Source organism: Hypanus sabinus, chromosome 14 (assembly GCF_030144855.1).
Source record: "Hypanus sabinus isolate sHypSab1 chromosome 14, sHypSab1.hap1, whole genome shotgun sequence".
NCBI lineage: Eukaryota > Metazoa > Chordata > Chondrichthyes > Myliobatiformes > Dasyatidae > Hypanus > Hypanus sabinus.
Window position 1 is genome coordinate 43565730 of NC_082719.1, and position 54090 is coordinate 43619819.

Consider the following 54090-nt stretch of genomic DNA (forward strand, 5'->3'; position numbering starts at 1 on the left):
CAGTCCTTGTGGGTCAGATGGACTTGGTTCAGTGAAGAAAGGGTTAACCTTGGTACTAGTGGGAAGTGAGAATTCCCAGTTGTTTGTGCTCGAAGGTGTGTTAAAAGTTAGTGAGGAGATAAAAGGTGGTAAGGTGAATATTATTATTGAAGGAAAAGGGAAAAGTGTAGTTCCTAAATTGAATGAAGAAAATTTAAAGTCTGGATTGATGTCAGAAGCAGCAACCAGGTTACAGGGACAATGGCTTGGTAACACGGTGCCTGCGAATCTATTACAGGTTGAATTGGAATGTAAAAGTGCCCCACACGCTATTGTTATTCAAGAGAGTGCTGTGAAGAGGCAGAATTTGAAATGCTGTTTGGACAAAGAGAGATCGCTTGCAGAGTTTAAACTGAAAACTAATAGCATGAAGGGTCCTGAAGATAAAACTAACAACTTGCTTAAAATTAAAGGATTGTGTGGAAATTCGGAAAATGGTCTAAGTTTGGAACACATTGTTGATAAAATAACTCCTATGGAAGAAGCATGTGAAAGCCTATTCCACACTAGTATACAAGTTAACCATATGGGAGTTAACTGGAAAAGGGGCGAGGGTTGACGGGATGCCATTTTAAATAAAAGGATCCAGTTTTAAGGGATTTCAACAAAGCATGTGAATAATAAAGACAACTCCATGGAAGATTGACTGTTAAGTTTGAAAGTCACATAAAGATTAGTATTTGCATGAACTTTTGTAGTATACATGTAAGCTAAGATTACAACTCTTTAGTTTTTGTTTGCTGAAGGAAAGGAATAAAAAAATAGGTGGTTATTAAATTGGAGTCTGATGCTACAAGAATTTATTAAGGTACAAGATGTTAAGATATTAAAGGAAGTGACAATGTAATCACTAACTGTTTAGATGCTGAAGTGAATGCATAACTGTATTCCTCTGTAGTGAAAAAAAACTCTTTTGTATTGTGTTAGATTCTGAAATCCTGCAAGACTCTGTATTAATTCATTTTTACCGGTGGTAAAAATCTTAGAAGGAAGGGGATGTTACGAATGTGCCACAACTCTGAGGGGCCGAAGGGTACAAAGTCGCCCCCTCCTTTTTGAGAATCGCAAGATCGCTATTAATTCGGGTCTGGGACCCAGGAAATGAGAGAGAATCCACAAGGTTTTGGAATGTATCCTGGCCTCAGCGAGACAAAGCCACGGATAATGGCCATTGTCTCTTGGAGACGGAATTGTGTATTGAGTACTGTACTATTCATTGAAGCCCCTCAGGGGACAACCAGAGTGGGCTGGTTGAGGGATTGCATCATCCCAACCTGATTGACATCTGAGACCCCGTGAGTAAGGATAAAAGAGGGTCTAGGGAACAACCCCTACAGACGCACCAGGAGAAACGCTAGAAATCCCATGACAGCGTTTAATAGCGACAGCCGGTGGGGGGCTCGTGTGCGTCCTTCCCTTGCCAGGGATTGGCGGCCTCACCACAGAAGAACGGCTTAGCTAAAGGAGAGGCCACAAGTGAACGGCCACACTAACGAGACTCCGACAGATCAAAATCATAAAAGGAATCGGCAAGTTTTTCTCCAAATCTCTCTCTCTCTCTCCAACCATTGCAAACCCAGCGGTCCCCAAAGGCTGCAGCCCGCATGAACGGAGTGACTTTTATATTTCCATCGGACAATTCATTATCCCCTAGACAACGATAGAGCTTATTTCTTATTGATTATTATTATACCCGCACTTTTAGATTTAGTATTGATGATGTATAGTATCTGTATATTTGCATTGATATTATTTTTGTGTATTTTTCCTAATAAATACTGTTAAAAATAGTAACATCAGACTTCAATGGACCTCTCTATCTTTGCTGGTAAGTGACCCAGTTACGGGGTTCGAAACACAATCACTATTACAGTTCTCGTCTTCCCCCTTCCCTTCTGAGCCACAGTGCCAGGGACACAGTTGCTATGCCTCGCCTGTCTCCCCCAGAAAAGTCTTCCCCCTGAACAGTACATAAAAAGGTATACGTTTTATTGAGGAGAACAGCCACAGGGGTACTCTGTACTGGCCGTCCATTTCCCTTCCCTCTCCTGACAGTCACACTGTTCCTTGCCTCCTTAGAATTGACTACCTCCCTGTAACTCCTATATATCATCTCTGTATTATCCCATATGAGCTGCAGCTCCAGTTCCTAAATATGTCCTCTGAAGAGCTGCAGCTTCGTGCCTCTTGTGCAGATGTGGTTATCCGGGATGCTGGAGGTCTCCCAGAATTCCCACATCTCACACAAGGAACTCAACACAGCACTTGTAATGAAAGAATAAGACCGACAGCCGGTCACAGCTTGCTCCAGTAAAGATCAAGTAAACCATATACTTGATACAGGTAAACAATTTCCCCGGATGTTAATGAGAAACACAGGATAGTACAGGTAGTCTTAACTCAAAAACATGGGGACCAACAGCATGCTGTTGTTTATTACTCTGCCAAAGGTCTGATTCTGTACACTGATGGCTCCTAACGACTAAGAGAGGAGATCAAATGATTGTTTCTAGAACTGAAGTGCTGGCATTGGGAAACAGTACCTCTGTGCAAAGGAAGAACTAAAAACTTTGATTGAAGCCTGTAAGTTGGCTAAAGGAAGATCGGCTAGTATCTGCACTCATTTTCAATATGCTTCTGGAGTTGCTCATGATTTTGGAAAATTATGGAGACAAAGTGGATATCTTATGGCTGTAGGAACATCAATCAAGAATGGGCAATTAGTACAAGAACTCATGGATGTCATACAACTGCCATTAGAAATTACTGTATTCAAATGTAAAAGCCACTCCAAAATGACTATAATGGAAAGCCTCCACAATCTCTTCAGCTACCTCTTTCAGAACTCTGGGGTGTACTCCATCTGGTCCAGGTGACTTACCTACCTTCAGACCTTTCAGTTTCCCAAGAATCTTCTCTCTAGTTATGGTAACTTCACACAGTTCATGGCCCCTGCCATCTGGAAATTCCACCACACTGCCACCATCTTCCACAGTGAAGACAAATGCAAAATGCCTATTCAGTTTGTCTGCTATTTCATTGTCCCTCATGACTACCTCTCCACCATCGTTTTCCAGTGGTCCAATATCCACTCTTGCCTCTTGTTTATACTTTAGGTATCTGAAAAGACTTTTGGTATCCTCTTTAATTTTATAGGCTAGTTTACTTTTGTATTCCATCATTATCTTCTTAAGAACACCCACAAAATGCTGGAGGAACCCAGCAGGCGAGGCAGCATCTATGGAAAAAAGTACAGTAGATGTTTCGGGCTGTGACCCTTCGGCAGGACTGGAGAAAAAAAGATGAGGGGTAGATTTAAAAGGTGGGGCAGGGAGAGAGAAACACAAGGTAATGGGTAAAACCAGGAAGGGGAGGGATGAAATAAAGAGTTGGGAAGTCGATTGGTGAAAGAGATAGAGGGCTGGAGAAGGGGGTATCTAATAGGAGGCCATGGAAGAAAGTAAACAGGGGAGGAGCACCAGAGGGAGGCAAGGAAATAAGGTGAGAGAGGGAAAAAGGGATGAGGAATGGTGAAGAAGAGGGGGGAACCATTACCAGATATTCCACAGATTGATGTTCATGCCATCAGGTTGGAGGCTACCCAGATAGAATATATTATTCCACCAACCTGAGCGCGGTCTCATCACGACAGGAGAGGAGGCTGTGGACTGACATATCGGAATGGGAATGGAAAGTAGAATTAAAATGTGTAGCCACTGGGAGATCGTGTTTTTTTTCTGGCAGATGGAGTGAAGGTGCTCATTGAAGCAGTCTTCTAAATTACATCAGGTCCCACCGGTATACAGGAGGCTACACCAGGAACTGTATATTATATATGACTGCAACAGATTCACAGGTGAAGTGTTGCCTCCCCTGGAAGGACTGTTTGGGGCCCTGAATGGGAGGAGTAGGGTCAGGTGTAGCACTTGTTCCACTTGCAAGGGTAAGTGGGGAGGGACAAATGGACAAGGGAGTCACGTAGGGAGCGATTTCTGCAGGATCAGAAAGTTGGGGGGTGGGGTGTGGGGAGGGAAAGATGTGCTTGGTGGTGGGATCGCATTAGAGATGGCAGAAGATTTGGAGAATAATGTGCTGGACGTGGAGGCTGGTGGGGTGGTAGGTGAGGACAAGAGGAACCCTATCCCTGTAAGGTGGTGGGTGGATGGGGTAAAAGCAGATATGCGTGAAATGGAAGAGATACGGTTGAGGACAGCATTGATGGTGGAGGAAGGGAAGCACCTTTCTTTGAGAAAGAAAAGCCTCATCCTGAGAGCAAATGTGGCAGAGACAGAGGAATTGAGACAATGAGATAGTGTTTTTACAAGTAACTGGGTTGGAAGAGATTTAGTCCAGGTAGCTGTGAGAGTCTGTGTGTTTATGATAGACATCAATAGATAAGCTGTCTCCAGGGATAGAGACAGTGAGATTGAGAAAGGGGAGGAAATAGACCAGGTAAATTTGAGGGCAGGGTGGACGAAGTCGATGAGCTCCTCGTGAGGCAGGAAGCAGCACCAATGTAGTTGTCGGTGTAGCAGAGGAAAAGTGGGGAACTGACTCCAGTGTAGGTTTAGAGCGTAGACTGTTGCACATAGCTGACAAGAAGGCTGACATAGCTGGGACCCATACAGTTTTTGTTTGTTTGAAGAAAGTGGGAGGAGCTAAAGGAGAAAATATTAAGAGTGAGGACAAGTTCCTCTAGACAGAGGAGAGTGGTGATGGAGGGGGACTGGTTGGGTCTGGTGTTCTGGAAGAAACGGAAGCCTTCCTGGTGGGGGGTGGAGGGGTATAGGGATTGAACATCCATGGTGAAAATAAGATGATGGGACCAGGGAACTTGAAATCATTGAAAAGATCCAGAGCGTGTGAAGCATCATGGATGTAGGTAGGAAGGGACTGAACTAGGGGGGGAAATAAGAAAGAATTAAGATAAGCAGATATGAGTTCAGTGGGGCAGGAACAAGCTGAAACAATGGGTCTACCTGGACAAGCAGGTTTGTGGATCATGGGTAGGAGGTAGAAATGGGAAGTGCAGGGTGTGGGAACTATGAGATGGTGGCAGTGGATGGGAGATCCCCAGAGCTAATAAGGTCAGTGATGGTGTGGGAGACAATAGTCTATGTGCTCCTTAGTGGGATCCTGTTCGAGGGGGAAGTAAAAGGACATGTCTGAGAGTTGTTGCTGGGCCCTAGTAAGTTCCAACAGACTACTACAGCGTCTCCTTTATCTGCAGGTTTGGTGGTGAGGTTGGGATTAGTGGAGAGCAGAGTGTTCAGAAGGGGTGAAGTTGGAATTGGAGAGAGAAGTGTTGATGTCCCATCAGCAGTTAGCAATTAAAAGGTCCAGAGCAGGCAGAAGACCAGGGCAGGGTGTCCAGGAAGAGGAGGAGGGTTGAAGAGGGAGAAGAGGTCATCACTGCATCACCTTAAGCTCTCTAATGAATTCTGGTTCATTGCACAACACCCAATCCAGAATAGCTGATCCTCAAGTGGGCTCAACTATGAGTTGCTCTAAAAAGCCATCTCGTAGGCACTTTAGAAACTCCCCCTCCTGTAATCTAGCACCAACTTGATTTTTCCAATCTACTTGCATATTGAAGTCCCCCATGCATGCATTTTCTATCTCCATTTTTAATTTGTAGGCAACATCCTTACCACTGTTTCAGGGTCTGTACACAACTCCTATCAGGGTCTTTTTCCCTTGCAGTTCCTTAGCTTTATTCACATTGATCCAACACCTTCTGACCCTATGATTTGATTTCATTTTTTACCAACAGAGCAATGCCACCCCCTCTGCCTTCCTGCCTGTCCTTTCAATACAATCTATATCTTTAGACATTAAGCTCATAGCTATTAACTTTCAGCCATGATTCTGTGATGCCTACATCATACTTTTCATATTATGAGTCATATTATTCATACTAATATGCCTTATCATAATTTATATCTTTTTTACTTGTTCAAAAGCAATTATTAATAGAAAAGTTCAAATCATGTAAGTATGCCAACTAATCTGCCTAACCATGACATAATCCTATTAACAGCTTGAAGAATACATGCTCCTTGATATTTGATAAGTATGTTTTGATAATTTCACACTTGACATAAATATTATAAGTATCCCTGCCATGATTTTTCAGATGTAATGATTCTAAATGAGTGATTTAAAATCAAAGGGAGGATTGCTGGATCTGACTGTTTATTTTTAGATTGGATTGTCTAATTGTTATTTACTTTTCAGTTTAACAATTAATGATCTGCCTGGATGTTATACAATTACTTATATACATCTAACTGCCTATTATGCTTCCTGATGGTGATAGTATCTTGGTACTTCTTGGTACAGTGTTATTTGAATAATGGTTTCTCATTGGTTGACTCTTATTTCCAAATCTGAATGGAATTTTCCTGATCTATGGGTATAAAAATAGCTGACTACAAGGCAGCACCATCTTAGTTTTCTCCCCCTCTCTTAACTAGTAGACCAATATCGCAGTTCTGTTCCTGTTTCCTTGTTCTATCAATGCTCAAGAAAACAATCGTGAAAAAACATGTTTTGTTCCTCTTTCCTGACTTTTGAAAGAACCTTGCAGCAGATGTGTCTATTTTAATGCAAGGAGTATCATAAACAAACTGGATGGGCTTAGAGAGTGGATCAGTACTTGGAGCTATGATGTTGTGGCCATTACAGAGACTTGGATGGCTCAGGGGCAGAAAAAGAGGGATGCAGATGTTGTTCCCTTATTCAAGAAAGGGAGTAGAGATAGCCCAGGAAATTATAGACCAGTAAGTCTTACTTCAGTGGTTGGTAAGTTGATGGAAAAGATCCTGAGAGGCATAATATGATTAGGGATAGTCAGCATGGCTTTGTCAAAGGCAGATCAGGCCTTACAAGCCTGATTGAATTTTTTGAGGATGTGACAAAAACACATTGATAATGGTAGAGCAGTAGATGTAGTGTATATGGATTTCAGCAAGGCATTTGATAAAGGTACCCTATGCAAGGCTTATTGAAAAAGTAAGGAGGCATGGAATCCATGGGGACCTCACTTTGTGGATCCAGAATTAGCTTGCCCGCAGAAGGCAAAGAGTAGTTGTTGATGGGTCATATTCTGCATGGAGGTTGGTGACCAGTGGTGTGCCTCAGGAATCTGTTCCGGGACCCTTACTCTTCGTGATTTTTATAAATGACCTGGATAAGGAAGTGGAGGGATGGGTTGGTAATTTGCTGATGCCATAAAGGTTGGGGGTGTTGTGGATAGTGTGGAGGGCTGTCAGAGGTTACAGTGGGACATTGATAGGTTGAGAAGTGGCAGATGGAGTTCAACCCAGTTAAGTGTGAGGTGGTCCATTTTGGTTGGTCAAATATGATAGCAGAATATAATATTAATGGTAACTCTCTTGGCAGTGTGGAGGATCAGAGGGTTCTTGGGGTCCAAGTCCATAGGACACTCAAAGCTGCTGCGCAGGTTGACTCTGTGGTTAAGAAGGCATACGGTGTATTGGCCTTCATCAACCATGGGATTGAGTTCAAGATCCAAGAGGTAATGTTACATCTATATAGGACCCTGGTCAGACCCCACTTGGAGTACTGTGCTCAGTTCTGGTCACCTCACTACAGGAAGGATGTGGAAATCATAGAAAGGGTACAGAGGAGATTTACAAGGATATTGCCTGGATTGGGGAGCATTCCTTATGAAAATAGGTTGAGTAAACCTGGTTGAGTAGGCCTTTTCTCCCTGGAGCGACAGAAGATGAGTGGTGTATGAGATAATGAGAGGCATTTATCATGTGGATAGTCAGAGGCTTTTTCCTAGGGCTGAAATGGCTAACACAAGAGAGCAAAGTTTTAAGGTGCTTGGAAGTAGGTACAGAGGAGATATCAGGGGTGAGTTTTTTACTCAGAGAGTGGTGAAGGAGTGGAATGGGCAGCTGGTGACTGTGGTAGAGGCAAATATGATAGGTTCTTTGAAGAGGCTCCTGGACAGGTACATAGAGCTTAGAAAAATAGAGGGCTGTGGGTAACCCTAGGTAATTTCTAAAGTAAGTACATGTTCGGCACAGTGTTGTGGGGCAAAATGCCTGTATTGTGCTGGAGGTTTTCTATGTTTCTAAAACACCAGAATCCAACAGGTCTGGAATCTTTGCTCATTCTTCAAATATCTGTCCTTCTGCAGACTACCTGCTTCCTCCACACTATCTGCCACTCCACTTACCTTTGTATCATCTCCAGACTTGACCACAAAGTCATCAATTCTGTCATCTTGATTATTAACATATAATGTGAAAAGTAGCAGACCCAACACCAGGTCCTGTGGAACACTGCGGCAGCCGATCAGAAAAGGCCCCCCTTATTCCCACTCTTTGCCTCTGCCAGACAGCCTATTTTCTGTCCAAGCCTGTTCAGAAATGTATTGGTGGAGGGATAGAAACTTCCTGAAATGCTGAGTGTGTGTCTTCTGGCTCCTGTCCCTCCCTGATGGTAGTATTGAGAAGAAGAATGTCCTGGATGATGAGGACCCTTAATGATGCACACTGTCTTTTTGAGGCGCTGTCTTTCGAAGTTGTCTTTGATGGTGAGGAGGCTATTCCCCTTGCTGGAGCTGGCTGGCTCTGCAACCCCTTTTGAGCCTGTGCATTACAGCCTCCGTACTAGGCACTAATGCAACCCATCAAAATGCTCTCCTCCAGACATTTGTAGGAGAACACTATGTTGCTACTGCAAAACAGCAAATTCCATCAGCGTAAATTAACTTGAATCTGATTCTTCTGTTCCTTTTTCAATCTTTTTATTAATATCAACATGGTGAGATTTAAACTAGATCTGGATTCACCTGTGTGCCCACAGTGGGTAAATTTGGAATGTAGTGAGGTAAAGGGATATTCTATATTTTCCGTTCTTGGTTCTTTTCTTCCTATTGATTTAGCTAAATTCAATAAACAGATATCTAACCCTGTTGTCAAACATACACTACGAATTTGGTTTCAATTTCGCAAATTCTTTAATCTGAAAAACTTTGTTCTGGACAGCCCTATTTTATGTAATTTTTTTTTCAAACCTTCACTGACAGATCAAGCTTTTAGCATATGGAAAAGGAAAGGTATAAAATGTTTTCGTGATCTTTTTTTTGAAGGTACTTTGATGTCTTTTGATCAACTTTCCAACAAATTTGAATTACCTAAATCGAATTTTTTTAGATACTTACAAATTAGAAATTTCTTACATAAAATTCTTCCATCTTTTCCTAATTCAACTCCATCGGATTTTTCAGATTTGATTTTTACTTTTAATCCCTGTCAGAAGGGATTAGTAGCTTTTATTTATAACATGATTATGAAGATACAGCCAGAAATATCAGATAGAATTAAACAAGAATGGAAAAAGAACTTCGATGTAATATATCAACAGATAAATGGGAAAAAATTTTACAAATGGTTAATTCCTCTTCTATTTGTGCTAAACATGCTTTAATACAATTTAAAATTGTACATAGAGCTTATATGGCTAAAGATAAGCTTGCCCGATTTTACTCGCATATCAACCCTCAATGTGACAGATGTCACTTAGAAGTGGCTTCATTGACCCACATGTCTTGGTCATGTCCCACTTTACATAACTATTGGAAGGACATCTTTGATGTCATTTCCTCAGTATGGAATATCGATTTACAACCCCATTTTATTACTGCAATTTTCGGTATACCAAATGAAGATGGCAATCAGCTTTCCCCTTCAATCAGACGAATGATTGCCTTTGTAACATTAATTGCCAGAAGGTCTATATTACAAAACTGGAAAGAAGTAAATCCTCCTACTACATCTCAGTGGTTCTCCCAAACTATTTCCTATCTGAGTTTGGAAAAAATTAGAAGCACTATTTTTGATTCTTCAATTAAATTTGAAGAAACCTGGGGACCATTTATTCGACACTTTCATATGAATTAATCTGGCCTATTTCAGATCCTTTTCTCTATTTATCCTTGTTCAGGTATGGAGTTCCGGAGTTTTTTTTCTTGACACTATCATATATTTATAAACTGTTATTTATTGCCCATGTTAGTTTAGTTTAGTATTTTTTTTTCAATATATATTTTCTTCTATATATTTTCAATTTTTTTTTCTTTTTTGATGATTATTTTTGTTTTTTTCTTCATATATATTTATATAGACTTGACTGATTTATGTACCTTTTGTTGATTGATGTTTAATAGGATACTATTATCCTATTACTAATGTAATTTCAAGTTTATTGAATTTGTAATCTATTCATTATCATGTGTTGTTTTTTTTAATGTGAAATTTAATAAAAAGATTGAAAAAGAAAGAAAGAAAGCATGGTGAGATTGATACATAATTATTGGGATTACAAAATTACAAAATTAAAATGTGCATAAAAGGATGCATAAGCAATAAATACAATATAGTTAAGTCTTCCCAAATCATACATAATACAAATATAATATGGACAAGACAAAAAAACTATGTATATCAATATAAAAAAAAGAAAAAGGAAAAAAAATTACCCCCAAAAAACAAGAATTAATCTAACAAACTAACCACTAACTAATAAAAAAAGAAAAAAAGGGCTGTTTGTAACATCTAAGAAAAGACAAAGAATCATCAGTGTCACCAACTCCGATCCTCTCTACACATATATATAAAATCAGAACCAGAAAAAAAAATAGGATTGGAACAGGGTCAAATTACATCATGTGAAAATGTTGAATGAACGGCCTCCAAGTCTTATCAAATTTAATAGAAGGGTCATATATGTCACTTCTAATTTTTTCCAAATGTTTTCTAATTTTTTCCACTGTAACACAAGAATTGTAGAAATGTTATACTACTGTCTCCACCCAATGGCTAAACCTCTCTCTCACAGTCACAAGTATTAGACTTAGTCCTTTTGCAGAAGGTGATTGCTTTTATGAGGTCCTTAAGATCCACTGCATGCTTCCCTCTTCCATGACGGTATCCTGATGTCAGAAACTCACTGGCTATTAAGCTGGATGTCTTGTGACAAGTAACTCAATGCTTGGTCAAAGTACTAGTTTTCTGGGAGGGTCTCAAAAGTGAGAGGAAATTCCAGAGCAGAAGTTCAGTTTAATGTTACTGCCAACGGTGGCTTCGAGAACAATGAATATGTAAAAGCAAGACCAGTGATGCACCATCAATAACTCTCGGAGGCAGGAGGCTTTTAGTAGCAGCAAAAATGACCACAACATCTTGAAGACTGAGGGAGGAGCAGTTCCTCCAATCGCCTTTATACAGGGGTCTGTGGGAGGAGCCACAGGAGCAGTCAGCAGAGGGGCGTGTCCAGACAGGTATACGCATAGTTTACCACAACCAGGAAGTAAAGTTTTATAATTATATAGTTCATATCACAATATCAGATCATTTTCAGCCAAATACAAGTCCAACTAACATTACAGAAGGTTTCTGTTCCCAACCTGACAGTTCGAAAGTCACAAATGCAGCCATGAGCCAAGTTCTTAGGAGACAGAAGATGCCTGTAGCCCTGCACAGCTGGAAAATTCATCCCAAATGCTCCTATGTTGTGGGTTTGTAACCTAGAAAGCTTTTTGAAGTGCACAAAATGTGTAGTCAAGCTCATTCAAAAAGAAATGTAGAGATATTAAATGAGAGTTAACACCCAATCTCCAGCTTCCCTTAAGTGTTAGGTTTCCATAGTCTATTAATGGGACTTAACAATGTATTGATTCAGAATCCAATCATCACTTCCAGCGTCTCACATCTTTCCCTTTCAACACTTCACCTGGACTCACTAATTAACTGCCAGCTTGTGCTCCTTCCCGTCTCCCCAGCTTTTTATTCCGGCTTCCTTTCCAGTCCTATGAAGGGTTGCGACTGTTCACTTCCCACCATAGATACTTGGGTTCCTCCAGCATTTTGGGTGTATTGCTCCAGATTTTCAGCATCTGCAGAATCTCCTGTATGTTGATTCAGAGAAGAGCTATCAATTAAACCAGTCACGAGAAGGGATGAATGGGTACACCAGGCTCTTAGTAAGAGAAAATCTGCAGATGCTGGAACTCCAAGGAATTGAGAGAAGAGTATGGCCCCTCCCACTTCCTTCAAACAAAAGGCGTAGCCATGCAGACTCACATGGGTCCCAGCTCTGCCTGACTTTTTGTCGATTACGTGGAACAGTTTATGTTCTAAACCTACACTGTTGACCATCCCCCATAGATAGGATTTCTCTTGCCCTCACTTACCACCCCCTAACCTCTGCATCCAGCCCATAATTCTCCAGAACTTTCGCCATCTCCAATGTATCTCACCATCAAGCACATCTTTCCCTCCCACCCCTATTTGCTGCATTCTGCAGGGTTTGCTCCTTACATGACTCCCTTGGCCATTTGTCCCACCCTACTGATCTCCCTCCTGGCAATTACCCTTGCAAGCAAAACCAGTACTACACCTGCCCCCACACCTCCTCCCTCACTACCATTCAGGGCCCCAGTCAGTCCTTCCTCCGAAACCTCGGGCCGCCCCCACCCCCACCCCCACCCCTTCACCATTCCCCATCTCCTTTTCCATCTCTCACCTTGCCTCCCTCTGGTGCTCCTCCCCCTCCTTTACTTCATCCCACCCCCTCCCAGTTTCACCTTGTCTTTCTCTTTCCTTTCCTCTGACCTTTTAAATCTACTTCTCATCTTTTTTCCTCCCTCTAATCCTGCTGAAGGGTCTCAGCCAGAAACTCCAACTGTTCTCTTTTCCAGAAATACTGCCTGGCCTGCTGAGTTCCTCCAGCATTTTGTGTGTGTTGCACAATAGGTTATAGATTGGCTTCCATTTGGTCTTAAAGCAACTAAACATTCATTCCTAGTCAATATCAATCTCTCCTATCAATACTCTCAACCCTTCAACATACTGCATGAAGCACTAGCTTAGGGGTACTGTATTCACCAAAAGGAATTAAATTAAATAGAAATGGGAGCGAATCTGCAACCTACAAAAATAGGAACTGGCTGAACCCATTACCCCGCCCGGGACCAGTACATGTATTGTTATATCTAAACACAAGAAATCCTGCAGATGTTGGAAATCCAAAGCAACACACAAAACGCTGGAAGAACTCAGCAGGTCAGGCAGCATCTATGAAAATGAGCAAAAAGTTGACAATTCGGGCCAAGGCACTTCTTTAGGACTGGAAAGAAAGGGGAAAGCTCCTAAAATGAAAAAGGTGGGGGAGAGGCAGCAGGATAGCTGGAAGGTGATAGGAGAAGCCAGGCAGGTGAGAAAGGTAAAAGGCTGGGGATGAAGAAATCTGAGAGCAGAGAAGAGTGTATTATAGAAGGTGAATGAGAAGGGTTACTGGGGGGGGGGGGTGTACCAGAAGGGGAAATCGATATTCATGCCAACTGGTTGGAGGCTACCCAGACAGAATATAAACTGTTGCTTATATTCTGAACATGGTTGTGGACCGACTTGTCAGAGTAGGAATGGGAATTGGAATTTAAATGATTGGGCACACGGAAGTTCTGCTGTAGGCGAATGGGACGCATGTGCTCAGCTAAGCAGTGCCCCAATTTATAGAGTCTCACCCATGTAGAAGGAGCACCGGATGCAAAAGTCGACCCCAGCAAATCTGCAGGTGAAGTGTTGCCTCACCTGGAAGGGCTTTCCTTCCTCACCATTGATCACCCACATTTCCTGGACATCTGCACACCCCATCTTCCCGCTGCCTCAACAGTGACAGGGTCCCTCTTGTCCTTACCTACTACCCCCATGAGCCTCTGACCATTTATAACACTTGCCCCTCAAACCTTTTCATTCTGTTGTCGTTCCCCCCCCCCCCCCTTCCTTTCCAGTCCTGAAGAAGGGTCTCGGGCCAGAACGTGGACTGTTTATTTATCTCCCATGGATGCTGCTGTTTGTGTGCACCGCCAGGTATTGAACCCGCTTCCCCCAGAAGCGATCCGCTGGAAACCGCGGCGGAACGCCGTGCGGGCCCGGCCCGGCCCGATCCCTATTGGATGCGACGTTCCTTTCCGGTGGGTTGTGCCGTGCTGAGCTCCAGGTTCCGGGCCCAGGATGGGGTTTGGCTGTCGACGTGGCGGCGCCGAGAAGGGAGAGGCGACGGCGAGCGCGTGTGCCGGCAGGTGAGTCTCGAGCCGGGCGCAGGGTTTAAACTTCCAACGGACCGCAGTGGGAGGCCACGGTCACAGCCCCCGGGGTTGGACCCTCGGCTCGGCGTGTACCCCACCTCCGACGCTTCAAAGTCCAGAGCGGAGGAGTGTTAAACTCTAAGCAGCTTGCAGTCCGGTTGATCGGCTCCCGAACCAGACCACAGAAAATTTCTCACCCCGAGGGTGATGGGTGTGTGAAAAACTCTGGGAGCAGAGGCACAAACCCTCGCCTTTACAAGTTTTGTAGTAGATGTTCTGTAGTTTACACAGCGATGGACCTAAAGCAGCAAGGCTCTTTATCCCTGCTGTGAGAAGCAAGGATGGAGATTGCTGGAGCTCCTACAACACAAATCAGATCTGGATACAAAAAAAAGGGGGGCTTATTTTAATAAATGCCGTAGCAGGCATAAAATAGATTATTAAAAGGGGTGTGAAGTTATTGGATTAATCTGTACTTGGAGAAGCAAGGCGTTATCAGAATAATCCCCATGGTTTTGTTAAGAGAGGATCCTGTTTAATATGATACATTTCAAGGAGATGGTTAAGTGTATTAAAGGTAGTGGGTTGATGTAACCTCCGTGAACTTCGTTAAGGCCTTTGACACGTCCAAGCTGTAAGATTCGTGGCAGTTTGGCAGAGTGGATCTCAAATTGGCTCAGTATACTGACAGAGGTCAATGAAGGAGGATGTTCTTGTAGTGAAAGCTTATGAACAGTTGTGTACCAAAGTCAAAGTTGAGTTTATTGTCATATGCACAAGTACATACAATGGCATGCAAAAGTTTGGGCACCCCTGGTCAAAATTCTGTGACTGAATAGTTAATTGAGTAGAAGATGAACTGATCTCCTAAAGTCATAAAGTTAAAGATGGAACATTCTTTTCAATGTTTTAAGCAAGGTTAGTGTATATTTCTGTTTTGTACAATTTTAGAGTGGGGAAAAAAAGGAAAGGAGCACCATGCAAAAGTTTGGGCACCCCAAAGAGATTTGAGCTCTCATAACTTTTACCAAGGTCTCAGACCTTAATTATGTTGTTGGGGCTATGGCTTGTTCAGAGTCATCATTAGGAAAGGCCAGGTGATGCAAATTTCAAAGCTTTATAAATAACCCTGATCCCTCAGACCTTGTCCCAACAATCAGCAGTCACGGGCCCCTCTAATCAGCTCCCTAGCGCTCTGAAAATTAAAATAAATGATGCCCACAAAGCAGGAGAAGGCTATAAAAAGATAGCAAAGCATTTTCAGGTAGCCATTTCCTCAGTTTGTAATGTAATTAAGAAATGGTAGTTAACAGGAACGGTGGAGGTCAAGTTGAGGTCTGGAAGACCAAGAAAACTTTCCGAGAGAACTGCTCATAGGATTGTTAGGGAGGCAAATCAAAGCCCCCTTCTGACTGCAAAAGACCTTCAGGAAGATTTAGCAGACTCTGGAGTGGTGGTGCACTGTTCTACTGTGCAGCAACACCTGCACAGATATGACCTTCATGGGAGAGTCATCAGAAGAAAACCTTTCCTGCATCCTCACCACAAAGTTCAGCATCGGAACTTTGCAAAGGAACATCTAAACAAGCCTGATGCATTTTGGAAACAAGTCCTGTGGACTGATAAAATTAAAATAGAACTTTTGGGCTACAATGAGCAAAGGTCTGATGGAGAAAAAAGGGTGCAGAATTTCATGAAAAGAACACCTCCCCAACTGTTAAGCATGGATCGATCATGTGTTGCAGCACAGGAAACATTTCACTAGTAGAGGGAAGAATGAATTCATTGAAATACCAGCAAATTCTGGAAGCAAACATCACACCATCTGTAAAAAAGCTGAAGATGAAAAGAGGATGGCTTCTACAACAGGATAATGATCCCAAACACACCTCAAAATCCACAAAGTACTACCTCAAGAGGCGCAAGCTGAAGGTTTTGCCATGACCCTCACAGTCCCCCTGACCTAAACATCATTTGGCAAACCTTATTGAATTTTTTGAAGAAGTTACGAGGAATGTTGATGAGGGTAAGGCAGTGGATGTAGTCTATATGGACTTCAGCAAAGCCTTTGACAGAGTTCCACATGGAAGGTTAGTTAAGAAGGTTCAGTCGTTAGGTATTAATGCTGGAGTAATAAAATGGATTCAACAGTGGCTAGATGGGAGATGCCAGAGAGTGGTGGTGGATAATTGTTTATCGGGATGGAAGCCGGTGACTAGCGGGGTGCCTCAGGGATCTGTTTTGGGCCGAATGTTGTTTGTAATGTACATAAATGATCTGGATGATGGGGTGGTAAATTGGATTAGTAAGTATGCCGATAATACTAAGGTAGGAGGTGTTGTGGATAATGAGATGGGTTTTCAAAGCTTGCAAGGAGATTTATGCCGGTTCGAAGAATGGGCTGAACGTTGGCAGATGGAGTTTAATGCTGAGAAGTGTGAGGTTCTACATTTTGGCAGGAATAATCCAAATAGAACATACAGGGTAAATGGTAGGGCATTGAGGAATGCAGAGGAACAGAGAGATCTAGGAATAACAGTGCATAGTTCCCTGAAGGTGGAGTCTCGTGTAGATAGGGTGGTGAAGAAGGCTTTTGGGATGCTGGCCTTTATAAATCATAGCATTGAGTACAGAAGTTGGAATGTAATGTTAAAATTGTACAAGGCATTGGTAAGGCCAAATTTAGAATATTGTGTGCAGTTCTGGTCACCGAATTATAGGAAAGATATCAATAAATTAGAGAGAGTGCAGAGACGATTTACTAGGATGTTACCTGGGTTTCAGCACTTAAGTTACAGGGAAAGGTTGAACAAGTTACGTCTCTATTCATTGGAGCATAGAAGGTTGAGGGGGGATTTGATCGAGGTATTTAAAATTTTGAGAGGGATAAATAGAGTTGACGTGAATAGGCTGTTTCCATTGAGGGTAGGGGAGATTCAAACGAGAGGACATGATGTGAGAGTTAGGGGGCAGAAGTTTAAGGGAAACACGAGGGGGTATTTCTTTACTCAGAGAGTGATAGCTGTGTGGAATGAGCTTCCTGTAGAAGTAGTAGAGGCCAGTTCAGTTGTGTCATTTAAGGTAAAATTGGATAGGTATATGGACAGGAAAGGAGTGGAGGGTTATGGGCTGAGTGCGGGTAGGTGGGACTAGATGAGATTAAGAGTTCGGCACGGACTAGGAGGGCCGAGATAGCCTGTTTCCGTGCTGTGAATGGTTATATGGTTATATCATCGAAAATCTGTGGATAGACCTCAAAAAAGCAGTGAATACAAGAAGGCCCAAGAATCTCACAGAACTAGAAGCCTTTTGGAAGGAAGAATGGGTGAAAATCCCCCAAACAAGAATTGAAAGACTCTTAGCTGGCTACAGAAAGTGTTTACAAGCTGTGATACTTGCCAAAGGGGGTGTTACTAAGTTCTGACAACGCGGGGTGCCCAAACTTTTTGTTATTTTGAAACTGTGAAAGATGGAAATAAAAAAGTAATCTTGCTTATAATATTAAAGAAATGTCATCTTTAACTTTATGCCTTTTGGAAATCAGGTCATCTTTTACTCAGCTATTTACAGTAACAGAAATTTTGACCAGGGGTGCTTACACTTTTGCATGCCACTGTATATGCACAAAACTCGCAGCAGTATCAGAGACACATAGCTTTACAGAAGCAGCATTCACAAGTAAAACACAAGTTACACAGTCTTACAAGTAAAACACAATTAAAACAAAAAGTCAATTTTAGTGCAAAATAATCAAAGTGGTTATAGTCTTTCTAGACTAGTGATAAGGGTTGTGACAGTTGGTTCAGGAACCAAATGGCTGAAGAGAAATAGCTGTTCTTGAACCTAGTGCGTGGGACTTCGGACTTCAGACTTCTGTACCTTCTGCCTGGTAGTTAGTACCTGTGAGAAGATTTCATGGTCCAGATAGTGCACCATGATGAATTTTGCCTTCTTGCGGCAGCACCTCCTTTAGGTATTACCAATAGTGGGGAGGAACGTGCCCATTGTATATTGGCCTGAGTCTGCTACACTCTGCAGCTTCTTGTGTTCCTGTGTATTAAAATTGCCATATTGGACCATGATGCACCCAATCGGGATACTTCCAACAGTACATCTATAGAAGTTTGTTAGTTTGTGGTGACAAACTGAACCTCCTTATCCTTGTGATTGCATCCATGTGTTGGACCCAAGACAGTTCATCTAGTATGTTAAGCCCAGGTATTTAAAGCTGCTGACTCTCTCCACCACTGATTCACTAATGCAGACTAGTGAATGTTCAACCACCTCCTCCTTCCTGGTCAACAACTAGCCTTTAAGTTGTACAGATGTTGAGCTAGAGGATGTTTTAACACTGCTCAACCAGGTGCCCTGTCTTCCATCTATACCACAGGGAATCAGTCTTGGGACCTTAGTAGTTTGTTATATAAATGAAAGATGAATATGAATGTAGAAAGTATGACTAGTATACTTCCAACTATTGGTGCTGCTGTAGATAGTGAGTTATCTTTGGCTATAGAATGGTATTGATGGATAGAATAATGGTTAGGAAATATTGAGGTACAGTGGGATCTTGTACAAGGTCCATCCTGAGGAATTTCTTTCACCCAGCAGATGACCAAAACCTGGAACTTGCTGCTCAGAAGAATAGTGAGGAAAGGTAGATTTTAGAAGTAGTTAATGATCATTTGAGATGCTATGATATAGAAGGCTTCAGGCCAAATATTGGGAAATGAGATTTGGATCTTTAGTATGTATGCCGCATCAGTTCCCCTTCGAACATTTAAAAATTTTCTCCTTTATTTCCTACTATGTCCAAACCTGAAACCTGCCAAGATAGTTGTTTCTTTGATTATATCCTTCAGAGCATCACTGATATCAATAGCTCGACCATCAATAACTATCAACAGCAAAAACCCCAGACTTTGGTGTATTTTTCCTAGATGTTCTGGTTCTTTACCTACGTTCTGCTTTTAACACGTTCCTTAAAAGCAATCACTTGGACTACTTCTAATCATTAGTCTTGCATTTTCTTTGCAACACAGTTAAGCGATACAGTTAAGCCTCTCCCAAGTACATGTGGAACCTTCTGTGTGTTTTTAAATGACCGTGTACCAATCCCGTTTTAATGTGCTATTGGGGCATTTCAGCTTCACGTTCCATCATGTGAAAGTAATTGAGGAGCTTCAGAGTGAGGAAAATTCTCCTGCTTATCTTTTTAGCATATCAAGATGTTTGAAGTAGTTTTGACGCAGACCAAATGTTAAAGAATTTTTTTTCATGCATGAAAACAGAGAGGAGATTCTATGGATGTGAATGGGACACCCAGATGGTATGTTGCCTCCCAAGTGCCAGGATCAGGGACATCTTGGACCACGGGATTTTGGAGAGGGAAGCAGAGCAGCCAGATAGTTTGGTACATATTAGTGTCAATGACATATGAAGGAAGAGCAAGGAGAACCTGAAGAGAGTATTTTGAGAGCTAGGCAGAAAGCTGAGAAGCTGGACCTCCAAGGTAGTAATTTCTGGATTACTATCTGTGCCATGCGCCATTGAGGGTAAAAACAGGTTGATTTGGATGGCATGACTGAGAAGCTGGTTCAGAGGGCAGGGCTTCAGTTTCTTAGATCATTGAGATCTCTTCTAGGGGAGGTTTGGCCCATACATAAGGGATGAGTTGCACCTGAACCTGGGTGGGGGGCAATGTTCTTACAGGCAGGTTTTGTTAGAGCAGTTGAGGAGGGTTTAAACTAAATTGGCAGGGTGTGGGAACTGGAGTGAAGGGACTCGGGATAGGATGGATGGTTTAAAAAAAGTGTGCAGTAAGGCTGTCAGGAAGGGCAGGCAGATGATAGGACAACATTACAGTCAAAGGGTTGAGTATCAGTGAATTAATGGTGCAGAATCAAAAGGGGTAGTGAAAATAGTACTCAAAATGTTATATCTAAATGCACGGAGTACAAGAAATAGCGTGGATGACCTTCTTGCACTTTCACAGATTGTCGGGTATGAGGTGGCCATGACTGAATCATGGATGAAGGGCAGTTATTGTTGGGAGCTGAATGTCCAAGGTTACGCATTTATCAGAGGGATAGGAAAGTAGGCAGAGGGGGTGGCGTGGCTCTGCTGGTAAAGAATGGCGTCAAATGTAGAAAAATGTGACATAGGATCAGAGGATGTTGAATCCTTCTGGGTTGAGTTCAGAAACGGTAAATAAAAGGACCCTGATGGCAGATATATACAGGCCTCCAACCAGTAACTGAGATGTGGACTCCAGATTACAACGGGAAGTAGAAAAAGCATGTCCAAAGGACAATGTTAGGATAGTCATGGGAGATTATACCATGCAGGTAGATTGGGGAAATCAGGTTAGTAATGGATCCCAAGATAGTGAGTTTGTTGAATGCCTATGAGATGGCTTTTCAGAGAAGTTTGTTGTTAAATCTACTAGGGGATCAGCTATGCTGGATTGGGTGTTATGTTTTTGGAACACACTATTCTTCACCTTCCTCATTTTTTCCAAAAACTCAAGACATTGTTGCTCTGCTGTCATTCCTGCCAGCATCTCCTTCCAATTTACTTTGGCCAACTCCTCTTTCATACCACTGTAATTCCTTTACTCCACTGAAATACTGTAATGTCAGACTTTACTTTCTCCCTATCAAATTTCAAGTTGAACTCAATCATACTGTGATCACTGTCTCCTTAGGGTTCCTTTAACTTAAGCTCCCCAATTGCCTCTGGTTCATTACAAAGAAATACTCAAATGGCAAAATAGTACAACCGTGGCTGACAAGGGAAGTCAAAGCTAATGTAAAAGCAAAAAAGCAAAGTAAAATAGCAGGAAGATAGAGGATCGGGAAGCTTTTAAAAACCTACAGAAAGCAACTAAAAGAGTCTTTAAGAGGGGGGAAAGCTGAAATATGAAAGCAAGCTAGCAACACTGTCAAGCTGAATATAAAAACTTTTTCAAGTATATAAAAAATAAGAGAGACTGCAAGAAAATTAGGTCGGAGAAATAATAACAGGGGTAAGGAGATGGCAAGTGAACAAAATGAGTACTTTGCTTCAGTCTTCACTGTGGAAAACACTAGCCAGATGTTGAACGGTTTGAAGGAAGAGAAGTGAGTGAAGTTACTATTACAAGGGAGAAGGCGCTCAAAAAGCTGAAAGACCCAAGGGCACATAAGTTACTATCATAGAGTCTTGATGAAGGGTCTCAGCCAGAAACATCAACTGTTTACTCTTTTCCATAGATGCTGCCTGGCCTGCTGAGTTCCTCCAGCATTTTGTGTGTGTTGCTTGGATTTCCAGCATTCATAGATTTTCTTGTCTCTTAAAACACTTTCCACAACCCTATTCTCCTGAGTGCCAGCTTTGTCTCTAAAGGGCACCTTATTTGAACACATACTAAGTAATCCGCCTTAAAAGCAATGTGATGGAAGAACTTTTGTCAAACACTAGCTAAGAATATCTGATCGTGGGAATTTTTAGTGGGTCCAGGTAAATATCACCAGGTGCCAGAGTTTGAAAATTCTCACTAACTAAGGAATATTGGATAGTTATGCAGGTTTCAGGCTGTTCAAATACTTGCTCCTAACATTTGTTTGGGAATGAAATGATGAGAACAAGTGTGAGTAGTAATGATTAACATTTTATTTTATAGATATGATTAAGAATGTCTGAGGCAGAAGGTAACACCAAGGATGTTATTTCAGCTGCAATAGAAAATGTATCAATTGAAGATGGGTCCAATGCAGCAAATGGAAATAGCACAAGAATTTCAACAGATACCATATCTTCTCAATTGAGTGATCCTTTGGAGTATGATCTCAGTCATGTCCCAGTTGATGATAAGAGCTCACATCAAGAAATTGTACCCAAGACTGGGGCTGTGGATGAGCGAAAACAGAGTGGCCTGGAAGAAGCAACTTTATCAAAAGATCCATTGTCCACTGAAGAGTCATTTAAGGCTATATCCACTGAAAATAATGAGGTTATAAATATTGACACAGAATCCAGCAGACCTCAGATATTGGATGCACATACTCCAGCAGAGGAAAATGTCACAGAGGTATGTGACGTGTTCAAAATATAAATTATAAGTAATCAGAATTGAACCAGTTTTCAATATCAAGTAGGTGGCTAAAGTCAGATTCTGTTCAGGGCACATTCGTATTATGTCATCACTGATTCTTCTTGTCAGCAGGTTTCAGAATGGCTACAAATGTGTTTGCTGATGACTAAATATTATCCAAACTGGTTGTGCAAGTTATTTTATAGCTGTTAAATTATCAAATAAGTATTTAAATAAATTATTGGTGTAATTAAGTTTGCACTTAGTACACAGTACAATTAGTTGTTCTAAATAGCCAACATATAGAGTATTTCATGCAATGAAAAGAAGTTCCATCATGTTTTTCACAGTTAAAGTTTGATTTATATTATGGAATATTAGTTGATAAACATCTAAAGGCTTGCATGGCTCTTTGATTCAATCCAGAACATTGAAGTCTTTAAATAAGCCCAAACAATTGCGCGCAGTTTGGGAATAATTCTATAGGTTCCTTATAATAGTAGCATACTTATTAATTTTATGGAGATAAATTCATAGTAGTTTCTATTAACTAAATAATGTTCTTATAAGCAGGTAATTTTGTTCTCTGCCACGTATTCAATCACCCCCTGCCCACACCTCTATTACAAAATAGGTTGTAATCTTTGAGTGTTATCTCAGACTTCAACAATCTCAAGTAAACTACTTTTGTTCTTTTCAGATTTGTCTGTACCTTTTAGTTTTAAATGTTTAATCTTTCTCTAGTTCCTATTTGTTGTGTAATTATTATCTTGACAACTTTGATCCATGCCACATTGCAAACATTCCTTTTATTTTCTCTCATCGCTGCAATTTAAGAAAACTCAGAATTAGGCAAAAGTGTCCATTGATAAGGGGCTTCAGGGTCTATTCAGAGGAATAGTAGATTTGAAGAGACAAACTTCCTCATCTATTCTAGTCATGTCTAAATTTGTTAAGTATTTGTGTTTAATTTTCAGCAGTGTTATTGTGTAGCTATCAGGGCGGAAAAGATGCAATTTTCTCCTTCTTCTATTGTCAAATATGTTCACAAATACCAAATGCTTGACCAGCATCATCTCTGCCTACTTATGTTTGCAGCAGTTATTGAATACCTGCTGGTGATGCAGAAATTCTGACTAAGGACCTTAATAAATAAGAATTCCTTACTGTGATGAAATTCTCTTACTTGATTTAAATGTATTTATTTATTTAGGGATACAGCATGGAACAGACCTTCCTTGCCCCTTGAGAAGTGCCACCCAGCAGCACACCAATTTAACTCCAGCTTAATCCTGAGACAATTTCCAATCTGCAGTTAATCTACTAACTGGTACAGTTTTGGACTGTAGAGAAAACCAGAGCACCAGGAGGAAACCCACTCACACACAGAAAGAAACATAGAAACTTGCTTGCAGAGGACACTGGAATTGAACTCCAAACTCCAATGCTCTGAGCTATAATGGTGTTGTGTTAACCCCTACACTATCATAGTGTCAGTGACCTTAAAGTTATATCTAATACCATGATACCCTTCACTTCCTCTATCCATCAATACTTCGAGCTTAGGTCATGATGGTGGCCAGTGCTAACCTGCTGATCATCCAATGAGATACAACTTTTGATGACTGATCAGATCATCCTTCCCTGACTGTAGTATCTTCATGGCCGAAAGGTCTTGATTTTAAAATAAAACCCCACCAATCATGAATAATCTAGTGTCATTTGATCTAACGTTGCCTTCTACTCTTTTATTTTTCCTTCCATCCCCTTCCCCGCCGACTGTGAGCAAATAGACTCCAGCAATTTCCTGTCTCCTGTTAAAAATCACAATCCTGAATTGGATTTCAGCTGGTCAAACACTGGTGTTGCGCTTGCAGTGGTGTTTCAGGAGGCCAAGTAATTTCACTGGAGTTACCAACTTATTATGAGGCTGCATTCCAGATGAGAAATTATAAAAATATTTCCCTGCACCTATTGTTAAAACCACCAAACTCCATATTCATGTGGAATGCCACATGTAGCAATGCAGTCATTCTGACATCTGGCTGCAACTTTCTCAGTGCTTTGTAACAAAGGTTTCTGACTACATTTTATGTTATATTACATTATGAATATTTTATGCCTGTGGCCTGTTGAAATCCATAGGATCAAATACACATTTTTCAGAAACCTGGGTTTAATCCTTTACTCTAGTCCAGATCTTTTGCAGTTTGCATATTCTCCATTTAATTGCATGAGTTCCTCTGGGTGTTCCAGTTTCCTACTGTGTCCCAAAGATGTGTAGGTTGGTAAATTAGTTGGCCATTATTAATTTCCCCAGATATGTAGGAGAGTGGTAGAGTCTGGGAGAAGAATGATTTGGAATGTGAAGAGACTAAAGAAGAATTTGTTCCACACGGGTGTAAATGTGTGCTTGGCAGTGGACTAGAGTGCCCTTTTCCATCAGAATTAGATTTATTATCACTGATGAGTTACATAAAATTTGTTAATTTGCAACAATAATACAATGCAAAGCCCAACAATTATTATAAGTTGCAAAAATAGGTAGTGCAAAATAGAGGAATAAAGAGGGAGTGTTTGTGGGTTCATTGACTGTGTAGATGCATGCTACCATGCAAGTAGAGAGCATCTGTGACAGTAGAGTGCCTTCAGATCCAAAACTGAGAATTGCTGAGTGATTTTCATTTGGAATGCTTGAAATGGTGCTGCAGGAATATTAGGGCAGATTTTCTTGAGATTTGACTGTTTATAAAGTGGAGGTCTTCATTGCAACAGGCAGTGAGCCCTTAACCATTGAATGTCACCCACATTGAATGGGTTTCACTGTATACTGACATTTGTGATCAGAGACCAGGATTCTGCAGAAGCATATTTGAGTATAGAATTTTCCACCGATCTGGATGCCTGTAAATCTACTGTGAAACTTTGTCAAGTGAGTGCAAGTTTAAAAAATTGGCTAAGATAACCAGTAGCAATCATTTTATTAAGATAGGATTTCATTACATGTTGAGCCATGTCAAAGGATCTCAGATAAAAATCTGATGCTGCATTGGGTAAACATTTTCTATTGTGGATCAATTTTACAGGTTTCCCCCTCAAATAAAAGTACTTGGGGATCCTGGGGAGCTTGGGGAAAATCTCTGATCTCCACAGCTACAGCAACTGTTGGTGAGTGTTATGATAGTTATTCATTGGCTGGCAAATGTAGATGTAAGTTGATTATGAACAAAAGAAAATCTGCAGATACTGGAAATCCAAGTAACAACACAAAGTGCTGGAGGAACTCAGCAGGCCAGTCAACATCTACGGAAAAGAGTACGTACAGTCGACATTTCAGGTCAAGACCCTTCAGCAGGACTGGAGGAAAAAAAAGATGAGGAGCCAGAGTTAGAAGGTGGGGAAGGGAGAGTGCAGGGAGAAACACAGATTGATAGATGAAATCGGGGGTGGGTGAGGCGATGGGCAGGCACTCCGGTTGGAGGAGTAAGACCTTGCATTCCGAATGGGTAGCCTCCAACCTGATGGCATGAACATCAATTTCTCAAACTCTTCCGGTAATGTCTCCCGCCTCTTTATTCCCCATCCCCTTTTCCCTCTCTCACCTTATCTCGTTGCCTGCCCATCACCTCCCTCTGATGCTCCTCCTTTTCTTTCTTCCATGGCCTTCTTTCTTATCCTATTAGATTCCCCCTCCTCCAGCCTTGTATCCCTTACACCAATCAACTGCCCAACTCTTTATTTCACCCCTCCGAGTTTCACCAGTCATGTTGTGTTTCTCCTTCCCCTCCCTCCACTCTCACTCCTCATCTTTTTTTCTTCAGTCCTACTGAAAGGTCTCAGCCCAAAATGTCGACTGTACTCTTTTCCATAGATGCTGCCTGGCTGGCTGGCTCCAGCATTTTGTGTGTGTCGTTTGTTGATTATAGAAGTTTCCAGAGGAGAGCAATTACTTTACAAGTTAACGTATGAATGGAATGTCTCAAAGTAATGAGAATTCAAATTGTACCCAATGTTTCATATTCTTTTAAGTTGAGCATAAAAGATTAGGAGCTAGAAACTTGCATCACTTGGTAGTCACAATAGATGATGTAAGACAACTATATGGATTCGTAAATATACCAGTTGATAAGAGGAATGAGCCTTCAATTTTTTCACTTATACTTAAAATGAATCAATTGTTGGTCCCTCAAACAATATGACTTTTGATTATTCCAAATAGAAGTTAATGATGTGTTATATTGGTAAAGGGCTTTGATTGGCTTAAGTCTAGAATGGGAGGGGGTGTCATAGTCACTTGATGAATTGTAGGGTGAGTAAAAATATTTTGAGTTTATGAATCTTTGGAATTCTGGTACTTTTCACCTGAGACTGATGTGATTAAGATTGTTGAATTCAATCACAATGGGACTGAAGGAGCATGAAGATTGGACAAAAAAGTAGGACTGATGTGGAAGTTCCGCAGTGATTCTTAAGGCTGATTTTTACTTGTGCGTCGTGTCTATGCCATAGGTACCGTGTACCCTACACCGTAGGGTGACGTGCACCTCCCCAAAAAAGTAACTCACGCGTCACAGCGACGCAGACCGCAACAACTGAGATCAGTCCGCTTGGTAGCATCGCATTTCCTCCTATGCATTTCCGGTTGCTTCTTCTCTGCCATGTCTGTACACCGATGCGAAATAGATGAACCAAATTGTCAAATCTACCTGCCGACATGCAAAAATGTTTGAAATGCATTTCCTCGTCCATGTCTCTCACGAAGAAACTCAACACAGTGGCATAGAAACCCCACCACCAACTAGAGTTTTGGCACACACCAATGCATGCTTGCTATGGCGTAGAGCTACGCAGAAGTGAAAATCAGGACTATGGCGTAGCCCGTACGCACATGTATAAATCAGCCTTTAGTGAAGGCCATGCTTTTGAGCTTTGTTGGTTATGCTTGCTACTTTTTATTTATTCTCAAAACGCTTTATTTTAATATGTGCCTTGAATAATTTAACACTTAATTGTAGGTCATGGACTGAATACTGTGAAGGAAAAAGCAGAAGCATCTCTCAAAATACATGGTGGTGCCCCTGCTTCTGAGGAGAGGAAACTAGCTGCGACAGATGAAGTTGCCTTAGCGTCAGGTAGCTGAAAAATAGCCAATTTTTTTTCTCTTTGCTGTTCTGTTCTTGAAGTAACTTATTACTTCTTTATTCTTATGATACTTAGTACCTTTTTGATCCATTTTCTGTACTGAGTAGATGTCTTCAGGGTGTAGGGTGCACTCCCGCATAGGACTTGGTTAAATAATTCACTGAGGAGCAGGAAAGGAAGAATTAAATTCATGGAGCTTAACTCACAAGCAATTCTTATAAATTTTTACCCATCTTACCTCATCTGTAAAATATACTTGTCTAAGTTCTTGAACTTGAAGTAGCATATATTGTGTTGTTACCTTTTATGCAGAGACTAGTTCTAAAGTTTTTCCAATTATATTTAATTTGTACTGATTCATGATTCTAGTGTTTGTCAACAAAAGATGACAAAGAAGCACTTTATGAGGTCTTTCAAAGTTTCAGTGAGATTTTTAGTTCAGGCCAACACAGTAGTGTAGCAGTTAGCACAGCACCTTACCACACCAGCTGTCAGACCAGGGTTTGATTTCTGTTGCTGTCTATAAGGAGTGTGTACATTTTCCCTGTAACCAGGTGGGTTTCCTCTGGGTGCTCCAGTTTCCTCACGCATCCCAAAAAGAAATACGGTTAGGGTTAGTAATTTTTGGATCTGCGGTGTTGGCACCAGAAGCGTGGTGAGACTTGTGGGCTGCCTAGCACAATCCTTGTTGATTTCACTTCACGCAAACAACATATTTCACTGTATTTTTCAATGTACATCTGTGACAAATAATGCTAATCTTAACCTTATATTTTTCTTTTTCCACCAAAAAAAAAGTCATTATTTCAGTAAACTTACACTCCACACTTAACCCACTTCCTCCTCATTGGTATTGCAAACTGACACTACTTTTATATCTTTACTAAAATAAATAAGTTCAATAATTTTTGTACAGCTCTAATTATGACATGTATTAGAGTTGTTATTGAACTCCACTCTTGAAACATAGACTGTAATTTGAGGAGGGTTGATGTCTTCATTGTCATGACATCTCATCAGTGTTTGAAACTAATCTAGTTTACCTCGTACTACTGACCTGGGGAAATGGGTGTCAGAAGCAAGTCCTAGATAAATTGATATTTTCCATTTCTAGCTACAGATTAATCCAAAATCTGTACAAATTGACAAACCTCCAAAAAGTGAGCAATATGTTCGTACTGGGATTAAAACTCCATTTTATTAATAAGAATTACACAGATGTTTGTCACATTCCTATGGTAAATTAAACTGGCAGAAGATAGGATTTTGGTGATATCCTAGTTTTTTCAAGGTCATTGTGATTGGCTTTGATGCTTTGGATGTATTCAACTATAGTATAACTTGTTATTATAATAAATATTAGATGCTTTCCAATAATGATCTGACCAGGACTGGAATTTATTTGAACTGCTGAACATTCTAGTTTTGATTTCATCTTGGGGCTCTGACACATGATAGTTTAATGGAAGCTTGTTTGACTTCCTGGTGACCAATTCAAAAAGCAAGGTCTATCCAGTGTAGAATATATTGCTGGGTATTTATAATATTTTTATGTAGACGTATAAATCCATCAGATAGTAGAATGTGAGCAAGTGAACTATAGAACTTCTCAAAGAGCTACAAGATACTTATTGTTGTTTTTGGTAAAAGGAAAGCCAACTAATAATTGTGTTTGGTTGCATTTTAGTGATAATGACAGATATCAATGAGAGCAGTTCTTTAATGAAAGATGTCAAGTTGAAGTTTTCATTTCCAATAATGTGCATCAAAGATGAAAGCATTTTGAAAATAAAATTGACTGGTACTAATTTATTTTTGTGCTATTCCTGGTGTCAAGCAGGCAGAAGTGCAGAGAGTGAAATAGAGCAGCATTTCAGCTTTATTATGGGGAATAATCTAAGAAATGAGATACGATTGTGTTCTTTTTTTGTTCCTGAATAACTGTTTTTAGTATATTTTTAATTTCCTGGATAGATGCACAAGAAGAAGCAAATTCTGCAGATGCGACACACTCTTCGCCCACAGCCGGGTCTCGTGGCATGTTGTCAACCATTTCTAATGTAGTTCAGAGCACGGTAAGACAAGTCAGACACTTAATTAACATGGGCAGCCAGTATACTTGGCATTTCTTATTTTTAATTGTGCTATAAGCTTCATTAATATGCTTAGCACGAAGGAGTGAATGAGAATCAAAGTACGACAGAAAATATAAGCAAGTGTGGCCAGAATTGAATCCAGATAAGGAGAAAATGTCTTTATATCTGAATACACTTGACATTTGTAATAAGATGGAGGATGCCAGAAACAATAACAAATGCAAGGTAGTTAGGAGTGGGAATTCAGTAGTCCAGGACATTCATGTCCCACAAGAAAAGATGTAAAGCGAAAGAGGATGGGGTACTGCTAAAACAGAAAGGGTTAAGTTTTGATGAGTCAGTGTAGTAGATCATGATCTGGTATTGGCTACATTGCAAATAAGGAATAGCTGGGGGGAGGAGACTTGGACAGGAATAGTCTATAGGCAGCCAAAATGTTCCCTCCCCTGAAATCATAGTCATAAACTACTACAGCACAGAAGCAGGCTCTATGACCCACCTAGCTTGTGCCAAACTATTAATCAGCTTAGTCCCATCGACCTGCACCTGGGCCATAGCCCTCCATACCTCTCCCATCCGTGTACCTATCCAAATTTCTCGAGTGTTGAAATCAACCCCGCATCCACCACTTCATTTGGCAGTTTGTTCCACCACCCTTTGAATGAAGAAGTTTCCCCTCATGTTCCCCTTAAACATTTCACCTTTCACCCTTAACCTATGACCTCTATTTCTAGCCTCACCCAACTCAGTGGAAAATATGCACTTGCGTTAAGCCAATCTATACCCCTCATTTTTTGTATACCTCTATCAAATCTCCCCTCATTCTCCTACGCCCTAGGGAATAAGGTCCTAACCTATTCAAACTTTCCCTATAACTCAGATCCTCAAGTCCTGGTAACATCCTTGGAAAGCAAAGCATAAATGGGGAGTTACGAGATGGTAAATGCACTCATCATGGGGAACTTTACTCAAAGTGACAGGACTACCATGGAAGAGGTATTTGTGGAGTACATCACAGGTTATTTTTTTTACAGTGGTATATTATAGAACCTCACCAAGAACAGGCCATTTTAGTTTTGGTCATGTGTAATGAGGTGTTGGTGGGGTGTGATAAAGGATCCTGTAGTTGAGAATTTCTAATGGAGTAGTGATTATAACATGGTAGAATTCCAGATGGAGTTTGAGGAGGAAGACCTGTGATCCTAAATCAGAGTCCTCCATTTAAAGAAGGGCAAGTACAAAGATAGTTTATTGGAATGGACTAGAAAAGTAAATCAACTATAGAATACATGCAGAGACAGAAGCGAGTGGCGCACCAAAACTTTGTGAATTTCTGAGAGCCAACAGCAAGAGATCAGAAAGCTTCAAAAAAAGGGAACAAATGATTGAGAGGAAAACTGGCAAGTATCATTGAAAGAAATGGCAAACATTTGTATGCATATACAAAAATGAAGAGGGCAATTAAAGGTAAATGTGGGGCCCATAGATGATATTAAAGGGAAGCAAGGAATGGTCAACCACATTATCACCTTTATGACGTAGGTGATCATGGTCTCATAAACATGATTGTTCTTAGCATATTGTTCTACAGAAGTGTTTTGCCATTGCTTTCTTCTGGGCAGTGTCTTTACAAAACGGATGACCTCAGCCATTATCAATACACTTCATAGATTGCCTGGCATCAGTTGTCGCATAAACAGGAGTTGTACGCCAGCCTGCCATTCAACCATCCACCACCTGCTCCTATGGCTTTACATGACCCTGATTGGAGGGGCTAAGCAGTTGCTACACCTTGCCCCAAGGGTGACCTGCAGGCTAGCAGAGAGAAGGAGCACCTTACACTCCTTTCGCAGAAAAGTAGCTAAACCCCACCACCCACGGGGAATGGTAGATAATTAAATCAATGTTCTGCGATACTTTATGGTGAAAGGCACAGAAAATACCCCAGGTATAACAGATAAACAAGTTTCAAATTGCATGGAGGTACCTCTTGCAGCTCAATTTGTTTGGTGTATAATTACTATTTAGAAATGAGTGTGGCAACCAAATTATGCACAGCAAGACCCCACTTGCTCTACAATGGAGAGTCGATCTGTTTTGAGATTCTGGATTTCTAAGCTTGACTTTTAAGACATCTGACTGTTACCACCAAATCAACAACTGACTCCCTCTAGAATTCAACAGTTTATGAATTTTAAAAATGGCAAGCAGCTACAAATACTCATATCACTTCTGCTTTATTTAGGGTAAAACTGTAATCACGGGTGGCTTGGATGCATTAGAATTTATTGGCAAGAAAACCATGAATGTCCTTGCAGAAAATGACCCTGGATTCAAGAAAACAAAGATATTAATAAATCGAACTGCTACCTTATCCCAGGTATTTAGAAATATGCCTCATCTGATTGCCTTTTAAAGATGTACAGCAAAATTTAAAAAGTGTAAACTACTTTTATTGATTTCTTAAGAATATTTATAGAGACTTCAAATGCATGTCATGTTGGTATCGTTCTTGTTTCTGTTACTACAGTAAGTGATCATTTTACAATTAATTACATGTGGCATGTTACACAGGAACACCATTACAGTATTCTGCTAGAAGCTGGAATTTTTGCATCTTGCTGATGTCCATAATTTCTCAGAACTATTACTTGGACCATCACATAACTACTAACATCCTTTTACAGAATTTCAATAACTGATGGAAGTAACCCAACAGCTATTTGAGATCTTGGTGTTACATGATCTAGAATCACTGCAAATAGTCAGTGTTAAACAGCACAGATATAAGCCCTTCAGCCCACCAAGTCCTTTAGTGAGCCTTTTCCCCACCTTCTATGCCTTGCCTATTTATGTGCCTGTTTTAAGTGCCTGTGGAACATATCGATTGTACCATCCTTCAGTTTTGTTGGCAAGATTCATAGATTGACCTCTCTCCAAGTGCAAGTTCAGGTTTAATTATCATTCAACCATAAATGAATATGGCCAAACGAAACGGCGTTCCTCCGGGGCCAAGGTGCAAAACACGTTACCAGCAGCACACTGCACATAGCACAAATAGTGTATATGGTTACGATTGCAGAGAAACATACGTTCACAAAACAAAAATAATATAGCCCAAGTCCCTGAGTAGCATGACTGTACGTTGATGGTCTGCTTGTTCTTCCACTGAGTGAACACTGGAGGGCAGCACGGATGGGGGGGGGATCAGCCCCCAAACCGGTCCAGCTTCCAGTATGCCTCTGAGGCCACTGCCTCAGTGTTTCCCTCTCCCCATTGACTGCAACAGACTACCCTGCAGTGAGGGCATAGTCCTCACCACAACCAAGGCAGTAGAGCTCCCCTGCCTAATGGGGGCCCATTCTTTCTCTATCATTTTGTTTCAAGAATAAGATGATTTGAAAAGATTCATTGCTGTCATTTTTAACGAGAGCCATCTATTGCATTTATTTATGTAATGCCTGTAAAGCAAATGAACATCTCATGCCACTTCTTAGAAGCAAAATAAACAAAATCTTGGCAACAATCCGTGTGTAAAAGATGTGAGGGGAAAAAATAAAGGAAGTTTTGTCAAAAAAAATCGAATTTAAAAATAAAGTAATATTTTCAACAACCTGAAGTTTTAGAAAGGAGAATGACAAAGACCAATCAGGAGGGTAAAATCTTGTGGTAACAAAAGCATGGATTAGGGACTGGAGTATTAAATGGTGCAGGGCAATGAAGAAGTTAGTGATTTTTACGGAGGTGGGTATAGGCTGTGTGGGTAATGATGCAAATACATGATCATAAACTTGATCCTAAAGTTTAATACCGAGCTTGGCTTCATTTCAGTTAGTTGCTGGAGGCTTCTTGTTTCCCAGTGTTCACTTTAAAAATGACATGCTGAAAGCTGTGTTGCTGTTCACTTTTCTACCATTAAAAATAATTACTTTCTCATTATGCACTCAGTGACAACTTTATTAGGTACACCTGTACACCTCGTTAATGCAAATAATTAGCCAACCATGTGGCAGCAAGACAATCCATAAAGACCTTAAGATGTAGGAGCAGAATTAGGCCATTCAGCCGATCGAGTCTGCTCCGCCATTTCATCTTGTCTGATCCCAGATGCCACTCAACCCCTTATACCTGCCTTCTTGCCATATCCTTTAATGCCCTGACTAATCAGGAAATGATCAGCTTCTGCCCTGAATATACACATGGACTTGGCCTCTCCTGCAGTCTGTGGCAGAGCATACCACAAAGTTGCTGTCTGGCTAAAGAAGTTCCTTTTCTCCTAACCGCTGTTCCAAAAGGTCAGCCCCCTTATTGTGACTCTGCCCTCTAGTTCTGGACACCCCACCATAGGAAACATCCTCTCTACACCCACCTTATTTAGACCCTTTAACATTCAGTAGGTTTCAAAGAAACCCCCCTGCATTCTTCTAAATTCCACTGAGTACAGGCCCAAAGCTGGCAAACAGTCCTCATATGTTAACCCCTTCATTCCTAGAATCATCCTTGTGAACTTCTTCTGGACTCTCTCCAATGATAAACACATCCTTGCTAAAATATGGGGCCCAAAACTCCATACTCCAATACTCCAAGTTCAGCCTGACTAGTGTCTTAGAAAGTATCAGCATTATCTCCTTGCTTTTATATTCTATTCCCCTTGAAATAAATGCCAACATTGCATTTGCCTTCTTTACCACAAACTCAACCTGTAAGTTAACCTGGGAGTCTTCCACGAAGACTCCTAAATCCCTCTGCACCTCTGATGTTTGAACCTTCTCCCCATTTCGATAATAGTCTGCACTATTGTTTCTTTTGTCAAAATGTATTACATACATTTTTCAATATTGTATTCCACCTACCATTTTTTGCCCATTCTTCCAATTTGTCTTAAGTCCTGCTGCAAACTTTGCCAGAAAGACAACAATTTCATAATCCAAATCATTGACAAACAATGTGAAAAGTAGCAGTCCCAATACTGATCCCTGAGGAACACCACTACTCACTGTCAGCCAACCAGAAAAGGTCCCTATTATTCCCACTCTCTGCCTCCTGCCTGTCAGTCATTCTGGTATCCATGCCAATATCTTTCCAGTATCACGATAGGATTGTAATCAGCCTCATGTGTGGCACCTTATCAAACGGCTTCTGAAAATCCAAGTAAATGACATCCACTGCCTCTCCTTTGTCCACGCTGCTTGTTACTTCCTTGAAAAACGCGTAACAGATTTGTAAGGCAAGATTTCTCTTTACAGAAACCATGCTGACTTTGACTTATCGTTATTCTTCAAGTAACTTGAAACCTCATCCTTAATAATAGACTCCAACACTTGTCCAACCACTAAGGTTAGGCTAACTGGCCTGTTATTTCCTTTCTTTTGCCTTCCTCCCTTCTTAAATAGTGGAGTGATATTTGCAATCTTTCAGTCCTCTAGGGATCAAGTGATTCTTGAAAGATCATGACCAATGCATCTGTTAGCTCTTCAGCAACCTCTCTCAGGACTCTGGGATGTAGTTCGTCTGGTCAAACTTAGAGACCTTTCAGTTTGCCTAGCTCTTTTTCCTTTGTAATAGCAATGACTCTCACTCCTGCTCCCTGACATGCAGTCATGGTCAAGAGGTTCTGTTGTCATTCAGACCAAACATTAGAATTGGCTGAACTGTGATCTAAGTGACTTTGACTGTGGAATAATTGTTGGTACAAAACAGGATGGTTTGAGTGCCTCAAAATCTGCTGATCTCCTGGGATTTTCATGCACAACAGTCTCTAGTGTTTACAGAGAATGGTGTGAAAAACAAAAAGCATCCAGTGAGCAGCTGTTCTCAGGGCAAAATTACATTGATAATGAGAGCAGTTGGAGGAGAACGGCCAGACTAGTTCAAGCTGACAGGAAGGCAACAGTAACTCAAATAACCACACGTTACAACAGTGATTTGCAGTAGAGTGTTATCAAAAAATACTTAATGAAGTGAATATATATACTTAATGAAGTGAATAAATACTTAATGAACTGAATATATATCTAAGAATTAGTGTCAGTAAAGTAAAGAAATGAAAAATCTACAGATGCTGGAAATCCAAGCAACACACAAAATGCTGAAGGAACTCAGCAGGCCAGGCAGCATCTGTGGAAAAGAGTACAGTCTTCAGGACTGGTGAAGGGTCTTGGGCCAAAATGGCAACTATTTGTTCTTTTCAATAAATGATGCCCAGCCTGCTGCATTCCTCCAACATTTTGTGTGTGTCTAGAGTTTGCTGCTGTTCATGATAGTTGATTGGAGAGAAATTGAAAAATTTAACTCAAATCCTTTGTTAAATTAGAATATGGAACATAGAACAGTACAAAACAGGAACAGGCCCTTTTATCCCGCAAGGTTATGCCAAATCAAATAAATTACTATTCAAATAGCCAACTCGTCGAATCCCTCTTCCTACACAATGTTCAATTTTCCTCACATTCATGCACTTACTGAAACATCTCTTAAGAGTCTCTAATGCATCCGCCTCTACTACTACCCAAGGCAGTGCCCTTCCAGCATCCACTGCTTTGTATTTTAAAAAAATAACTTGGCCCGCACATCTCCTTTGAAATTACCCCCTCTCAGCTTTAATACATGCCCTCTGGTTTTAGACATTTCAATCCTGAGAAAAGATGCTGTCTTCTTACTTCATCTATGCCTCATAAACCTCTTGTCAGATCTTCCCTCAGCCTCTGCTGCTCCAGAGAAAACGATCAACCTCTCATTATCGCACATGCCCTCTAAATCCAGGCAGCATCCTGGTAAACTTCTGTGCCCTCTCCAAAGCTTGGACAACTTTCCTATACTGGGGTGACCAGATATGTACGCAGTTCTCTATGTGGACTAATTAGAGATTTAAAAAGCTGTAACATAACCTCCTGACATTTGGTCTCAGTGCCTCAAATAATAAAGGCAAGCATACCATATGCCTTCTTAACCACCTTATCAATCTGTGCAGCCACTTTCAGGAAGCTGTGAACTTGTACCCCAAGTTCCCTCTGCACCTCAACACTGCCCTTTACAGTGTACTGTCTCTAAATTTGGCCTACCAAGGTGCAACATTTCACATTTGGCCGGGTTAAACTCCGTCTGCCATTTCTATGACCATATCTTCAACTGATCTGCATTACGCTGTATTCTTTGCCAGCCATCTATGCTATCAGCAACACTACCAACCCTTGTATTAAGTGCAGGCTTACTAACCCACCCATCTACATGTCATCCAGGTCATTTATATGCATCCCAAACTGCAGAGGTCGTACAGCAGATTCCTGCAGAGCACCACTAATAACGGACCTCCGGCTAAAATAAGTTCCTTTGACCACTACCCTCTTCTAGGGTAAGCCAGTTCTGAATTCAAATGGCCAACTTGCCATTGATCCCATGCATCTTCCGGATGAGCCTCCCATGAGAGATATTGCCAAATGCCTTACTAAAATCCATGGAGATATCATCCACAGCTCACCTTGATCAATCACCCACAACCAAAAAAACTCAAATCAAGTTAGTAAGACACAACTTTCCCCATACAAAGCCATGCTGGCTCTCTCCAACTAGGCCATGGCTTTCCAAATGTCATGAATCCTATCCCTAAGCGTTCTCTCCAGTAACTACCCTACCACTGATGGGGAGACTCACTGGTCTACAGTTTCAAGAATTATCTCTGGTTCCCTTCTTAAATAACAGAACAACATTAGCTGCTCGCCAGTCATCAGGGACCTGGTCTGTAGCAAGAGAGGACACAAAGGTATTGGTCAAGACTCCAGCAATCTCTTCATTAGCTTCTCTCAATAATCGGTGATATCCCATCAGTCCCTAAGGACTTATTCACCTTAAAGCTATTTAGGAGACCCAACATTACGTTCTCCTTTACTTTGAAATGCTCCATCCGTGCTCTAGCTCAGCACTGATCTCCCTATCCTCCATCTCCTTCTCCTCGGTAAATACTGATGTGAAGTACTCATTTAAGGAACTCATCCACATTATCCACATCCAAGCAAATGTTCCCCCCTTTATCCATAAGTGGTCCTATCCTTTCCTTGGTTTTCTACTTCTCCTGATGTATGTATTGAATGCCTTGGGATTCTCTTTAATCCTACTTGCCAATGACTTTTCATGGTCCCTCCTGGTTTTCCTTTTCCTTCCTGAGTTCTTTTCCAGCTTCTTCATACTCAAGGGCTCTTTTTGATTCTAACTTCCTAAGGTTTATATACTTCTCCTTTTTCTCCTTGACATCCATACCATCCTTGTCCTTTCTTCTTACCGGAACATTCCTGTCAATTGCCACTCCCACAATGTCCACTCTGCTTACTCCTCACTTCTTTTAATTGGCTCAAATAAAACTCACTCCCAGCAAGACTTAGTTTTCAAATGGCCCCCGCTCTGCAACAGTGTTGTGCTCTCACTTGCTACTTCAAAGAATGACTCCCTCCTGATGTGATTTGCTGTTTTCAAATGGCAGTCGATTTTTCAAATTGCATTCATGGTTTTAGTTTTGTGAACTAACCAGAATTCTTTGCCTACCTACTTCTGATTTTAAAACTCATCAGTTCCCACCTGACAAATGCTTGGGAGAAGGGGACAACTGAAAGTGTAATGGTTTGAGAATTATAAAGGAATTAAATATTTCATAACCGAAGGGTGGAAACTGCCTGATGATAATAAGGTTCACTCATTCATATTTATTGACTATTATTCATCAAGATTTTCACCGCATAATATAAGTAGTGTGACAGTGACAATTCAGTATTGTAATTTTCCTAACAACTTAAAAAAAAAACTCGGGATATTTTGGTCCACCACTGGTAGTGAGGTAAAAAGTGTGTACATGAAGTCAGACCACTCGTGTCATGTCCATGAGCAGCTAACACGTACAATTTCATTGTTTAGATGTTAAGAGAAGCAAAAGAAAAAGAAAAACAACGACTTTCTTGCCAGATTGCTGTAGAGAAGACAGTTCACTTTGGGATGTTGTTTGATGACTTCCAAGGTCTTTCTCATTTAGAAGCCTTGGAAATTTTATCCAATGAAAGTGAAATAAAAGTAAGTACTGTCTTAAGCACTTCATACTTGAGGAAATTTAATTGACTTTCTCTTTTTACTTGTGTTTGAATGAATTAGGTTTCCATTGAAATTCAAGTTGCTGGCGTTAGTGAAATGTTATTGTAATCAACACGTACAAGAAATTGGAGATCTTAAAGGTCGCACACCTTGCAAGGTTCAAATTGTGACCTGACAGGAAATGTAAATGACACAGTCATTTAATGAATGTTGTTATTTTAGATTCCCTTGAGTTGGATCATGGAACAGTTATAGAAATCAGAGCATTGTGAGCATTCAGTAAGTTCAACACCCCATTGATTTGGCATGCCATCATCTACTCAAAAATGTTCATTACACCCAATAGCAGCACAAAACGATTGCAGTCTGCACAATCTGCAAAATGCATTGTAATAACTTGTCTAGGCTGCTCTATAGAGCCTCCCTGACCTCCAGCACTGAGAAAAATGAAGCTAACAGATTTAAGGGAACATCACTGCCTTCCACGTCATGCACAATCCTAACTTGGTGATATAATGCTGTTCCTTCATTGTTACTGGATCTAAATCCTGGAAATCCTTTGCCAGAAGGACTGCAGCTTCCTCGGGCAGTAAATGATGAGTAATGAGTGCTGCTCTTAATGTTTAAGTATTGGAAAGAGTGAATCTGCTCTTATAATCAGAAAACATCATATGCTTTATTTCCATGAACAATGTGATCATCTTTGACAACAAGTAGAAAGCTCACTTTGGAGATATTATTGATAGACAACTAGAGGGGCATTATTGTCCAGTTTGAAGTAGCCATGCTGATGCACAGTGGTAATCTCTGAGCTGATTTATGATAGCTCTGACCCGCAATTTGAAGGAAATCCTAGGTAAAGTGGTCATGTATATCTGATTATCCCTTAAAAGCTGAGGCTGTGTTCAGTGAACAGTGCACCTCTGTTGCGGAACTTTACGCAGGCGAATCCGCTTCAGGAGTCCTGTGTCAGTCAGATTTGCAGCCACAGGGATTCGGCAACAAGCCTTCAGTATGGAGGCAAAGGAGAGAAGTCTGCCAGAAGCCAGGCCCTGGGTAGTGGCCAATGAGTCAAAAATACCCGGAGGTGCATCACATCAGCAGCTTTAAATTCCTGGGCTTTAACATATCAGAGGATCTGCTCCTGGACCAGCACGTAAGTGTCATCACATAGAAGGCACGACAGTGCCTCTAATTAAAAGTTTGTGTAGATTCGGCATGTCACCAAAAACATTGACAAACTTCTATAGATGCACAGTGGAGAGTATCCTAACTGGTTGCATCACAACTGTTTGAAACACCAATGCCCAGGAAAGGAAAAGACTTCTGAAAGTGGTGAAAGCAGCCCAGTCCATCACAGGCAAACCCTTCTCCGGCATTTACATGGAAAGCTGCCACAAGAAAGCAGCATCTGACATCAAAGACCCCCACCGTCCAGGCCATGCTCTCCTCTCACTGCTACCATCGGTAAGAAGACTTACACCGCCAGGTACAGAAACAGTTATTACCTTACAGCTGTCGCACTCCTGAACTACTTCATTTACCTCCACAATGAACTGATGCTATCACCTGCAGATTCACTTTCAAGAACTCTTTACCACCCATGTTCTTGTTTTTTTTTGTTCGCACAGTTTGTCTTCTTTTGCACATTGGTTGTTTGTCAGAAAATGAATCTCAAGGTAATATATAGTCATAGATATGTCCTTCGGTAATGCATTTACATTAAAATTAGAACATCTTCCTCTACACGAAATTAAGTCAACTCAAGTTCATCACAAGTGCAATGAAAAACTCTTGCAATGCCTCACACATAACATTATATAAGCAATTCACATGAAAACATAAATTATACACAATTTTATAAGAAAACACAATTAGAACAAAACAAGAACAAAATCTACCTTAGTTATTAAAGGGTGAGAGCATCCAGTACTAATTGAAGTACAGGACCATTCTATTTGATGCCAGGTTTCTTCATCAAAACCAAACCAAGAACTTGTTACAAAATCAACCAGGTATCCATCATCAAACTAAAGCAGTGACTTCAAAAGATTGTGATACTGCTCTGTATGAATGGTACCACAGATTGTTCAAGTTAATCTGCCTGTTCACCAGATTAGATTCTGGAAGGTGTGTGCATATTTGTGCAGACATGGTGTTGGAGTAGGGAACAGATAAATTAAGTTTATTTTCTACTATGTGTTATTATTTCATGTTATTCTAATACTTTAATTATTTAAAAGTTTTTATTATTATTTACCGAAATTCTAACAACTCTTAAGTGTCTCTTAGCATTGGGGAGACTTGAAATTTGTTAGAAATGTCTTCCAGCTTCCACAGACGTTGCCTCCAGCCTTGTTTTCCAGTGGTAAAGATTGCCAGAGTACTTTATTATCACCTTCAGATATTTAAAGCAGGAGTAGGCCATTTAGGTCTCTGTGTCTACTTCATCATTCAACAATATTAAGGCATACCTTCTATATGAAGACTTTTCTTTCATCATAAGACCAGTAGTTAAAATGATAAAGATTAAAGAATATTCAGTTTTATTCTTAGATGATCATGCAACCATACCTTGATAACATTAGAACATCATGAGGGAAAAAAAGATAGTATTTGTGGCATGCATTGATTGTCTAGCCAGAGACAGTGTAACCAAATTTATTCATATTCAGATCTGTGATGTTCAATATCTTGGATGCTGGATTGAATCAGACTTTGCAGAGGATGTGCTTTCCTGATGGCCTTTCACCGTTAAAAAATGTGAGATGAAATACTCTTCAATGCATCCAGCCAAAAGACTCAAGTTCAACATAATCCAGGACAAGACATCTCATTTAATTGGCTCTTCCTTCCTACTTTCCTCCTTACACATTTACACTCTTTGTCATCTGTAAAGTGTGTACCATCTATAAGCTGAACAGCAGTGCTTTGAGAAAGGTTAGAGAATGTGTTGGCTTTACAAGCAATGGCCGCAGTATGAAGTATTTCTGTTTTTATGTACTATTGTTTATCTATACCAGTTCCACCCACCCCATTTGATTTAATTATCATTATTTTTCAATGTTGTTGTATATTTTAATCCTTTTTTTTCCGTTCTCCAGCTCTTTTGAATATCAGAGCTAGTCCAGTAGAACTTCTTCATTTTTTTAATTGAAATCAATGCAGGTTATAAATATCAGAAAATTTAACAACTGCGATCCGTGCCTGTTGGTTCATTGAAAAAATTCCAATGCTTCTTGAACCTATGATCTGGCCAGCTGAACTATTACACTATGGAAGATAGATCTGAACAGTTTTCAGACCTTGTTGTCATATATGGGAAAAATTAAATGACAAACTCATTAAACTGAAAAAATACTATTATGTGGTAGAACAACACACACAAAATGCTGGTGGAACACAGCAGGTCAGGCAGCATCTATAGGGAGAAACGCTGTCGACGTTTTGGGCCGAGACCCTTCGTCAGGATTATGTGGTAGAACTTTGTTAGATTAATAATTTGTTCTCTCTCATTCTTCGCTCACCCCACCAATCCCCTGCAACCTGTATTATAGTTTCAGTGTTATAATTGCTACCTGAGGTGTTATTTTTTGGTCCATTCTCTATATTTAGAGCAATCATATATTATTGGTAAATCTGTTAAAATTTGCATTATACCATCAAAACATGGTTGCTCTATTACTTTGCAATATGCTTAGTTTTGATTTCTTTATTGCTGGTGTTACACATGACAGTACTCTTAAAATCATTGCTGTAATCAACTTTACTTATAATCAATTACTAATGATAGACTTTGTTTTTCTACCAGGTTCAAACTGCTCTGATGTCCCTCAATGGACAAGAATTGGAAACCATGAAAACAGACCTTATTAGTATTAAAGAATTGTTCTTATTGAAAGAATTTAATACAGAAGAAAATCAAGAACAGAAAAGTATGTCATATACTTGAATTTCAATTGTTCAAATCGTTAAAGAATTGGCTTCAGAAAATTAATCAACAATAACATTTTGACATAACTAAACAATTCTAAATTTCACTTTTATAGAGAAATAATCAAGCTGTTCTAGAAATTTTGGAATCTTGGCCTGTTTAGGCTGAATTTCTCCCTATAAGTTAGTTTCATGGCTGCCGTATAAGTTGAATACTAAAATTTATTTATGACGGACTTGATTCAACAAAGTTACATCTCCACAGAAAATTGTCATTGTTGAGGTTTTCCATAATATTTCTATAGAGGTTCATGTCCTAAATTGGGTTAGAACATGTGAAATTCATACCAGCTGTTTTCCCCAGCCTTCCTTGTCTTTAATCATTGAGTAGAAACTGCAGTTTCCCTGTCATTTGTTTACAAACCCGCTGTCATTTATCACCATCTAAAAATAGTTTTCCAGTATTTCAATGAGGCTGTACAATAATGCAAATACTTAAATTATTGCCTTTGATACATGTGTGCTTTAGGAAAAATTCCTTATCACCTTCTGTAATGCTGAATGAAGTGTGAAATAGCGCACTGTTTTTGCTTTGTTTCAAGCAGCCAATGAAGAATTTGTGAACATGCTGACTGAACTACTATTTGAGTTGCATGTGGCTGCTACTCCAGACAAGCTTAACAAGGTAAGTAGACTTGTTTATGTATAATGAAACTTACAGACATACAACAATTAAATTAGATACAATTTTCATGGGTACACACTAAGCTTGTTCATATATATTGTTATGCAAGTATGTACTTGCATTTGTGATTGCTCTCCATAGCTTTTTTATTTGAAGCCTTCAGTTCGTTGAAGGCTGCACCCCATTGGTGAGGGGAGGAACATCCACATGGCATGACCTGATCCTATGTCAGCCCAGAAACATACCCTAACCATGTTGTGCTAGTGATGGATGGGATTGCAGTAAAGGAGTCTGTTTTGCTTTGCTGATGTTGAAATAGATGAGCTATACACATCTATGTCTTCCAAATCTTGCCTTGTAACTTGTGCATAGGCTTTGGGATATCAGAAAGAGAATCACTTTTCTCTGGAAATTCAGTTTCTGATGTGCTCACCTGGCTGGTCCTGCTCAGTTTCTGATCAAAAGGACCCCCCAGATAATGCTGATGGGGGACCTGGTAAATGTAATGCCATTGAGTAGCAAGTTTAGGTAGCTGGACATTAAGGTGGACAATGTGTATCGTATCTGTGGCTCAAATGTTACTTGCCACAAATGGACATGTTTTATATAATGCTTTATATTGGCATCAAAGAACCACTTGACTGAGTTTAGCATCAGAGGGCCCCCATAAAACTGAAGTCAATGAACGTCAAAGTTAAAACTTTCTAATGGTTGGTTGGCTGAAGGTTTTACGAGGGCCCTCTGATGCTAAGCTCAGTCCAGTGATTCTTTTTTGCCAATATAAAGCTTTATATACATTATAATTATACCAAAGGAAGCATTTAGTTTACTGTGATTTGAGGAACCTTGCTATATACAATTTGGCTACTGATTTTTCCCAGTGAAAGCACTGATAAATCAATAATATGTCTTTAGCACGTGTTTGAACCTGTTACTTAACTTGATCTAAACATGGTATGTCAAACTCTTAATAAAATAGTTTCATTTAGACAAAACAAGATCATTTTAATTTCAGATATTGACCATTTTGTGTTACTTTTAATAGTTGTAGAGTAATGGATTAATCTTTCAACCTTTTGTGATTATGGAATTATATTATAAATTGTTTAAAATAAGATTTTAAAAAGAGATTTACAAAATGCAGAGGTCCTAATTGGCAGACAATCATTTTTCCAGGCAAGAAGAAAAGCTTACGATTGGGTGGAGGAGACCATGTCTAATCTTGCAACAGAAGCTGAAATAAAAAGTACAGGTGCAAATAATGAAAAAGAGGATAAACAGGATGAGAAACAAAAGCAGGAAGAAATTCAAAAAGGCAAAATACTAACAGAGGTGAGATTTTCCAAGGACAGCTTAAATTGAATACTAATTTGAAGTGCTTTTTCTCAAACAAAAATAAAACTTTATTTTGCAAATGGTTTTTTAATTTGTCCTTTAAGTGCCTTTTAAATTGCAAAGCTCCACCAATGTCTTGTCCCATTCTTTTTTATCACCAAAACTAGATGGTGAATCATCAGGCTCTCAAATGGTGAACAAGATGTTGAGTTATCATTATTTCATAATAGTCAGATAGCAGATCACTAGTCCCAAAAAATGTTGTGCAGATGTCCTTACTATTGACTTTATCATGGAAGGAATGTTATTGATAAAGCCAGTGCACATGGGGCTTCATCAGGACTGTTAAAGGGTCTTGACTATCCATTTCCCTCAATCGATATTGCCTTATCTGCTAAGTTACTTCAGCATTTTATGTGTTGCTAGGGATTCCAGCATCTGAAGTCTTTTGTGTTTCCGGGTTATTGATAAAGCACCTGGATCTGATACTGCCGTGAGGAATTCCTGCAGTGATGTCTTGGCCTGGGGTGATTGACATCCAGCAGCCACAATCATCTTCCTTTGACTCCAACTGTTTTAATGCTTTTCCCTTATAGATTTCCGTTTTTCCAGACCTTATGGCAAAGTTGATTGTAGTCTTGATATCCAAAGAAGTCACTCTTGCCTCAATTCTGGAATTCACCTGTGTTGACCATGTCAAATCCACTTGATTGCACTATCAATAATCATTTTTATCACTTTCCTGTTAAAACCTATATCATACTGTAATGGTGACCTGAAAGTAGATTCGCTCAATGAAGGTTACAATTCAATGGCAACTTCTGTGTTAGTATGCAAGTATAAGTCAGAAATGGCTCTTTCCTGATGATGCTGACAAACAAGTCTTGACATTACCTGCAGTTGAGAATTCTGCCCAGTAAATTGTACTATGGACTTAAATTGGTACTTTTTAGGCTTTGTGCAGTCTGTATTAATATATCAAAGCTTCCTTGCTTGTCCACCAAGCATACTGAGAAGTTCCTAGTTTTTTCAATTCTGCTCTGATAGCCAATATCAGAAGTAATAGCAGTAAAAACAAATGTTGCACTTAAGTTAAGGAAAGCAACAACACATGCTCTTAACTCAACAGCTTTGAATAGAAGTACCTGAAAGAACATTGATAAAGTGGTATAATTGGGTTTGACACTGGAACCTTAGTAGACATTTCACATGTCAGCTCTCATTGGCAAAATAAGTTAAAGTGGCTGGTGCTTTTGGAAAGCAATCTCAGAATATAGAGGTGTGCAAAAATTGTAGAGATTTTTTATTTCTAAAATTAACCATTTTTTAAACACAGGATGTCTTGATGTCATCCATTGAGAGTTTGGCCGAAGTAACAGCACGTTGCATTGAACAACTCCATAAGGTGGCTGAATTAATCCTCCACGGACAGGATATCGAGAAATCAGCATTGGATCAGGCTAAAGTCCTGACTGAGTAAGACATAATCACAAAGCGTTGTTTGGAATAATTTTAATCAAAAATAGGTTGTTTCCATGACATTTATGAGAATGTGTTTATTTGCTAAAATTAATAAACAAAAAATGATCTTTCCAAATATTAAAATACTATTCCTGAGTGAAGAGTTCATTGACAGAACTGTCAATAGTACAGTTTAGTAGGAGATGGGACTTCCTCCAATAATTGTTTTTAAAATGTGTTCCTTCAAAATATTTCAAATATTTTTGATATAATAGTTTCTAACTGGTAGCCCTGACCCATCACTCTATTCCCACCATCCCACACTCCTCAATTTCACTTAACCTATGTGTGACTTTTATTTAGTTCTCTACTTCATTATTCTCTCCATTGAAGCAGAGATTGAATGTTATCAGTAATTCTTAGAAACAGCGATATTGTGACAGGCAAAACATACATGCCAGATTTTTTAAAATTCAAGCCATCTTAATTTTTTACAACCTAAATCCATTTTAAATTCAAATATACAAGTGATTTTTTTTAAATATATTGTAGAGCCTGTAATGAGGTCTACTGCTTCTCTTTAATAAGTTCAGTCATTTTGTTCAGTTGCACTAGTCTAAATCTACATTATATAGAAACAGCATAAGTCAAATTCCTATCACAAAATTCCATAAAACTCTATGTAATAATCAATGTTAGATTGTTATCTACAACTAGGAGAAAAAATATTATTAAAATTTCATAATGTTTTAACATAGCTTGCTTTGAACATCTAGTAAAGTCTAGCATAGCTTTTCCATGATTGCACGTTAGTGTTTAATACAAGTCTTTCATCAAGAAAATATGTTCTGTTTGCTCTATAAGTCACTTTTTTTTTCTCTTTCATTGATTCAGGTTAACCATTGCTATGTGTAAGGATGTGTCCCTTCTTTCCCAGAAATTTGTTTTCTGTTTAACTCAAGCAGGGGTAAGTTATTATAATTCCACATAGTTAAAAATTTGTTATAATTTTCTTTTTAGAAGTGCCCAAATGCACTTTTAAGTCATCAGTGGACTTTAATAATGATGTCCCTGTCCACAAGAACATCATTGTAGTCACAAATGGATCTTTAATTGAAGCATCAAAATTTAAAGTTCTGAAGAGTGAGAGTAACTGCATTTGTTAGACAATGTAACACAGATAAAACTCCACTGACCGATTCTGAAAATCGTTTTTATGTATATTAATAATTATTTTACAAATGTAAACATTCTTTTTCAGTATATGCTTTACATTGTAATTAAGCCAAGAGGTATCATCTATAAATATACAATAGAACATATCAAACTAATTTTAAAATTGTAATTGAATATATCCATAAATCTTTGTGTTACTTCTGAATTTGAAGAGTTAGATAGTGTAAATTAAGGAAGTTTACATTGCCTTTGTGTTTTTGTACACAGGCTAAGCTGAAAGCAGAGGTGCTAAAACCACAAATAAACACCATTTTGCTGGAGGTAACTTCTATATTTTATTTTAAAAATCCCTCCTCAATGTTCTCCAGTTGTTTTTGTTTTATGTTGCATAATCCAGATTTATTTTGCACTCCAATGACATTTAAATACTCAATTGTGTCATTTAAATTTCAGAGTTATGAGATTAGAGGCATACGAAATTGAGGGGTATAGATTGGGTAAATGGAAGCAGGCTTTTTCCACTGTGTTTGGGTGAGACTAGAACTAGAGGTCATGGGTTAAGAGTAAAATGTGAAATGTTTAAGAGACCATGAGAGCGGATTTCTTCACTTAGGGTGGTGAGAGTGTGGAATGTGTAGCTAGCAGAGATGGTGGGTGCAAGTTCAATTTCAACACTTAAGAAAATTGGAATAGGTGCATGGGTGGGAGGGACATGGACGGCTATGGTCTGGGTGCAGGTCAATGGGGCTTGGCAGAATAATAGTTCAGCATGGACTAGATGGATGAAGGGCCTGTTTCTGTGCTGTAGTGTTCTATGATTCTAGCTTCAGCCTTCCCAGTACAGTATTTATGTGGTAGAAGGCCTGCATTCACATTTCTCTTTCTTCAATACCACAAATGCTTTTCAACATACTATATTCTTATTTTTTTCATATAATGCATCTCTGTAAAGGATTTTATCTGTTTCAGGTTTCTACCTTTTGCAGTGTTCCACTTTAATTTTACTTAGCACTTACTGCATTTGGTTTATTTAGCTTTTTCCATATAACCTAGAACCACTATCTATAAAGCATATGATCTTTAGTTTCAGTTAGAAATAAATCCATATCCTTTATTATATTTTAATCATGAATAAATATTCTAACCACATGATATACCCAGAGTTTGTTGTTCACTAAACCAGTTGTCTCAGTTTTAAGCAATTTGGCCCACTGTATGCCAGTACAGAAAGTACACCTAAAAGTAGTAAGAAATGTTTTGCATTTATTTATGTGCAAAAATAATGTAAGGAACTAATACTTTGGGGTTTTCTTTTCAGGGCTCTAACAGTGCCACATACATCCAAAGTGCATTTCAATTACTGCTTCCAATTCTTCAGATTTGCCATATACAATCCAATATCACCAAAGAAGCCAAATAAGATGGAAAATTGTGGAACTTCCTTTCCATTCAGTGACGTTAGACAAAGTTTCAAATGTTCAAATAGCTTAAAGCAAAGTTGACAGAAAACTGATAATATTTTAAAGGGAAATTACACTAATACTATAGAAAAAAATACTGGCAAATTATTGAAGACTAGTTGAAAACACTAATTGATTTAGTTGTTTATTCTGGGGGAACAGTAAAGCAGTGTTTGCGTTGTATCGTTTAAAAGCAATAATCATTGCAATGCATGAATCAGATTTTCTGATTCATGTTTTATACCTCCAAGTGGTGCAACTTCTGCATTACTTTTAGTGTTTTGAAAATATTTTTAACTTCAAATTGTATTTTAACCATATTTACCAAACTACAATTTGTAATATTTAAATTGTGCAATTAATACAAAAGTAGTCTTGACACTCACAGCACCAACTGCACTTTTTTCAACAAGTCGGAAGTACAAAACACTAGTGTATTTTATTGATATTCTATTTACTTCAGCACACCGATTTAATATTATTGAGTAATGTTTTGACCAAGACAAGAGTACAACAATGTCATGTGTAACATTACAATAAATTCACAAATATTTCATAACCTTGTAGGAAATTTAGTTTTATTGTAGTATGTTTTGTAATTAAAATATTTTATTAAAGGTTTGTGCAAATAGGAATTGGAACATTTTTATTGATATATTTTAAGCAGAGTATTTCTACAGGGCATGTCCCAAGCTCTCACTGATTTCATTGGGAGAGTGGCATCAATGATATAAAAACAACAGCTTCTTCAGGGTGTCTCCCAATCTTGCAATGAAATTATGAAAATATATTGCTCCTGTCCTTGTCATTTTTATTTTAATTTTCATACTTAAACCTGCAATTTTAACCTTATTCAAGCTTGGAAATAAAATTACAATCTTATCAAACTTCTGACAAGTTTGTGTTTGGAATTTACGTAGATTATGTTGAGAAGTCAATGGATCAAGAGCTGATATTTTTCATGATTTCTCAATTTAACAATAACAAAACATGTTCATTAGGCCTGTAGTTTAACAATATGTAAATAAACTTGTCTTTTTTTTACCTTGTCATATTAAGTGTGTAAAATATCTGACTTTTTTTTCTAATTTCTTGAGTATTAGTTTGAGGTTGGTAGTGTTTAACACAGGTGATAGAAGTATCCACAGAGGAAGTTCAGGTACCCCTGGTTTTGATCTGTTTGTTCAAAGATAGAGAGCTGGAATTCCATATGCTCAAATATTAAGGTGGTGTAACAGAATCAAATAAAACTTCTGCCCTGGAGCAAAGGGCATTGCCTTTGGCTTCATCTTGGAGCTGTGAAAGGAAAGTATCTCCAGGCTTATGCAGAAGTCACTTTTCAATAATTCCTGCCAGAGAGTCCGTTCAGGATGTGATCAGCTTTGGTAGTAATGCTAAACGTTTATAAATTGCTGGTCATCATTGTTAACAAGGCTTGAGAAGTGGCAAGTTAATTAAGATTAACCAATAGGCATGAAACCTTACTTCAGGAGTTTAAATTCCATCAGAATTAGTAAAGGGACAATAAATGATTATGTCTTTGACCAAGTCTTGTCAGTACCTGTGCATTACTAATAAATTATTTGTTAATGGCATAAATGATTTTCAAAATACAAAATATTTAATGACAAAACAATTTTAAAGTTATGGTTTGTAAATGATATGATATTCCTGTAAACACACCTGGCTCTGAGACTCTGACACTTGCTGATTTTGAAGTTTTGCTTTCTCTTGAGTAGAATAAAAACAAACCAAACAACATTATCTGCCTGATTTGTATTTTTTAAGATTAAAATAGAACCATGTTTGCAATTAGAAAACTGATTTTCAGCCATATGAAAATGTTTTAAATATTTGCAAATGTTACCATATATTGCCAATCACTTGCCATAGAATTTGCTCAGAATGATAGTGATTATGCTGAAAGTGGTTACTGATTTGATGTGCAGAGAACTCATTTGAAAAGGGGATCTAAAGATCAAAATTTTTGATGATGTTGGATGCTTTACGTCAGGCTTTCAATTCAAGTTCAAGGTTCAAATTTAATTATCTTTCAATGATACATGAATGTAGCCAAGTGCAACAGCATTTTCCAGGGTCAAGGTGCAGAAACACATTACCAACAATACCCAGCACAATGTTTATAGCCCATATCGTTATAATTTCATTAAAAACATACAGTCACAAAGGATAATAATATAGCCCAAGTCCTTGAGTAGCATGTTTCTAGATTGATGGTAAGTTGTCCTGATCCAGCTAGTTCTTCCACCAAGTGAACACTAGAGGACAGCAATGAAGGGAGGGGACAGCCCCCCAACCCAGTATGGATTCCAGTGCACCCACAGAGGCTTCTACTACCTCCCTCTCTGCCTCCAGTGTCTCCTCCCCGGGCAACTGCAACTGCCTAGCTCTCGTCACAGCTGAGACAATGCAGCTTCCTTGCCATCAGTCTCACCAGTGAACCTGACTTGCAGTATTCTATGTTACCAATGTCTAACAGGGCCTTGCAATCACAATACCAACATCCAAGATAATCACTCACACCGCCTTGGCACAACATTGGTACGTAACAAGTCCAGACAATGCAACGGTATGCAGTAAGTCCAGCTCCATCACAGTCGAGCAACTCGCTGAAGGGATAATCCTACAGTACTTGATGTTCAGCAACAAATGCATGTGATTGACCTGCCACTGCAACACCTAATTAAAAGAATGCCAGCCGCTGATTCTAAGAGTCAGCTCAGGCTGAGATAGACATAGATAAAACCTGTGGCCTTCATCACTGCTGTTGCTACAAAGACAACACATTCAGCACTCTTACCTTCTTCCCAAAATCCCTCACTGCAACTCCCTATCTACTGCTGCCATCACTCTCTCGGCTAATATATTTGAGACTAGATCAAAAAGGGACAGATGGTCACACTGGGAACCTTGTGTAACAAGAATGACATTTCTCTAGTTGTGCCAGTACACATGCCAGAGTTAAGCCCTGCCAAGCCTATTCAACTTGTTAACCTGGAAGATGCACCAAAATTTTCCAATCATTGGCATTAACATAGAGACGGAATCATTGGTTTCACAGCACAGAACAAAGGATAAAAAAATTTACCCTCTAAATCATCTGCAGTTGTTGCTAAATCGGCAGTGAAAAACTTGAATCAACATTCTTCCTAGTGCAATAGACCACTTGCATTTCTCTTTCAAAGAACAAGTATAAAGGTTTATTACTTTGTACACACTTATAACATCTTTTCTGTTTAGCAAGAGTTATTTTCAGTCACAAATTGAGATAAAATGCATGCTTTAAGGTGTATTTATTAAGGGTTGCTCTTCCCCAGTGTCACTACCAAGCCACCCGACAGAGGGCAGTCAAATCCAACATTGTGATCTGCTCTTTACAAAATGGAAAATTTAACACATGTATAAGCCTTTTTCAGTTTCATAAATCTTTTGTGATTAGTTAACACTATTTCCATTTTTGCCTCAACTTGTTTATTATTTGTGTTTATGCTATTACCCTGTGATAATGCAGTAAGTATGATAGTCACAGTCTCAACTTCTCTGGGTTAAGTAAAAAGGCAATCAAGGTTAAGTTTCTAATCACAGCTTTAACTTTAAATCAGGTCACTTTTCATCTTCCGTCACTCCAAGGAGAAAAGGCCAAGTTCACTCATCCTATTCTCACACGGCATGCTCCTCAATCCAGGCAACATCCTTGTAAATCTCCTCTGCACCCTTTCTATAGTTTCTACATCCTTCCTGTAGTGAGGTGACCAGAACTGAGCAAAGTATTCCAAGTGGGGTCTGACCAGGGTCCTATATAGCTGTAACATTACCTTTCAGCTCTTAAACTCAATCCCACTGTTGATGAAGGCCAATACACTGTATGCCCTCTGAACCACAGAGTCAACCTGCGCAACAGCTTTGAGTATCCTGTGGTCCCAGACCTCAAGATCCCTCTGATCCTCCACACTGCCAAAAGTCTTACCATTAATACTATATTCTGCCATCATATTTGACCTATCAAAATGAACCACCTCACACTTATCTGGGTTGAAATCCATCTGCCACTTCTCAGCCCAGTTTTGCATCCTATCAATGTCCTGCTGTAACCTCTGCCAGCCCTCCACACTATCCACAACACTCCCAAACTATGTGTCATCAGCAAATTTACTAACCCATCCCTGCACTTCTTCATCCGGGTCATTTATAAAAATCACGAAGAGTAAGGGTCGCAGAACAGATCCCTGAGGCACACCACTGTTCACCAACCTCCATGCAGAATATGGCCCGTCTACAACCACTCTTTGCCTTCTGTGGGCAAGCCAGTTCTGGATCCATAAAGCAAGGTCTCCTTGGATCCCATGCCTCCTTACTTTCTCAATAAGCTTTGCAAAGGGTACCTTATCAATTGCCTTGCTGAAATCCATATACACTACATCTACTACTCTACCTTCATCAATGTGTTTAGTCACTTCCTCAAAAAATTCAATCAGGCTCGTAAGGCATAACCTGCCTTTAACAAAGCCGTGCTGACTATTCCTAATCATATTATACCTCTCCAAATGTTCATAAATCCTGCATCTCAGGATCCTTTCCATCAACTTCCCAACCACTGAAGTAAGACTCACTGGTCTATGATTTCCTGGGCTATCTCCCTCCCTTTCTTGAATAAAGGAACAACATCCGCAACCCTCCAATCCTCCAGAACCTCTCCCATCCCCGTTGATGATGCAAAGATCATCGCCAGAGGCTCAGCAATCGCCTCCCTTGCCTCCCACAGTAGCCTGGGGTACATTTCATCTGGTCCCGGAGACTTATCCAACTTGATGCTTTCCAAAAGCTCCAGCACATCCTCTTTCTTAAAGGCTATAGCTCAAGCTTTTCAATCTGCTGTAAGTCATCCCTACAATCACCAAGATCCTTTTCCGTAGTGAATACTGAAGCAAAGTATTCATTAAGTTCTTCTGCTAGGCCCTCCGGTTCCTTACACTTTTTTGCACTGTCACACTTGATTGGTCCTATTTTCTCATGGCTCATTCTCTTACTCTTCACACACTTGTAGAATGCCTTGGGGTCTTCTTTAATCCTGCTCATCAAGGCATTCTTATGACCTCTTCTGTCTCTCCTAATTTAATTCTTAAACTCCTTCCTGCTAGCCTTATAATCTAGGTCCTTAAAATTTCAGTATTTCTGTTGTGTTCTCAAAGTTTGCGCCCTTCAATCACTCTTCTCTAGCCTTAATGTGTGCTCTCAGTCCTAAATCTCTGTATTGCAGGGTCTCTGTGAGGTCTACCTTGCCACTATGCTATATGAAGGTATCTGCTGGTTTTCATAGTTCAGTAGGTAGGGTGTATCAATTCCAAGTCAATGATTACAATTTCTACTTTAAAGAGACAATTCATTGCTGCTAAGCACAGCAATTCATGAAGGTTCTTGTCTTTTTTGTTCGACTGATGGTTATGAACTAATTGAACCATCAACAAATA

At 39.7% G+C, this 54090-nt stretch overlaps 1 protein-coding gene across 2 annotated transcripts; it reads left to right on the top strand.

Moving 5' to 3' along the window:
• Nucleotides 1-13885: 13885 nt before the first annotated feature.
• Nucleotides 13886-50362, top strand: fam114a1 (family with sequence similarity 114 member A1). Of its 2 annotated transcripts, none has more exons than XM_059989036.1 (14): nt 13886-14161; nt 21831-22238; nt 25328-25409; nt 27257-27373; nt 29358-29458; nt 31725-31859; nt 38381-38533; nt 42363-42486; nt 43090-43169; nt 44346-44501; nt 45841-45980; nt 46860-46932; nt 47409-47462; nt 48460-50362. In XM_059989036.1, the coding sequence occupies exons 2-14, from the start codon at nt 21843-21845 to the stop codon at nt 48559-48561; spliced, it is 1713 nt and encodes a 570-aa protein (XP_059845019.1). In that variant the 5' UTR covers nt 13886-14161; nt 21831-21842; the 3' UTR covers nt 48562-50362. The 2 variants fall into 2 exon arrangements, with proteins under 2 accessions (XP_059845019.1, XP_059845018.1); XM_059989035.1 differs by having other exon boundaries at nt 13887-14161; nt 43087-43169.
• Nucleotides 50363-54090: the final 3728 nt, after the last annotated feature.

What these genes read in the sequence shown, in the direction of transcription:
- fam114a1 (XM_059989035.1), top strand. Translation starts at nt 21,843, where the DNA reads ATGTCTGAGGCAGAAGGTAACACCAAGGATGTTATTTCAGCTGCAATA. An exon ending in CAGAGGAAAATGTCACAGAG is followed by an intron (nt 22,239 to 25,327) that starts GTATGTGACGTG and finishes TCAATTTTACAG; the next exon opens with GTTTCCCCCTCAAATAAAAG. An exon ending in TAAACACCATTTTGCTGGAG is followed by an intron (nt 47,463 to 48,459) that starts GTAACTTCTATA and finishes TTTTCTTTTCAG; the next exon opens with GGCTCTAACAGTGCCACATA.